Source organism: Mytilus edulis, chromosome 2, assembly GCF_963676685.1.
Source record: "Mytilus edulis chromosome 2, xbMytEdul2.2, whole genome shotgun sequence".
Lineage (NCBI taxonomy): Eukaryota > Metazoa > Mollusca > Bivalvia > Mytilida > Mytilidae > Mytilus > Mytilus edulis.
Window position 1 is genome coordinate 75800457 of NC_092345.1, and position 65777 is coordinate 75866233.

Here is a 65777-nt window from a genome sequence, read left to right on the forward strand (position 1 = left end):
TTTTGACAGAGCACATAAGCAAAAACGAAATACAAGACTACAAAAAATCACCATAACACAATAACACAATTCCAGGATGTATTAGAACCGAGCCACTTCAAATAGATAACACCAAAAGTAGACTAAACAGTTAAAGTAATATTTAAAAAGACACACAAAAGAATACCAACACACGCTATTCAGATGATAAACAAAGTCAGTTCCCAGAATCTATACTTCAAGACCATCGTGTAGTATTTGTGAAGTTGATGCGGCATGTGTATCAACAAGGTCTTGGTACCTTCTGATGATTTGTTTTAGAAAAAGGACGAGACGTTCTTTGACATACCCCTGATACGTCAACTTTCTGTTCAGACACTTGCCAAAGGCTCGACATATCGAAGTCTGCAGTTCAGCAACTGAAACAAAACTTCAAGTCAATGAGGGATTGAGTCGAGAACTAGGACAGATAATGTCCAAACGCAAGCAAGATGATCCGAAACTGGACATTTTATCTGAACGCCTCAAAACTGTTCAGTCAAGCATTCAGAAGCGTATTCAAAATATAGAATAAAGAACGAGTTCACGGGATTCTGGATTCAAATAGGTACAAATAGTGTACCACTACTCGCCGACTTGTTTTTGTTCTCATACGAAGGAAAATTGACACAGAACCTTCTCAAAGACAAAAAGATAAAGCATCTCGTAAAATACTGAAATATCACTTTCAGATAATTTGATGATTCTCTGTGACTACATAACCAACATTTCATTGAAGGTGTTCATCTCATATATCATAGTGCAATTGATATAAAAGATACTATCGAAAAAAGAAGGTCTGCATCATATTTTTGTGCATCGATATTGTCACAGACTTCACACAAGAAACTTGATGCTGTCAACTTCTCATTTATCAGCAGTAACATGCATGCTGCTCCATCGTATAGCGTTAACATATCTCATTTCACATGTTTCGATCCTTCATATTTACTTTAGGGACGACATCAAAAGTTCAATGTAGGATAAAAAACTTAATTCACATAGTTTTTTCACTGACCCCACACCCCTTCCCCACTCTTAACTTAATTTGGGAAAAATTGGTTGACCAATAGGGATATATGTAAAATCGATTTTAGATTAACAAAACTTGCAGCAATGTTGAACCCCCCCCCCCCCCCCCCCCCCAAACTATTTGATTTAAGTTTTTTATCCTACATCGATCTTTTGATGTCGTCCCTTACGGGCTCCATTCACATCATTTTGTTAACTGACATAACCTAAAAATGCCTTATTTTTATTCTTTTACATGGATAAGCTTTGATTTTAAAGGAAGGGCTCCCGATTTTATGCAACAAGACATCTCTTATATTTGACTTAACATATTTAGATCATCAATTTATTTCGCATATATATGCCTTTGTTTGTAAACAATACTCGTCGACTAATGCCCTGTTAGTGACTCTTAAAGCCGCACAATCAGCATCTAAACCAGGATGATGAATGTCAATATTATTTGGTTGATTAGTCTTAAAAGTCATAAAATCTGAAGAATTTTGGGAAATCCACTTCCAGTTTCCTTCTTCAGAAATGTCTGAAGCACCAACATAATAAGCGTCATCAAATTGTGGAAGATGATCTGAAAAAATAATAAAAGTAAGATAAATTTAAAAAAAAAACACTCAATAGTTTTATGTTCACAACTCTGAAATTCGCATTGATACTATATCTATATGTACATATTGAAACTGGTATTGAAGTATAAAAAAAAGATTCTTTCATGTTGCGTACTTGCGTCTCCTTCATTTACTTGTTAAATAAAAATGAGTCTCCGATGGATTGTTGTCATATGACATTCATACAAATTTGACTTCGATAATCTTATTTTCACATTGAAGAGTTTTTAGTGTCTTTTTAGCTCACCTGGCCCATAGGACCAAGTGAGTTTTTCTCATCACTTGTCGTCCGTCGTCGTCTGTCGTCCGTCGTCGTCCGTCGTCGTTAACTTTTACAAAAATCTTCTCCTCAGAAACTAGTAAGACAAATTTAACCAAACTTGGCCACAATCATCATTGGGGTATCTAGTTTGAAAAATGTGTTCGGTGACCTGGCCAACCAACCAAGATGGCCAGCATGGCTAAAAATAGAACATATGGGTAAAATGAAGATTTTGGCTTATAACTCTGAAACCGAAGCATTTAGAGCAAATCTGACAGGGGTTAAATTGTTTATCAAGTCAAGATCTATCTGCCCTGAAATTTTCAGACGAATTGGACAACCGGTTGTTGGGTTGCTGCCCCTGAATTGACAATTTTAAGGAAATTTTGCCTTTTTTTTGTTATTATCTTGAATGTTATTATAGATAGAAATATACTGTAAACAGCAATAACGTTCATCAAAGTAAGATCTACAAATAAGTCAAAAGGACCATAATTGTGAGTTTACTCCATAAGGATTTATTTTTCTTTAGAGTCAATTTTTAACAATTTTTCTTAATTTTTTGTTATCGTTTACAAAAAACTTCTCATCTGAAACTAGTAAGACAAATTTAACTAAACTTGTCCAAAATCATCATTAGGGTATCTAGTTTAAAGAAAATGTGTCCGTTGACCCGACCAGCCAATCAAGATGGCCGCCATGGCTAAAAATAGAACATAGGGGTAAAATATAGATTTGGCTTATAACTCTGAAACCAAAGCCTTTAGAGCAAATCTGACATGAAGTAAAATTGTTTATCAGGTCAAGATCTATCTGCTATGCAATTTTCAGATACACAGGAGAACCCGTTGTTTGGTTACTGTCCCTAAATTGATAATATTAAGTAAATTTTGAATATTATTATAGGTAGAGGTAAACTGTGAACAGCATTAATGTTCAGCAAAGTAAGATCTACAAATATGTTAACGTGACCAAAATGGTCAATTGAGCCCTTGAGGAGTTATTGCCCTTTATAGTAATTTTTTACATTTTTTCTTACTGAATTTGTGTTATCTTTTACAAAAATCTTCTCCTCTGAAACTACTGAGGCAAATTTAACCAAACTTGTCCATGATCATCATTAGGGTATGAAGTTTTAAAAATTTTGACCGGGCCAACCAACCAAGATGGCCTCCATGGCTAAAAATAGAATATAGGGGTAAAATATAGATTTTGGCTTATAACTCTGAAACCGAAGCATTTAGAGCAAATATGACATGAGTTAAAAATTGTTTAACAAGTCAAGATCTATATGCCCTGAAATTTTCAGATGAATCGGACAACCAGTTGTAGGGTTGCTATCCCTTAATTGGTAAATTTAAGGGAATTGTGCCGTTTTTGGTTATTATCTTGAATATTATTATAGATAGAGATAAGCTGTAAACAGCAATAATGTTCAGCAAAGTAAGATCTACTAATAAGTCAAAAGTCAGTTGACCCATTTAGGAGTTATTATCCTTTATAGTCAATTTTACCATTTTTTCTTAAATTTGTGTAATCTTTTATAAAAATCTTCTCCTCTGAACCTACTAATACAAAATGTAACCAAACTTGTCCACAACCATCATTAGGGTATCTAGTTTAAAAATGTGTCCAATGACCCTACCCGCGAACCAAGATGGCAGACATGGCTTAAAATAGTACAAAGGGTAAAATGCAGTTTTTGGTTTACATCACTGAACTGAAGCATTTACAGCAAATCTGACTGTGGCAAAAATGTTCATCAGATTCAGATATAACTGCCCTGAAATTTTCAGACAAATCTGACAACCAGTTGTTGGGTTGCTGCCCATGAGTTGGTAATTTTATGGAAATTTTGCGGTTTTTGGCTATTATCTTAGATATTATTATAGTATCTAATGATATCTTTTACTATAAATTATGATTTTACATGATTTCCAAAGCATTAGTAAATACAGGTGAGCGACACAGGCTCTTTAGAGCATCTAGTTTATTTATACCCACGCCTTTTTTTATACATATACATATACATGTATATTGAAGTTTTAGCGAAAATGAGTTTTGATTAAACTGGCTATAGTTTAAAAAGATTTGATATCTTTCATGTTTCAAGAATTTGTACGCCAATGGAAATTATCCTAGCCCTTGCTAACCATTCAGAGAAATTGTTCGATCTAATTATTATAAAAAGGTAGATTTTCTGTTTAGGCAGATATTGTAGACTATCCGCTGCGATTTCATGGTATTTGTTATCGCACTGCAGAAAATATGTTTTGTTTTTCGTTTGAAGATATAAGCCCATACTTTTGTGAACATTAGTGTATAAATGTTTAACATGATGCAGATATACTCACAATATGTATTTAATATGTCCACTACAGTTGTGTGTTTCGTTAACGAATCAAGTACAATGAGATGGCCTCCAGAACTGGCACAGTCATTCAGAGCATCGAACCAAGACATATATGTTGTACTTTTTCTAAGGCATAAACCTTTATGGTATATGTATCCACGTTCCATGCATTCTACAATTGATATTAACACTGCATTAATGGATTCGTTACTGAAATACCTAAAATATAAGTTACGTGTATAGGTAATGCGCGAATGAAAACTATAATAGAAGTTCGTTTGCAATAGCTGTGAAATGTTATGATACGTTAGAAACCTAAGACAATGACAGGCTGTATAACAAATAACATTGAATAAAAATGAACTAAATTGGTTACCAAACACGTAATCTCAAACTAAGAAAAGGTGAAGTAAAACGTGTATGACAGGAAGATAAACATTAGCGAGAGAAATTTATGTATTACTGAAAAGTTATTACACCAGGGTTTTCGATATCACAAACTGGTCAAAACATTTACTAAAGTTTATCACCGGTATAAGGAAATAATTCGTAAATATAACTCAACATGCAGACATCTTATACGTTCAGGTATTTCACATCCAAAATTTTATGGAAATATTCTTTATAAAGCACAAAAATGTCAGTATTCTCCTCAGAAACTAACAAAACCTTTGAATAGACTTATTAAAAGGGGATATAGTTACGATACTGTTGTCAGGTCATTAAAGATTGCATATTTTGGCTTTAACATTGATTCACTGATAGGGTCTTTGCATCGGAACTAAACACATTTATTTCTAAAAAAACAGTTGTTGGCATGACACGGGTTATGTTCTTCTCATATATTTTATGATAGTATGATACTAAACCCCTAACGGGAGGGATTGTACCTGATATTCATATGATGAAGACATAATCTTTCAATCAGTTTAATTGAGGTCTGGAGCTGGCATGTCAGTTAACTGCTAGTACTAGTCTGTTGTTATTTGTGTATTATTGTCATTTTATTTATTTTCTTTTGTTACATCTTTTGACATCAGACTCGGACTTCTCTTGAACTGAATTTTAATGTGCGTATTGTTATTGTTTTACTTTTCTACATTGGCTAGAGGTATAGGGGGAGGGTTGAGATCTCATAAACATGTTTAACCCCGCCGCAATTTTGCGCCTGTCCCAAGTCAGGAGCCTCTGGCCTTTGTTAGTCTTGTATGATTTTAAATTTTAGTTTCTTGTGTATAATTCGGAGTTTAGTATGACGTCCATTATCACTGTACTATTATGCATATTTTAGGGGCCAGCTGAAGGACACCTACGGGTGCGGGAATTCTCGCTACATTGAAGACCCATTGGTTGCCTTCGGCTGTTGTTTGCTCTATGGTCGGGTGGTTGTCGCTTTGACATATTCACCATTTCCTTTCTCAATTTTATTACAACTCGAGAAGGTAAAGTAAAACGTGTAAGGCAGGAAGATAAACATTACAACTCGAGAAGGTAAAGTAAAACGTGTAAGGCAGGAAGATAAACATTACAACTCGAGAAGGTAAAATAAAGCGTGTATGACAGGAAAATAAACATTACAACTCGAGAAGGTAAAATAAACGTGTATGTCAGGAAGATAAACATTACAACTCGAGAAGGTAAAGTAAACGTGTAAGACGGGAAGATAAACATTACAACTCTTGTTATATAAAGCTTAGTAAAAGGGGTAGAGATAATACAACCGAATGCAAGATAATATTGAAGATAATTCATACATCCTTTATAATGACGATGAGCAAAATGGAAGCCTCATAGCAAGGTGAAGGGACCGACTTTTTTTCTAGTTCGATCTTCGTGGGGATCGAATTAAAATATTTTCCACTCTCAGTGATTCATTCTATATGAAATTCATTTTGTTGATCATTGCTTTATTTGATCAATTATGCAAATTCTAATAAAACATGAGGGCTTCAACTACACAAGATAACATTTATATATTGGGCATGCACAAACAATATCAAACAAAAAGTAATAAACACCTAGTTAATAAACATAAATTATTTAAACAGTAATGAGTTTACAAAAGTAAAATAGATTAAATGAAGACATAAAACTTCAAGGAAAAGAGGTTTGATACAATAATGGTAGCACTTAATATTAAACTGTTACTTTATAACTAATGAATATGATAAAGTCATAAAATCCTGTAGTAATTAGCGATATGTTTATATCGAGCAACCATGTTTCATATTCTAAATGACTGAAATTGCTCACATGCTGTGAAAATATGCAACTCTGTGGCTTTTACACTGATAGTTTCACATAAATTGCTGTCAAAAGTTTGTTTTCTAAGAAAAGGAATAAAAGTTTTGGATTACAGATAATAAAAAATCATCAAAGATACTACGCGTATAATTTAAAACACCGGATGCGCGTTTTGTCCACATAAGACTCAACAGTAACGCTCAAATTTGAATAGTTGAAAGACAAATCAAATACGAAGGTAGAAAACGACAAAAATGTAAAACTTATAAAAATTTAGCCTGATAGCGGAAAAGTGGAGTGTTTCATCAAAAATAGTTCATCTCTTAATAAATAGTAAATTTACAGAGCAATTAACATTTTTTTATTTTCAACACAAAAGTGCTGACTACTATAGGCTGGTGACAATAGTTATCAAAGGTACCAGACTTATAATTTAATACGCCAGACATGCGTTTCGTGTACATAAGACTCATCAGTGACGCTCTGATTAAAATAGTTATAAAGCCAAACAAGTTCAAAGTTGAAAAGCATTGAGGACCCAAAAATTCCAAAAAGTTGTGCCAAATACGGCTGAGTTCAGAAAGAAATGAACGGTCATATCTATATAACTTAATTGACAAGCAATGTCTGAATGTAGATATCAAAATAATTGATAAAACATACAACCAGCTTTGTATCAAAAACTTCAGATTTATACATTACATTAATATCTAAATAGATTTGTCAGAAAGGTAATATCTGATATTGCATTTGATTGAGTGGAAAGGGATTTATTTCAAATATAATAAAAATAATAGCGTTAAATAATAAGTAGGCCGAAAAGAAAACGACTATTTGACAGAAAAGAACACTGAGATTAATTTATAATGATGTCATAATTATCCAAAATAATTCGTTGATGACAGGATTCAGAAGGAACGCTAATTTATTTTAGATAACGGTAAGGTAGTCATGGTTGGGGCGTTTACATTTGAGTTCGTTCTGAATTCGTACTAGATTCGTTCTAACAATGTATGCTTTTGTTAATAATGACGTTAAGAATCGCCATCAGATATTTATTTAAGGGAGTTCGCTTCTCAGTTTCAAAGTAATTAACTTTTTCAACTACTACGTCATATGTGTCAAAGAAACACAAAAAATGCATAAGAGACAAAGCACGTTAGCAAAAATGAAAGGCAAGAATACAAAAATTATCATAAAACAATTACACGGTGACTAGATGTATAAGTAAAGAGCCACGTTATATGTATCAAAAAACACAAAAAGGATTATACACAAAGCCCATTACACGCTTACAATGTGGTAAAAACAAATTGATACAAAGTTGGAAATATAACATGTTTTGGGAAACTTATTTTTTTTAGGAATTCGGTTATCAAATTTAGCAAATTTGTGTCCGAAAGCCGTTATTTAACTTAACTTCAAACATTATTTTTGATTTTGGTTTAAAGGATTACCTTAAATAGTGTTTGGTTAGATGCTTAAATGCTGACAAAAAAATGCATTCTTTATATCTCTTTAGACGGCATCTGGTTGGAAAAAAGCTATGATAGAACTCACAGCGTACACACGGAGCTATGATAATGTAAGTTTAGACGTTACAAAAATAGTCCTGGTTGAAATAAAGTTCACGGTAAATATTTTGAAAACAAAAAGTAAAATCACAAACAAACCCATTGATATTGATGTTGGTGGACTATTATACAACGACTGCTTCCGGGTAAAGAAACGTTATGGAACCAATGACTGGTTCTACTTAATACTGATCGATCTTAATGTTCAATGAAGCTATATATAAGTCATTAACTTGTCACAAATGTGTTTACTGAAGTTAAAGTGAGCTGTTAGCTTACCAATAATGTATTATTGTGAGCGTCAATTACTTTTTTGTTTTTATAGTTTTGTTCAGCGGTGTACTGTGTTGGTTTTATAATTATCTGAAATGGCTTCCACTGTTTTTTTTTGATAATTCACCTTTTGTTCTGAAATAGCAATTAATTTGCCAATAACACTATAATTCGCCGAGGCTTCAATGGCCGATCAGGTTGATGATACATTATTAAAGCAACTACGTTGTATGAATAGATAATCTCCGATCCCAGATAATGTGATGTTATGATTGTCTTAATGCGTTTTAAATGTACAGTTTCAGTTTCTAATAAAGTTCATGGTATCAAGGAAAATTCAAAACTGAATGTCCTTTTTCAAATGACAAAATCAAAAGCTCGAAAACATCAAACTAATGGAAAACAACTTTAATATTCTTGTTATGTTACAGGCATTTCATGGAAATTATAGATGTTAATGAATTGTACTCCCTTATTCCTTTTTAATCATAAGAGAGTACAAACGACCAATACAAGATAAAAAGACAAATACGATATGCTTCGGAAGCAATGAAATCCTGAATTTTAGTCAGAAAAATGTTCATTATCTGTGCAAATTGTTAAGTAACATATGTAAAAAATTATGAAAGCCCTATTTGAAAGATTGTGATTTACTTGATCGGGGGTACACAACACGAGCATTGTACATCTATAAATCAATAAAATGATTTGGGGAGGGTTGTCATAATACCGAGTAAAAACATGAATCGTTTTATTAGGCGCAAAACTATAACTTAAAATACAATCTTAAACTTTTCAAATCTTCGTCTATGCAAAGAAAGAATATGTTATCCGAAACAACGTAAAACCTCTTATTTTATAAGAAGCAAGGGAAGAAAAAAAAGCCAATAATGTTTAAAGGAGAAATACGTAATTGAGCCGTATTTCTCAATTGTATGATGTTTTGTGTGCATGTTTGAATGTACGAAAAAAGTCGAGGAAAAACCAAAAATATAATTTCACGAAATTCCTTCCACAGATTATAGCTCAATAGGTTATGTTGTGGATATTTCCGTTTTAATGCATTGGAAATACCAGGGGCTTCAGACTCCAGGTAATACTATCAATGGCATAAGAACATGAAAGCAATTGCAGGACATTTGTAGTGTTAACGTCGCAAATATTTACCTTGACCCTGTGTTACTACTTAGAACGAAATTCATAACAGTGTGGACGACAGTAAAACGTTTATTAGTAATTGTACTGAAAAGTTTACCTTTAACTTGTTTGTCGTGGGCGATGATTTTATGCTCACTCAGTCTATCGGAGGCCTTCAAGTGGGGATTTAAATAATCATTTGTTACAAATTCTGATACATAAAATGAAACTTTCTTTTCACAAATCATTTAAGGAATTTATTTTAAATAATTGTTATACCATCACTTACAACAGTTTCACTTTTAAGAATATTAATGTCCAGAGCTGATATCAATAAATAATAATAAAAAAAAAAGTTTATTCATGGTAAAAAAAACCAAAAAAACTTTTAAGTTAATAGGGACCCGCGTTATTTCAGAAAATATCTTATTGATTAAGAGAACAAAAACTTCTACGTTGAGATCATTTAATAGTGGCCTTGTATTTATTCAATGCTAACCATGTGGGCTTTGTTTTTTTATATACCATAAATCGATTCGTTCATTCAGATATTTGTCAGTTTGCCTTGTCTCTTCAAGTCCAACACACAACTTCTCACGAAATTGGTATTTTTCTTACAAAAATTACATCCATGTGATGTATTCTTTTCATGGAGAATGAATGTTGCACCTTATTTTATATGTTATCGTGTTTTTTTGTGTGTATCATTGACGTATAAGACAACCTGAATCTTCTTTATTCAAATTTAAAACATACGAGATGGCAATTATGACACAAAATAACTAGAATGAAATTCAAAACAGTGTGGCTGTGGCCATTGATTGACACATTAAATCCATCCATTGACTGGGACAATTTAGATGAACGTTTGTATGTAACGACCACTGCTCACTATGTACTTTTTAAAGACACTTAAACTATGGGGTCACCAAAGGTTCTCAACACCTTAATAAAGTAATTCGAAAAACTAATCAGAAATAACACGATGTTTTGATTTATATCAATTATATAAATCAAGACATAAAGGTTATTCCTGATTAATTTTTCGAATTATTTTATAATTAAAGGCGTTAAGAAACCTTTGGTGACCCCACAGTTTAAATGTCTATCGTAGGTACGTCGTGAACAGTGGTCGTTACAGACAAACGTTCACGTAAATTGTCCCAGTCAATGGATGAATTTAATGTGTCAATCAATGGCCACAGCCACACTGTTTTGAATTTCATTCTAATTAAAACTTTTCGATCACTGGATGTTTTTGATGAATTTTAATTTGGTTATTTGATCGTATATAGAATAGGATGTATTAGTCAATAATATAGATTATCAATCAGTTATATAAAAAGAATAGCGGACTGAAACTATAGAAGTCATTAAATTTAGTTGAAAAACTCTTACATGATATTGTTGAAAAGTAAAATTGCACCAATTAGCAAGCTATTCAATATATTGAAAAGTTGATATAGCTATCTTTATATTGTATATTTTTTATTTGGTGATGCTTCCTTGGTTTGTACGCTATTGTTAGCTAATTCTTATTAATAGATTTTGTGGCTTTTTGAGATACGATCCCGAAAAAGTATGAGAAGGACATCCCTAATAAAAAGTAAATGTATTCTTCTGAAGTGATTATATAATTAGTTCATCAAATAGATATCATACATAAGTTTTACTGTGTCCACCACAAAATGGTTGACCGAAACGATGTACGATTTATCTGCGTCTAAATTCACTACGGTTGTGTTCGTGTTGTTAGATCTTTAGATAACAAGATGGTCGTCTAATATGTAATTCTACAAATTTTATCCTATTCCCGATTGAGACAATTTGACTGTCTGTTTATTCGCATGTTGAGTAAAAGAGGGACGAACGATACCAGAGGGACAGTCAAACTCATAAATCGAAAATAAACTGACAACGCCATGGCTAAAAATGAGTAATACATGCAGGGTAGAATACGTTTACCCTATTGATGCAACCGGTCGCGCTTCTTTCAGTGTTCATGCAATTCCTTGAGGTTTTGTTTCTAACCTTTTTCTCTCATCCTGACCAATTTTAACTACGGCAAACTATTAAGGCATCAGCATTACGTCGACATTAAGGAAGGATTTCTACCTACGATTTATCTTAGATAAACGTATTTGCTTTTTTTTATTCTTTATCTTTTAATGTATTTTAATGTATCATACAATTTCAAATACTATAATCATTATGAAATGTAAAAAATGTAATGTATTGAATTGTCTTTTTATTTTAACTTTGCCTAATATGTACTGAATTAAATTTTAATTAAAATTTAAAAAGTTGACAGTATAATAAGTTTTAGAATGACCTGTGTTTGGTCAAAATTTTCAGGGTTTTGTGATCACGCTGCTGAAAAAATAAAAATATTAGTGGTGCAGTACTGGAAGCTGCTACTTCTTCTTAACAACAATGATAAATTGAATAAGCCTTTATGTGGATTGTAATGTGTCTAAATGAAAACACTAAATAATTACCATCAACATTTGTTAACTTCTTCCAAAAAAATATTACCTTATCGTTGTTATGCTTTCGACATGATTTTAAGGATAACCTTTCACCAAAAATTAGTCAATTATGTATAAATACATCTATTCAATGTCAGCTGTAAGTTACATTTCTTCAGAATCGGCAATTGGTCATGAAAAAAACATGTTTTAATCTTTGTTTAAAAAAAACAAAGGTAATTTGACACTCGTTCACATGGGTATTTATATTATTATTATATATGTTAATATATATATATCGAAGTGATTAAGATGGTGTGTAAAAATACGTTATAACTTAGTAACACAATGAAACTGATTCAATCTGAGTCATCATCTGGGTATGTATCGCTATTTACAACGTTTTATTTGAATCCTTTTACACAATTTTATAATAAAGTATATTACATATAATTTACTTACCATTTGCAGGTCTTTTAACATAGAGCTGTGTATCACTCTGATGGTAGGTGCTGTTTGGTGTCAGATCCGTATTACAGTAACAACTTTCATGTGTGGTTAGTACACTTAGACATTCGGGTATATTAAAACATTGTAGAAAACAGTCGTGTCGTTGATTACTTTCCTTTTGGCATAAAAATGTGGACGTTTGTGAGGACAGCAGAATTGAAATATCTGGTATAAACTGAAATGTCATTCCCATGTTAGCGTCAGCAGGTCTTGTATCTTAAAATAACAATGAAATCTGAAGTTTGATTTATACATCAAGAGCATAGTTTTGTCTTATTAAAAAATATAAGGTTCTTGCAATGTTTTAATATACCCGAATGTTAACTCCAAGCTTATATTATGACAATAAATTACATTGTCATAATATAAGCTTGGAGTTAACATGTATGTTTATGACTTCTTCAACCAATATGTATATATACATATGCATGTACTAAATTTTCTAAAGTTATCAAGCCAATGAGTAAAATACGTTGTAACTTGACAACGCATTGAGATTATTGATTTGTTCAATTTTCTTCATTTTGGCATGTATCGTTGTTGTCCGAATCAAATTCCCGAGTACTCTCAATTCATTAGTCATGTGATTTGGCACCAGTATGTTATAAATGTTGTATTTTTCTTTCGTATCTTTCGTCTCCCTTGTGAGTTGTATAAATTTAAAGTAATCACACTAAAATTCATTCCGTGCAAACATGTCCTTTGACGGTTGAAGCTAATGTGGTGAAGCCTGTGTTGGCGTTGTTGCTTTCAAATAAAAAAAAAACATATTTCATTGCGCAAGTGATTATTCCCGAACTACCTAAAAGTAAAATATTTCATAGACATATGTTGGAAATAAAGGCAACAGTAGTATACCGCTGTTTGAAAGTCATAAATCGATTGAGAGAAAACAGATCCGGTTTACAAACTAAAACTGAAGTAAACACATCAACTATAAGTGGAAAACAACGAAACAACAGAAACCCTGCAGTGCAACAACAACAAAAAAACACAATGAAACACACACAGAAGCGAACTATAAGATAACAACTGCCATTTTCCTGATTTTGGTACAGGACATTTTAAGACAAAATGGTGGGTTGAACCCTCGGTCATAAAACTTTACTCAGTACTCGGAGTACAAAATTTGTTCTCGAGACACCAAATCCAGTATTTTGATTGGCTAATTTCTGAGTCTGAGTACAAGAATTGTGTTCGAAAGTTTTATGACCGCAAGGCCTGAAGACATGACAATAATCTTAATAAACAAAAATGTGAAAAAAGGCGACTTACTTATTATCAATAGTACCAATGACAGAAGTAACATCCTAATTTCAATCAAATCACTTGTTTAGGTAATGTATGATGTTGGATAAGTCAAAAACATTTTAAACTAATGTTTTTTTTTTATCTATAGTATTCCATAAACAATTGGTGTGAACGGTTGAAACGACAGCATGAAAAGTCCAGTCCATGCAACCTGTGTTTTATCCCATCATATGCGAAATGAAAAATAAGTCATTACCAGGTACTGACTTGAGTAATAGTGAAATATTTATTTCAATTACTATTAAACAAATAATTTCCACAATTAAATCTGTTAATATATGACAATCTAAATTGATATGTATTATTTATCAACTAATTAACCGATACGAATTCAAAGTTGTTTGTTAAATTGCCATTTCCAATATGCCGTTCATTCGAACGATTATATATGATTAACCTGAGAATCAAAATATTGGGAAAATGTAAAATTTTCTCCGGGGTTCTGTTAATTCATGAGATAATTGTTTTCTCATCATTAATCGAAACTAATTCGCATTACCAGGGTGTGTGAACGAGATGCAATGTATAAGCGTTCGTTACTAAAAGTTACCTAAAACTATTGGTGTGACGACTATAATTCCAAATTACTTGTCTTCTCTTTATTAGAACTTATTATAAGTGAGTTCTAGTATTAACCATTGATATTACTGAATGAATGCAATTCAATATGTATTAAACTTACCCAATCACGTTGACGATTAGTAGACAAAAATCAATAGCAGCCCTACAAACTTAAAGAGTATAAGGAAAACGTTTCCAAAATCTAACAAAAATTTGATAAAATAAATAACTTTGTACTTTGGCTTACAGGTGGCACGGTAGTATTTCCTGGCCCATAGGGATAATGATAGCCTTTTTAGAATTTTCACCACTTTCTAACACTGCAAAAAAATCTACATTCACACTTAACTGAAGTACTTTCATTTTACTATTCAGAAATGAATTTGAATATGTATCATGACCGTTTACTTTTTTTGCTATTTTTAGAAACCTAAGGCCACTAGTAATTTTAGGTCTTTTATGGTGCAGTGAATACAAAATTAAAAAAAATTCTCAAAAATTCATTTTCATCTGTATGTAAAATTATTTCATATTTTTCTACACCTGATTCATCCCTCAGTTTGGGAAAGTATGTTCAGTTGATACTGTATTTTTTGTCCAATCACACTGTTTAGATACATTTACCTAAGTAGGGTACACAAAAGAGCAACCTAAATTCTGGAATGCAAATACTACCGTGCCACCTTAACCAAGACATAACAAACTTGAAACCAGTCATGACACCTATGATGCATAGACTTCTTACTTTGGAACATATTACAATAAAGAATACTAGTCTGCACTCATTTCTTATAAAAAAAAAAATGAAACATTACATCCCTACCCCATCTGGCAGATTTTCACTTTTTTTCATCTTACCATTTTTACTTAAGAAGTGAACAAAACCCAAATATATGATGTTTCAAATCAACACAGAAGTCAAACATGGTGATTTAGGAGGAATTATTGGATTGCCAACTCTGTTTATGGTTAATCTGAGTAAAAGAAACAGTTTAATCACCAAATCATGAAAACTGATATTAAAGTCTATTCCACATTTTACAGCATGCCTTACATTACTTTAAACATTTTCAGATTATGAGGGCAATACAACAAGAGTCTTTAGATTGCAGTTAACTATTATTCCGTAACCTGTTTGACAATACATGTACTAGAATACATCTCTAAGTTGACTGTTTGTCTATATCTCATGTATGCATTAAGTTAAATTATGTCCCCTTACATAATTAATTTGCATTTATTGTGCTTTTCACTGTCAGAAAATCTTAACAACTAATGGTATTTGCATGGAAAATGAATAAACCATTTAATCTTGCTGATATAGCATCATAAATACATTCTTTGTCAAAAATTATGTCTATTCAATGTACAGAAACCCCTATTTCTATCTCTATTTCATACCAATATGAGAGCTAAATGAATAAGTAAGAACCCCTTAACCACTTACTGGTACCCCAAAAGCTCCTACTGGTGTCATGTAACATCAGAACTACTAATTAAACCTTAAGAAAGCTAGTATAGCTGTACTTATGTTGAAAAAAATAAGAAATTATGCAATTTATTTATTTCGGTGAAAATAATAGGATGAACATGCAACCGTAGAATGTCGCGTCTCAAATTTCAGTGGTTGCACATGTGTCAGACACTGCGAAAAGTTAAAGCGAGCATTTATAATTAAAAATGTATTGCAAGTTACATAAAAATAATGAAGTTCTACTTTCTATGAAAATTTTTACATTATTACCTACAGATCAGGCAAAATTTGCTGAATCAGCAATTTTTACTCTCAGGGGTGGAATTTAAGGCTTGTTTTATCATAGTTGCCCTTAATCATCTTTTTATTGATAAACTTACAAATTGCATAGGTAAAAAAAGTTCCTTCATTGATTTAGTGTAAAAATATATATCCCCCTTAAGGTGGCACGGTAGTATTTCCTGGCCCATAGGGATAATGATAGCCTTTTTAGAATTTTCACCACTTTCTAACACTGCAAAAAAATCTACATTCACACTTAACTGAAGTACTTTCATTTTACTATTCAGAAATGAATTTGAATATGTATCATGACCGTTTACTTTTTTTGCTATTTTTAGAAACCTAAGGCCACTAGTAATTTTAGGTCTTTTATGGTGCAGTGAATACAAAATTAAAAAAAATTCTCAAAAATTCATTTTCATCTGTATGTAAAATTATTTCATATTTTTCTACACCTGATTCATCCCTCAGTTTGGGAAAGTATGTTCAGTTGATACTGTATTTTTTGTCCAATCACACTGTTTAGATACATTTACCTAAGTAGGGTACACAAAAGAGCAACCTAAATTCTGGAATGCAAATACTACCGTGCCACCTACACGGCTGTGTATTTTTTGTAATGTATCCGTTTTTATTCTGTAGTTAGTCACCACATCAGTTGAATCATGTATATCTATAATATAGTCATTTTATAAAATTTACTGTTTGCAAAAGTATGAATTATTCTAAATGATAAGGATGTTTTTGTCCCAGGCGGATAACCCTGGCCGTATTGGTCACATCTTTTTGGAACTTTTGGTCCTCGGAAATCTTCAACTTTGTACTTGTTTTGGCTTTCAAACCTTTTTCATCTGAGCGTCGCTGGTTAGTCTTGTGTGGACGTGGCGCGCGTCTGGCGTATTAAATTTTTAACCTGGTACCTTTTGTTTGCTATTATACGTTTGTTTCTCTGTCCTATATTTTCTCCCATTTATTTGTATTGTAGTCCTGTCATGTATTGTTGTCAATTTAATGTTATAATTAACATTGGCATTTGAGCGAGAGGTTTGGCATGCCACAAAACCAGGTTCAACCCACCATTCTTTTCTTAAATTTCCCTGTACCAAGTTAGGAAAGTCCATTGTTATATATTATATTCGTTTCTGTGAGTGTTACATTTTAATGTTGTGTTTCTGTTGTGTCGTAGTTCTCTTATATTTGATACGTTTCCCTCTGTTAACTTATTCGGTACATATTTTAAAACATATTTACAAAAATTATCTTAATTTGCATTTATAATTTACATTTGACACATTTTCCGTTTTCGAAGATTTCATGATAAGAGTATGAAATTATTTATCTCTTTACATGAAGTTTTGTTAGTTTCCGTATATATAGTAGTTGTTATACTTAAAATAGAGTCATTTATGAAAAGATTTCCACTTCCCTTTTATTTGATGTGGTAGTTGTTTAGTTTCATACCTATAGATAGAATGCTATACTGTAACTTTCAGGCATTTAGGCCAACTAAGACCACAAGAACTGTCTAAAACTATAGGAAATCTCACTGGGGGGAAACAAAAGGACAAATAGCTGAGATCTGCAATTCTGATCTAAGAAAAAGGATCATCACTTGAGGAATAAAATTGGACATAATTTAAATATCGATTGTTGAAAATTAAAGTTAAAGTTACAAATGGATCTCCACGAAGTCCTTTAAAGGGAAACGAAATCTTCCAAGGAAATCAAAAGCAATTAAAAGAATAATCCGATAGAAAGAACAGCCATATAAAAAAAGCACATAATAACAAAAATAAAACAGCGAAGAAGTCGAAAGATCAGACAATTTAGAAAGATCTCGGAAACAAACTGCACACATCTTGCCATAAATACTTGAATAACCTGTTACATCCTGAAAAAGATAATACATCGAAAACAATTTGGAAACACATCAAATCGAGGATGCAGGTTAAAATGAACAATTGGACACTAAAAACTAAAGATGAAAATACCGAAACATCGAACGAAAGGCGGATATTTTTTACAACATTGCACCCATATTTAACAATGAAAATGATTACCAAGTTCCAGACATGGCCTAGATGGATAAACTTTAATTAATGGCAACATGGTAACTACACGCAATAGCACATGGCATAGTAAGACACCTCATCCTTTTTACCTCCCGAAGCGTTTGTTACCAGATTGCAAAAATTAACTCCATCATTACGGTAATACACGAAGATGAATGATCAGGTCATGAAAGACAGCAACCGGTTGTAGTCAAGAAATACGCCTTTAAACGGTTTACAACAAAAATGAAATTCCTGCTATTCAACTGCAAGGTCAACATATATACCAACAATTGTTTTCCCTAGAAGTTACTAGTACCATGTTGAACACTCTGTCAGAATCGGTTGTGCTCGCACAATCATTTGAAGTGTTCGAAAAACATCAACTAACGAGCTTGAACGTGTGTACCGTGTATACATATATATATTAAACAGAGGTATACTACTGTTGAATACATTAATGCTCTAATCATCGAAGTTATCTTCTTATTGGATTGTTTGCAAACATCACACAACTCACATGTACACCAGTCCTCGTCAATAAATGTCCAGTACTGAGTTTGACGAGCAAAATATATCAGTTGAATGTTGTATCCAAATGATTGCTGCAAAAATACTACGTCAATGAAAAATACAGAAAATATTCTTAAAGTTTGCTCTCTGTTGGTCCTGTCACTTTGTAATGCTTCTATGTCAGTTTTATAAAATTAAAAGAAGATTCAACCAAGATGTCAAAAACCCTTTAACTCCAGATTGTTTCTTGGCGATAAGGCCAAAAACAATATTTCTAGCAACATTGGCCAAGATTCCATGGATACATCTTCTAAACTATATTCCCTAAGGATTCAAGTAATGTTTGGTACCATTTTACCAGGGAAGAAGACTGAAAAAAACAAACTTACGACAGTAGACAGAATGACGTCAATTGATGTCAATAGATCACATTGCCTTAAAGGTCAGCTGACCTAAAGAAAAAAAAGGAATAAAAGTATGTTTCCAATTTTGCTCTGAATCTTGTCTCTTCATAAAGAAAAAGCTTCTGTCCAAGTTGCATTAAAGTCCTTAACCATCTGCCAAAGTTATCAATGTCTTAAGCTAAATAATGACAACAGGATCGCTTGTCTCATTTTAACTGGCAAGACAAAACTTATCTCCAAATCTAGAACATAATAATAAATGACTTATGTCGCTTTTAAGGTAGCACAATACAAAGATTTTTTTACTTCCAATCACTAACCTTTGAAATGCTGTAACTTTCTTATGAATGCATTGAAAATAATAAAAGAGGTATATATATGTAGATAAAAGATTAATCTTTTAAATGAATGCAATATATTTATTATGCAATCATTATGTAATCAATTATTATGTAATTAGTGGCAAAATCTGGGTAAGTTCACTTGAATGAATTTAGCTCTATCATCTCTTTAACTATACAGAAAATTTTAACGGAATCTTAATCAACACATCATGGGCTTCAAAAGGGTGTCTCAGATTGTCCCTATTGTATTCCATTCTCTCATAAATCTCTAATTAGTGTAAACATCCTAACCACCTAAAAGAAGATAATGTTCAATTAGGTGTAAAATTTGTTCTATACATTCTATCTGAAATCTGAGACACCCTTTTGTAGATAATGACCATAGGAACAACATATAATAAAATCAACCCTCTAGGGATGCCTATGCAGAAGCTAATATCATTTGAAAGTGGAAATTTGGTGAAAAATATTTTAGACACAGTTAACATTATAATTGGTTACATAATTGTTGCATAATACTAACATTGCATTTGTTTGAAAGAGTAATCTGTTAGCTATCCAAAACTACCCCTTTTATAAATTTTCAAGCATTATTAAGAAAGTTACAGCATTTTAAAACTTGGGAGTTGGAGTTATAAAATCTTTGTATTGTGCTACCTTAAATAACATTACTCTGTTCTTTTGGTTATTAATAAACTCAGTTCATCTAGATTACAAGGAATGCATCTCCTGCTAAACACACTGCAGTGTCAGAATGCAATGAAAATTTTAACTTAATTCAATGTTAACCTGAACCAACCTTAATAAATCAAAATATGGGTCATAAGACCTCCTTTTGATGTTAGTATTAAAGTCTACTTGGGCCACACCATTATACAAAGTCTGATGGTTAAAGGCAAGCAATTGTCTTTAAAATTAAACTGGTGAAGTAGATGTGTAGATGGCTGTTGAGGGTACATTTAAATACTTCTTCCTCAACTTTTTTGAGGCAAAATCTAAATTGCAGACAAATATGAAGGTTTATGAATAAGGTAGTTTAAATTCAAAATTTAACATGGTTTTAACTGATTTAAAATATTGTTACTAAGAGCAAAAAAAGTACCACTCTTCTTTCAAAGCAGGGTTAGTACCACAGGCACTTGTCTCAGAAAAAAAATTTCCTATATACCTTAATATAACACAAGGTACTTAACTAAATTTTTTGAAAAATGACAACCAGTCCCGAATTCCCGTTATTTTTCGATTTCTCGGTTGTCAAACCTACTTAAACTTAATATGCCGTAAATCTAAATTGATTTATCTACACAATGGTATATGACACGACTATCATTGTTGTCGGGATCATTAGTAGCAGGTCTCAGAAGTCGGTCAACGGGATTTTTTTTTGCATTCGTCTCAAATTTTGGCAACACCCAGTCCGCATGTAATTTTATACTGGTTTCTCATTGGTCAATCGTCTTGCTAAAAATAAATGTGGGAAATTTTGGTCAATTTATAACTCTACATTAGTGTCATTGTGAACACGTGTGTTTCATAACAAAATGAATGTCAAACAGCTTATAGCATTGAATATGGTAAAAAAAAATGGTCATAACCTTTTGCTTCTGGGGCAAAGTGGAACGGGGAAGAGCCATTTGGTCTGTACTATAGAACAAGAACTAAAAAAAGGGGGGGGGGGGAACGGTCGCAGTCACAGGAACAACGGGAGTGGCTTCCTTGAATATAGGTGGGATTACTGTCCATTCCTGCTCCGGTATAGCAGATGGTCATTTTTCAAATGACAAACTATTACAAAAATTGACTATTGATGAATATTTTCAAAAATACAAGGGGTTCTGCAAGTTTAGGATTTTAAAAATGTCAATTTACCATTCAAATAAGGATTGACATATGTTTTTGTTTTGTTTTCCCTACTCAAAATGATATCAAAATGTTATTAGAAATATACATACTATGAACAAATAGCATTATTAGCTAAATACATCTTTTCATTCAGTTCCATGATACTTCAAAATTTCTCGCTTTTCAAACCTTTTGGAGTTATCTCAATATCTTATGTAAAGTCCAGAGAGAGTCTGAATGATGTCAATAAAATGGGAAAATCTGAGTTCTAAAATTAGAAACTCCTGACACATTCGACAGACCTCAAAAAACACTTATTTGGGTTTGTTTCACATAATCTGCAAAGAATTTACAATAAAGATAATTATTTATAGTCAGAGGGAAGCTGACAGTTTTTATTTTAATAATTTTTATAATAATTCAATCACTGCGGGCTGGGTGTTGCCAAAATTTGAGACGAATGCAAATAAAATCCCGTTGACCGACTTCTGAGACCTGCTACTAATGATCCCGACAACAATGATAGTCGTGTCATATACCATTGTGTAGATAAATCAATTTAGATTTACGGCATATTAAGTTTAAGTAGGTTTGACAACCGAGAAATCGAAAAATAACGGGAATTCGGGACTGGTTGTCATTTTTCAAAAAATTTAGTTAAGTACCTTGTGTTATATTAAGGTATATAGGAAATTTTTTTTCTGAGACAAGTGCCTGTGGTTAGTACGTACATGTACTCTAACAAAGAAGGCAATACATTATCAGTGAAACTATTAAATGAGCATTTAATACTGGGGTTTTTTCTGGACAATGTTGTATTCTTCTTTGAAATGTCATTGCATTTTGTCAAATAAGTAAAAAAGAGATTGTGGAATGAACAGATAGGATAACTGTCATATGATCAGTTTGGTTGAAAAACTATAAGTATCAGTAAACAATATATAATATACTCTTATAAGATTAACCTCCTTTAAAAAAATATACATACTGTACAATAATTCTGTAACAATAAACAAAGGGTTAGTAGTCAATATCAGGCATAATAAATTAAGTCACAATATTCTTTTTGTTTGCTTTATTATTAGCAAAATTTACTTTGTGGGGTTGTACACATATTAACCAGTTTAAATATCTGTCTGGTTTACTTGTGACATCTTAAATAAGATTTATACATTTTTTATATAAATAATTCATTTATACACTACAAACTTATATCATTTTAGAATATAAGGGACATTTGACAACTAGTTTTATCTTTGGAATATTTTTTGCCATTCTGAAAAAAGTGAGAGTAAGGATAACATATATGTAGAAAATAACATTACTGTATACAAATAACAAGGGAAAATATGCACAAATATGTTTGTTGTTTATTTACAAATAAAATCACAGAACAAAGATCCCTTTGTGTTCATAAGTACAGCATCTCAAAATTAAAAGGGACATTTTACATTTTTTTCTTTTTTTATAATTGACATGGGTACATGCTCATTACACAACTCTTATTTGAAGCAAAAGTGTTGCTGTTAATGTTATTGGATCAGTATGTAAAAGAAATTTGTTGATGTATTTGTTAAGGTAAAAACATACTTAATTTTGAATATCAATTGTGCCTCTGAGATTAGGTCTATAATAATAATTTTCAAATAATATTATTATTTATCTTAAAAAAATAATTAATAACTGTATCATAACATTTTATAATAAGCATTGATAATTTTTTATAAAAAAATCAACAGTAAAATTCATAACTTAAATCATCAATAACTATCCTAGTCTCAGACATCAAAAACAATCTACAAAGTAAACTTAACTGAACAAAAGTATTATGCATAAACAATAAATATGAGAATGGAAATGGGAAATCAGAAATGTGTCATTAGACAACCCAACCAAAGAGCAAATCAAAGTGCGTGTAAGCACAAAAGGGTAAAGATTGTGTTAATTCATCAGGGGAAGTAAAATTAAATATTGCAGTCAATAAAGCATTGCTTGTAGTTGATTCAACTACAAATCTGGACAATGGGAGATAACTCCAATTTTTGAAGATGACTTTAATAATGACATCATTTATATTTTTAGAACAGATAATAGATTCCTGCACCTTGCAAAAATTATGTAATTTTCTAGACAGATGTAACATAGTTTTGTGACTTGAATATCTGATCATATATTACAATGATAAAATTCTGGAATTTTCATGGATAGGATGTATAGAATGTTATGATCAATGCACTATATTTTGTGTATCAAAAAGGTAGTGATAAGTGGAAGATTTAGATATCAAGTCAGTAACATAGGGTTTTGATTGCATTGTAATCTTTACCCAAAAACAGCCCTAGGCCACCAATGGGTCTTCAACTCAGTAAAAAAATCCAGCAACTGGAGGCGGGCTTCAACTGAACCCCTAACAAAAAATGTGAACTAGTTCAGTGAAAATTGACATCACACTAAACTCCAAAACATATAAATGAAAGTTAAAAAAGAACATACAAGACTAATACAGGCCAGACTCCTGACTTGAGACAAGTGCAAAAATGTGACAGTGTTAAACATGTTTTGTGAGATCAATCCTCCCCCTATACCATGTATACCTCTAGCCAATGTAGAATACACAAACACAAGGCAATATGTACAGTAAAACTCAATTTAAAGGAAGTCGGAGTCTGATCTCAGAATAAGCAACAGAAATATAAACTAAGCAAAATGATAATGATACATAAACTAACAAAAGACTACTAGCAGTTACTGGCATACGAGCTGTATATAGCATTTAAGCAATGATTTCCTGAGAAGAACTGGTGACAATAACATATGATTTTGTTTAGAAAAGATAAACAAGCTTCACAAAACATTGAGTAACGTTGTAGTACAAAAAAAGAAAAACTTAAACAACATAATAAATTACAAAAGCTATATACATTAATTAATACTATAATAAGGTGACACAGATACCCTTAATTTCAACTGTCAACATTGAATTAGACATGAATATTATAGTCTATCACATTGGCTTCTATATTCAAACAAATTCTGTCAGATGGAACATTTGCTATCATCTGGAAACCATAAAAAAAGTAATTGAAGAAAATAAAGGACATAACTCTCAATCATCATTAGTAAATTTAAAATCTGTCGAAATCACATATACCTCATTTAAGAACCATAACTCCTAAATAGTAAAAAAGGTAATTGGTCATTATAAAACTTCACCTCCATTTTGTCATCAGTATCAACAGAATAAAATTGAAAAGAATTGGATGAATAATTCATTAATTATTGAACAGAAAATAATGGCAGCTTCTTGTTTGGCTTATATAACAATCTTTCATTCTGTTATTTGATTTTGCCATGTGATTTATGGACTTTCTGAATTGATTTTCCTCTAAGTTCAGTATTTTTGTGATTTTACTTTTCATTCAAAATCTGGTTAAAAAGTCAGTTAATATAACCTTTGATATGCTGTATGTCATAATGACTTGTACATCTCTAATGTTATTCTTTTGTTGGTATTGTTTTAACATTTTTATTTTTGTAAATAGGTCTATACTTTTTTCATTATTTTGTTTTATTCAATATGAATAATGGAGATTTGGGGCTAACATCAATAAGACAGCAACCCCAAAAAACATGACCAAAAGTATATACAGGTCTACATACAGTCCTAAGTTTGTAAAAGTTGTGAATAAATTAAAAAGAAAGTATCAAGGCTCTGTCATCAATACTAAGTTATCCAACTATATGTGCATTTCATAAGTACAATACTTCTCTTTGAGAACATTTAAATAACTTATAGTTTTAAGAATAACATAAATAGAATTAGATGTATTGCAAAATTTGAACTGATATAAACATTATTGTACATGGGAAGTAATATAAAGTTAAAACAATTCATCTTGTCTATCACAGATTATTCATTTCAAATTGCACTGTAGGTAGAGCCATCTTGACACCATAATGTCCAGCCCAAAATTTCCTGTCTTTCCCTGCATGGCGATAGTGGATATATCGAACACCTGGTGGGTAAGCATTAAAAACATGTCTGATCTGAAATAATATAAGCATAGGATCAAAACTAATGTATTAATAGCTCATTCAAATCAAAGAAAGCATCCAGTTGTATTGGACTATTTACAATATGTTTAATCTCTCATCATAACATATATAAATAAAAACTCTTTCTTGACCTAACATCTGTTAGATTTATGTGCAGCTGATGAGTCTTAGACAGACTTGTGTATAATGTACAAATTATAATCTTTGATCAGGTTTTTTTTAATGAGCAAGAGGACATGATTCATAAGGCAAGCTTTTGAGAACTAAAAGTTAAATAATTTGTAATATTCATGTGCATCCTTTAATATTTGTACATTTATTTTATAGATATCTTATTCTATACCGGAAAACATTCCATATGAGCTTAGTTTTTTTGTATATATAACTGCAGTTACTTATGTTCTACTTTAATGCAGAGTTTCATAATAAATCTCTATGATTGCTCATTCCCGTTACCTGTTAATCTATATCTGGCAAGCAACACCCTAGTTTTATTATGATAAAGTTGTCTTCCCTAGTGGGTTGAGTCGAGAGAGAGCATGTCCTATACTTCAGATAGGTATAATTGCATCTTAAAAACTCTCTTTCAGAAATAAAAGAGTCTATCTACATTCTGCTTATTCATCAGAATGGTTTTCACAACAATATGGTATTTTGTTTGAATTTCACAGGTGTTAAATAACTAATGTTCATTTGTTGCTTTTCCATTTTTTCTTGTAAAGGTGATGGTGAAAAATAAACATGATAAGATTGTTTGGACAAACCTGAAACCATTGTCTTCCAGCATTTAAATTGCAGTTGAATTGATGACTATCTAATAATTCTTCCTTGTTTTCAGCATACATTTTTACTTCCATATCAAATTCTGATCCACAGTCAAACCTTGCTGCATACCTGAAATAAGAATGAAGTTTTAAAATTAAGACTTGCTATGATTTTCTCAGAAAAAAGTATTGCATACAAAATGTTGCTGCATGACAAGGACACACATGGTAATTAAATTTACCACACACATATAATTAGTTTAAAGATGGTTTTTTTCTGAAGGAAATTTAGGTAGGCTCTAGGGGAACATCAAAAGTCAAAAAATATTACTGTTGTACAAGGTGCATTGCAGTTTTTGATGTTAAAAAAGTACTTTAATATGATTAATAAAAGAAAAACAATTTGTTACCAAAAGGCTAATCATAAAAATTCTTCAGGTAGTTGAATTAATCCCACAACCATGAAAAAATAATTGTGATGTTCCACATGATAGAACACATATTAATTATATGAAATTTCAGTCCATGGTTAACTTTTTATTGTCAAATACATACAAACAAAGAAGGCTTTTAATAATATTTAATTCCATCATAGTGTGCATGATGTTTGCCCCACGACAATTTCTAGTCCAGCAGTGATGTTGACTGTAGAACCAATGTAACAGATGCTATTGACAGACTTTTACAATGTAAGTGATGCTGGAATTTTCTGTGTGTATTTTGATGTGTCATGTAACAAGTCTATCCTTTCAATTGAAAGCATTGAACAACCTTTTCAGACTTGTGAACCATTAAAAGAAAATATGAATTGATAATTAGAGGTGTAAAAGACTCTACCATTCTGAGATGACAATAGGTGGTCTAACATGGTCCAAAATATGGCTATGACAACCTTCAGCAATTAGATCAATCATCTGTTCTCTAGAAGAGTATATGTAGGATGTCACCCAATTCTGTATGTCTCCTGGAAATAAAGAAATCATTTTATAAAGGCATGGTAGACTGTTTATCTCACCACACACATATTGTAACTACATATTGTAGGGTAAATGCTCACCAAACAGCTGATAAACAACAACATTACGAAATCATGTGATTAAATTAAAGTCGAGTTCAAGTTGAAGAAAATGGAAAATGATATATATCATAAGAGCTTAAATAAACAGCAAAAAAAAAAATCCTGTCCTGGTGGAAATTTGTCTAATTAGCTATCATACCACATCTCCTTATTTTTATATTCTCAAATTGATGAAAATGGGAAACTCTAACATGAACATGTTCTAAAATCTTCCAGTAAAACTGTCAATAAATGCTGGTAAAAATAATATAATTAACCCTGAACTTACCAAAATTCTTTCCTATAAACTTGTTTAACGGATCGGAACCATGTGGTTGATCTTCTTTTATAAACATTGTCTCATTACGATAGTAATCACCAAGAGGTGTCAGCGACCAGTGCTTCACTCCTTCTGCAAGTAAATGCACATGATGTTAGATGATATAAGTTTTTGTTTTAAGTGTTATATGAGTGTGAATTTGTGTAATATTTTACAGAGAAAAAAAATATCTTATTTCATGTATTTGGAGTCCAAAGACCTTTTTCATAATACATGTACCATCTTTTGACTCCACATTATATAATTTTTCGACAGTAACCTAATCTGTGTTAATATATTTGAGTATGAATTTTATGGAATGACAATTCATGTACAAGATCAAGCATTTTTTAGAGTTATCCCTCTTACACAGTCAGTTGCACTCCCCCCACCCCTTTTTCCCACATGAAAATAGCTGGAACGCCACTGCAGCTAATGTAGGATTGTAATGGGAACACACACCATTCTTATATAATATATATTCTAAAATTGAGAATGGAAATAGGGTATGTGTCAGGGGCGGATCCAGGATTTTGGAAAGGGGGGGGGGGGGGGGGGGGGGGGGGGGGGGGGGGTGAAGTTTTTAAATATTGGAGAGCGGAGCAAGGCGAACATTTTTGGGCTAAAAAACATAAAATAACTTAGCAAAAAATGCACTTTTTAAACGGTTCCTGACTTGGGCATGCATATTTTATAGTTGCTGTCAAGTGTAAGGGTTGGACATTTTTGATGCTGTATTATCTCTATCAATTGTCTATCATAAGATTATAGTATGGGTTCAAAGCTATGTACTGATATATATATTTGATGTGTCAGTAAATAATTCTTGTTTGTTGTATGTTAAGTTGGCATAACCTTACAGTTTTCTTGTTGTAAGAAGATATACGCCGGGCTATTCGATGAAATTTACAATACGACCGACACGAGTTGAAAAAAACAAACAAGCTTTTTTTTATCCAAATGTTTTGTTGATATGTTTAACCCAACAATATTAAGGGAAGTGAGGGGTTCCAAATTAATCAAAGGCTACGAATGAGTCTGAAATGGCAACGAATTTATAAACGACAGTCAACAAATGGAGACATAAAGGACACACCCAGCAGACAGGTTTCAGTCTGGTCTTGAAAAAAGTATTCATTATATCAGATCGGCCAAATAACATTGCAGTCAGACATGGAAACCCCCGACCCCAAAAAGGACCCGTTTTTTATTCATCATGTTCAGTTAATGCTTTATAATTCTGTTGGAAATTTTCGTTTCTAATAGCAAAAAGTGGACAAGATTACTGTTTTCAATCCAGATACGGCCATATTTTTTGTTTAAGGCAAAAATCATTCAGATTTTTTCTATCAATTATCTCTGACTGCCTCCTCAAACAAATGGTTCGTACCTTAAACTTAAAATCTATCTAATGCTTATACTTACTGGGGATCATTATCACTATGTTATTTTAAAATAGACTAGGGCGTTTGAGGTTAAACATAATTTCGGTAAATAATATTGCTGTGGAATTTGTTTTCTTCATTAGAGCCTAATAGAGTATAACTTTCTGTTTTGTGGAATTGTGAAATAGAAGTCAACACGTTCTTGCTCAATCTGTTTCGCTTTGAAGGTGTCATGATTGTCATGCTCAGCCTATGCAATGTGTAACTGTAATTTGAATTTCAAAATTACGGAGTTACGTTTTTTAGACAAACTGGTCAACTCAACCATAGCGAATCACATGCATTTGATGTGACTGTCATGCAAAAGAGAGGTTAAGCGCTATAAAACCAGATTCAATCCACCGTTTTCTACATTTGTTGAAAATGCCTGTACCAAATCAGGAAAATTACAGTTTTTGTCCATTCGTTTGATGTGTTCTGTCATTTGATTTTGCCATTCCATTTTGAATTTTCCTCGGAGTTCAGTATTTTCAGTTGTGATTTTACTTTTGACAGTCAGAAAATACCAGCAAAAATTATCTTTATGAATAATGAATTGTCGCATAAAAATTAAGTACACAGGAAATTGTAAGGTTCACGAAGTCTAGTCTGATTAATCATTTAACAAAAAAAAAAAGAAAAAAAAGGTCCAAGCAAAGGGGGGGCCGACCCTCTATGCCCCCCTCTGAATCCGCCACTGTGTGTCAAAGGGTCATAAACCTGACCAAAGAGCAGAAAAACAGCCAAAGGCCACCAACAGGTCTTCAATACAGCAAGAAAATTCCAGACCCTGAGGCGTACTTCAGCTTGCCCCTAATAAAAAATATGTATTATGATATTATGAACACCATACTGAACTATATTAAACTTCAAACTGTGAACTTCGAAATATATTCAGATTGTCATTGTATACTGGAATGGGAAATGTCAAGTAAATTTACTGTTGATGATAATGATTGTAATATTAATATGTTTGATAAATCTCCAAATTTCATATGGTCAGATGAATCACCTACAAACTTTCAGACAGCTCTATTATTACCAGATATACAAACACAAATTGATACATTTAATAAAAGTATAATCAAAGAGTCTCAATCCTCTGTCGATGAGGCTGCAGCAGAATTATCACATATTTTCCTGTCTGCTGCTACTAATTCTTTAAAAAGAAATAAACTAAGAAATACGAAAATAAAGACAAAAAAATGGTTTGATGGAGATTTGTACCATCTTCGAAACAAATTAATAAGTTACGGTAAAATATATTCAAAATTTCCTTATGACCCATTAGTGAGAGGTCACTATTATAAGCTTAATAAGCAATATTCTAAACTTAGAAAATTTAAGTATAAAGAATATAAAAAATCACTTGTTGAGCAGTTACAGAATCTACATGATGATAATCCTAAATCTTATTGGAAGTTAATTAATGATTTAAAAAATAATGATAATAAGGACCATAGTTCTGCTGTGGCACCATCTGTGTGGGTTTCACATTTCAATGGATTATATCAATTACATGAGTCATTCAAAGAAAGAGTGGCTAAGTTGGAAAAAAAGCTAGATAATCTTGAAAAAAATGTTTGTTTTAATAATCTTGATAAACTTATAACAGAGAAAGAAATTTCTTTTGCCATTTCTAAACTATGTTGTAACAAATCACCAGGCTTGGATAACATTTCAAACAATATGGTTACACAGTCAAAATGTTTTACTATCGTCTCTTTCAAAAATATTTAATTCTTGTCTGTCTCATGGTTTATACCCAAGAAATTGGACCGAAGGTTATATTACAGTATTACATAAGTCAGGTGAAGTCACTGACCCAAATAATTATAGAGGACTAACAATCACTAATGCAATTGGTAAGCTTTTTAACAGTATACTTAATATAAGGTTGGATAGTTTTTTAGAAGAAAATAATGTAATTAATGATTGTCAAATAGGTTTCACAAGAAAGGCAAGAACATCTGACCATATGTTTGTTTTAAAATGTATTTTTGATAAATACTGTAATACTAAGGATGGGAGAGTGTTTGCTTGCTTTGTTGATTTTCATAAAGCTTTTGATAAAGTAATACATACAGGAATTAGAATTAAGCTGTTAGAGATTGGGGTTAGTTCAAGGTTTTATAGCGTTATAAAGAATATGTATCTTGAAACTAGATCTTGTATAAAAATACATGATAAAATAACTGAATTCTTTCAAACAAAGCTTGGTGTTAAACAAGGAGATAACTTGAGTCCTAACTTGTTTAAAATATTTATAAATAGCCTTCCAGACTATTTTACACGAACCAGAGATCCAATTATGCTGGATGGCAAACTCATTCATTGCCTTATGTATGCTGATGACATTGTAATTTTATCTAACTCAGCTGAAGGACTACAAGAGAAATTAAATGAACTTCATAATTTTTGCAATGACTGGTGCTTAGATATAAATACTAAAAAAACTAAGGTGTTGATATTCAACAAGGCAGGCAGACATATCTCTCAAAAATTTATTTTCAACAAAGATGAGCTGTGGAGTGTGTATCTAATTATAAATATTTGGGTATCCAATTTAATGCATCATGTTCTTTTTCATATGCTCAGAATGATTTCTACCAAAGAGCCTTAAAAGCATACTTCAAACTATGTAATGATTTTTTAGTGCATAATCCTACTGTTAAAAATGCAATTCATGTTTTTGACCATACAATAAAGCCTATACTTTTATATGGGTGTGAAATTTGGGGATATTTCAATCCCTTTACTGCACGTTTAAAAAAAGAAAACATAACAGTGGATACAATTTACTCAAGGATACTTTGTGAAAAACTTCATATTAAATTCTGCAAATATATTTTAGGCGTTAATAGGAAGAGTACAAACTTTGCAGTTTTGTCTGAATTAGGCCACTTCACTATGATATAGTCAAACATGTTTTAGGATATTGGCATCGTTTAGAAAATATTGGCTCATCATTTCCCTTGTTAAAAGCTGCATATAATTGTTCTAAAAAGCTATTTGAAACAAAAAAAAACCTCTTGGTATGGATCAATTAATATTTTAAGGGAAAAAATTTCAGGCATAGAAAAACATATTCTTGAAAAATACTCAACATTTAAACTACACTGTGGTCAGATAGTTAAGGGATACTATACTGCATTGTGGAAAAAACAGCTAGACAAACATAAAGATGGTAAACTACGAACTTATGTAACATTCAAGTGCAACTATGGTTTTGAAAATTATTTGTCAATAATTCGACATTTTGAGCAAAGGCAATGTATTACTAGATTAAGAATATCTGCTCACAAATTGCAAATTGAATCTGGTAGATACCAGGGTACTCTTCGACAAAACCGAATTTGTCTCAGGTGCACCTCAGGTGAGGTTGAGGATGAAGTTCATTTTTTATTTAAATGTGACACTCATTTATTAAAAAGAGAGGAAATGATGCAAAATATATTAAAATCATGTCCAAACTTTCAAAATTTAAATATTGATAACAAATTAATTTGGATAATGAATAATGAGGATCCTTATGTACTATTTGCATTTTACAAATATATAGAAGATACTTAAGAATTAAAGTACAACTTAATCTGCAATAACTAATTCATTATAACTCTTTAATATGAATTTGGATACCCTGTTAAGCCTGCACAGATCATAAGAAGAATTTCAAATTCTTTGGCACCGTCCCTTGATGATCTTTGCTGGCTGGACACAGAATCTATAATCTTAGAAATATGTTTTAAAAATATATTTTCAATAATTAAGGAGCTTGACTCATCTGCATTAAGTACAAGTAGGGACTCCCCTTTAAGCACCGACTCTTGGTGCTTTCTGCAGATAAGTCATATTAAATATCCTTTATTAAATAAACTTTGTTATTTGCAGTATACCTCATAGTCAAATGTGGGAGTGCTTAATTGCTTTGTTTTTTATTGGGTTCTTTTTGTATTTTTTTGTATTTTTATATATTGACATTTCTCCGCACAAACTACTAATGCCTCATGTTTGTCTTCTCAAAGTGAAGATACACTTACCGGGTGCACTTGAGTCATTTTCAACATAGTATTCATTGAATAATAATACATTGCTACTATTTCGTTGAGTGTATTTTCTGTGTTATATTATTTTATTTTATTATTATTTTTATAACACTTGTTACATATCTTTACTGTGTGTGTATTGCATATGTTATTGTTTATAATAATATTGTCTGTATCATATGCCCTCCTGGGGCCCTAATTTGGTAAATAAAAATATTCTATTCTATTCTATATTAAAGAAACTGAAATTAAAAATCATACAAGACTAACAAAGGCCAGAGGCTCCTGCCTTGGGGCAAAAATGTGTCGGGTTAAACATGTTTTTGAGATCCCAACCCTACATTGTAGCTCCCCCTGTATTTTATATATATATCTTAAATTTTTTCATGATTTATACCTAAAGCTTTTGAGTTCTTCAACAGATTTCTGGTATAAGGATTTTTAAAATAATACTGTTTGAAGTCAAATGGTCCATCATGATTATGGAGGAGATCTGCAAACAGTATCTGCAATCTCTGGCATTTTAAGTGCCACAGACTCTGAGATTCAATGACAGTTTTCCACTCTTTGTTTACCCTACTGCACACAAGGAGCAGATCTTTTCCAGGAAGAAACGACAGAATATTTTCAAAAATTTCCTTGGGTACTTCGGTTAGCGGAAATTCTTCCTTCTGCATTTGGCTTCCCATCATTTTAGTGATCAAAGTGAAACCAAAACTCACTTGTTTTTAGGTGGGACTAAAACAGGTTCTACAGCTAAAAAAAAGTTATTTTGTTTATTAAAAAATAATGACTATAAAAATCATAAGGGCCACACTTTTCAGACAAATTATAATAAGAAATTCCAGTGAAAATAAACCACACAAGAATTTAGGAGGACTAAATAGGAAGACCCAAAATAACAATATCGGACTAGTAATCATTAATTTAGACAAATGTTTATTTTAATTGTTTACTTCCGGATTGAAAATGTAGATCAACTCAAAACTGACACACACATAATTATTTACCTTTTAAAGAGTATACAATAAATGGGTAAGATCAGACCCTCGAATATTTTTGTTTATTTATTCAATGAATCCCCTGGTGACCTCTTCAAATTTGGATATCGACTTTCAGCTTTTTGACATCTTTAAATTTAAAATCTACATAATACTTCTTACAGTACCTTCAGTATCTGTATTTTCTAGTATCTGCCAATCTATGTGTGTTGGTAATCTAGTGGTTAAGACAGATAAAAACATTTCTGAATGTCCTATGTTCGATGAACCACTAGTGGTAGGTCAGTGATATGCAGTTGTATAATTAAGCACTAGCATGTGTACATTGTATGTATGTACGAAGATCCCTCCCTGAACGGATCACCCCTCGATTGCTGTGAGGATACCACAGGCACTTGTTTCTATCCATTGGAAGGTCGACTATCCATATAAATAGAAGCTTTTATTTTAATATATGGATAGTCGACCTTCCAACATGTCCAATGGATAGAAACAAGTGCCTGTGGAGGATACAGTGGAATACATGTACACTTCCTATCAGGATTAATGGAGATTTGTCACTAACTTACATGTATATCATTATATACAACCCACCACCAGGACAATGCCCAACCCAACACAGAGGGAGTGTTAGGAGACACAGGGAAGTCTGTTATTATGGTGGAACAAGCCTAAGAACTCGGAGAAAACCACCCGGCTTCTAGGCTGGAACAGACAAACTGAAGAGATATCTATAGATTGATCTCCAGGTAAAAGTCGGGAACCACTTTGACCAACCGAGGCCCCCAAAGTACACATTCTACATGTTCTAGTTTTATCTCCCGTCAAGGTACCAGCATGACCAGAGATGTGTGTGGGAGGGTGAGATCACCCTACTAAAAGTACTGAAATTCCAGCACCCCAAGTCAGGATCGAACCAGGGACCTTCAGCACTGTAGCCAATGGTCTTAACCACTAGGCTACGAACCCACATATCACATTTTCATGGAGATTATTTGGCCTGAACCCCTCAGTCATGGTCTATTGACTTTGAAACTTTTGCTTAGTTTGCATGAATTGTTTTTTGTGATCAAGGTCAGTTTAAGATTAACCATTAATGTTAAGTCAATGATATTTGGGATGCAAATATATTGGCATTCGCAAGTTATATTTCCATCAAGATTATGTAACGGTGATTAACCCAAGACCTCATTATGGTTTATTGACTTTTTCATAGTTTACAAGTTAATGTTTGTGTTTATATAATTAAGTTTGTTTAAGCCCCAGTCCTACTAGACCACGCTCACCGCGATCAAAAATAAATTCAGATCGTGGTGAGGTCGCGGTATGAGCGGCATGAAAATGTAAATTTTCGTTGCTTTCACGATGCAACTACGTCCTCAATATGCTTTACAACGATTCCGCTACGATTATACCACGTTCTCACCGGGCTTATTCTGCGACCTCACTACGCTTGTCAAGATCTTCCTACGCTCATCACGTTCTCACTACGACTATAACACGAGTTATCCGATAGCAACACGATCTTACAACGCTTCTACTGCGATTATAGCACGTTCTTACCACGACCATACTATGTTCATACCGCGATCTTACTACATTCTCAGCAATAACGTCAATATCGTGTTCCATACCATTCCTTCTATTTCTGATTTCTCTGAAACAATACAGTCATGCCACCAGAATCTACTAGAACACGTGGGCGTGGTGGTAGGGGTTGATGTAGAGGCAGAGGGAGCTCTGATAGTAACGAATCCTGATCAAGCAGAGATGTCGGACCGACCAATCAAACCTAAATTTCAACCTTTTGCTGGTCCATGAAGCTCAAATGACGATATGTCAGTGAACGATAGCAGAGATGACATAGATGTGTCAATAGATAGAGGAAGATGTGGTATGAGTGCCAATGAGACAACTCTCCATCCAAGTAACAATTTATAAAAGTAAACCATTATAGGCCAAGGTACGGCCTTCGACACGAAGCCTTGGCTCACACCGAAACAGTAAGCTATAAAGGGCCCCAAAAGTTACTAGTGTAAAACAATTCAAACGGGAAAACCAACAATCTTATCTATATAAAATTGAGAAGCTTGGTTGAGCCATTAGAGAAAATGGACAAGAAGTCCTAATTACATACAAACAAACAAAACCTGGAGAGATTTAATATATAGATTTTATATGAAAATGAGAATGGTGGTCGTAGTATAAACGTAGTCAGGTCGTAAGAAGAGCGTGATGAGGACGGCAAGGGCGTGCTAGAATCATACTTATTTTATGGTTGTGAACAGCCTGGTATAGTCGTAGTGGAAGTGTAGTTGGGTCGCAGTAAGAACGTGATGGTCGTAGTGAGGTCGTAATAACGTCGCTGTGAGATCGTAGCGCAGTCTCTCTGAATAGAATCACGCTTTTAATACGCTCTCGCTACCTTAGCGATCTTACTACGATCTTAGTGCACCCTCACTACGCTTCTACTACGACCTGATTTCGCCACGACCGCACCACGATTGTTTTGAACCTTTTCAAAGTTGGCCACGCTCATCACAATCTTGAAGACCTCACCACGACAGTGATACGATCGTACTACGATCATCAAAATTTGTATTTTTTTTACAGATCGTAGTGCGATTGTGGCCTAGTGGGACTGCGGTATTAAAGAGAACGACTTATCATGCTTTCAGTGGTATTTGGTATGCAGTTGTATTAGCATTGGCACATCTCATTTCCTTGGAGATTGTTTAGCCCTGTACCTTTAAATTCAGTCATAGTTCTTTGAATATTTGCATAACTTACATATTAAAGGATTTCTATTTCAATTTCAACATTTGCATTGTCAAAATAACAAATAGGCAAGACATGTACATATCTCTGTGTTAATAGTTAATTAAATATATGAATCAAAGTTAAGCATGTGGGAAGTTTCAGTAATCTATACATGTATTACAGAATCTTGGGTCCAAAGTGGAGGTTAAGTTTTAACCCTTTTTTCTAGGATTAAGTATTGACTGGAAATAAAATTTCTGGACCTATAAAAGATAAGAAAACATTGTACATCTATAAAAATAAACACAGAATCGAAAGATTTGTCTTTTTATTTAAATTCCAATATACCAGAATATGGCCACCATATTGTAACATAAGGAAACTAATTGCATGCAGACAACAACCATTGTTCTTTTGCTGTCAAGCACATATTCATACGAGTATGGAGTAGTACATGTAATAACACTTTTATCTACATTGTTGTATATATATAATTATGCCCCACCTACGATAGTAGAGGGGCATTATGTTTTCTGGTCTGTGGCTTCGTTCGTTCGTCCGTCCGTCCGTTCGTTCGTCCGGCTTCAGGTTAAAGTTTTTGGTCGAGGTAGTTTTTGATGAAGTTGAAGTCCAATCAACTTGAAACTTAGTATATATGTTCCTTATTATATGATCTTTCTAATTTTAATGTCAAATTAGAGTTCTGACCCCAATTTCATGGTCCACTGAACATAGAAAATGATAGTGCGAGTGGGGCATCCGTGTACTGGGGACACATTCTTGTTTTTATTATAATTTCTGGAGTTCCCCATGCATTGAGGCTGTATGTTAACAAATCATTGTTTCTACCATTTGAGTGGACAGATACAAAGTATGTAGGATGACTTGCAGATGTTCTTGTGGTGTAGGATGTGTGGTGAGGATTTTCCACTCAGCATTAGTTCTTGGTGTACCAATATCATTGCTTTTTATAGATTCTGGTTTGTATGATATTTTTAAGAACTTGGTAGGTGTACAGCAAAGTATAATGTTATCCTACACTCAATATCTGTTTTCTGTGTAAAAGACCACAGAAGACTACAACATGTAAGTAACATGTCAAGAAGCCTTAGTTACATTTTGATAACACATGATTGAAAAATGAAAATGAAGACATTCTTACATTGTACATCAAGCAATTAGATTACAAGCAGACTTGGACTATGAACTGTAAACATGGTAAAAGTGCTCAGATCTTATGTTGAGTATATATTTGTTTTGTAACATGCTGACTGCAGAATTTGAAGATTGGAATACATGTAATGTCAAAATTTTCTATGGCCTTCATTCCATAGCACTCAACTTATCTTAATTTTTAAAATGAATATTTAGTCAAGTTTTAGAAATGCAGTATTTTAATAATTTATATAAAAATATTTTGTAGGACTGAAGGAAGCATTGGTAGAATTTAAAGATCCAGTTTATGGTGTTGGCTATGTTTTGATTCTGACACTGTCCCTGGTATTATACTATCTAGCATGCTTTGTAGAACCTGGTTATGTACAGAAACAAAAGGTATTTACTCATTGCTACACATGTATTAAATGGTTACAGTGATTTCATTTTACATAGATTTGTACGTGATTTCAATAATGTAAAATGTGAAAATGAGGGTAATCTTGCTGTATTAAGAAGAAGGGAGTATACTAGGAAATTTTGACCACGCTTTTCTGGATACTTATATATATATGGCTGTAAGTCTAATGTATATACATTAAGTATATCCTTTATTGATAATGTTCAGTTTATGTTAAATATATTTTTACAGTAAACCTTTATCTTGAAGACTTTTAACAGCAGTATTTGTAGCTTTCACTGATGTCTTTTTTTGGCTATATAGTGGTTCTATATGAATAAAAAGTTATGTACATGTAGACTAATGCTTCAATGACACAGCAACCCAACCACACACAAAAACACAAAACAATAAAAATTAAGATAAAAGTTTCTTGTCTTTAACAATAGACATTCAACATTCAATAAAGTAACAATATTTTACGGTCTTAATGACTGACAATGCCTGAGTGTAAAATTTACTGAAAAAATTGAACAAAGACTATCAAAGATTGATTAGCAGTTATATATTTAGGATATATAATATTATTATACCTTACGTATATTTCAAACAATTCTATTGGGTGAAACGTAATCACGTGACATGGAATAATTCAGTTAATTTTCATTCAATTGAAGGAAGGACGAATAACCCTAAAGAATTTACACCAGCGGTGAATAACCCTATTATTCACCGGTGAATAACCTTTTGAGTTTGTTTATTTGTACTTGAGTTACCTCCCATAAAAATGACGTCACAAACGTAAATAAACAAAATGGCAGCGTTCACGTTACACTGGAAGCCCATCGAGAGACGAGGAAATACGGCATTGGACATAAATAGAGCTGAGAGTGGCAGCAGCCGATGATGTCTCTTATAAACGGTCCTTTTCAGGGCCATCAATATTTTACAAAAAGATTCTACTTTTGTTGTATATTCAAGAAAATCGAACACAAATGTATTTTCAAACGTCAGCCTGTGTGTTATGTTAAAACTATAGACTAGTAAGTGTTCGAAATGCACTTCCACTGTTAGTTCGGTATAATAAAACAATTGTTGCCCCTTAGAATCGATGAATATCCAAAATTGTCAACCCTCAAAAGTTATTTCACTTCGGGCTGCGCCCTCAATGAAATAACCTTCTCGTGTTGACAATTTTGGATATTCACCTCTTCAACGGGCCATAATTGTATATTGTTAGATCTTTACCTTCTTGCTTTTGCATGAAAAACATCAAAATTATTTCACTAGTAATTTTTAGTCCCAAACAATATTTCTATTAAAAATGATGTTTCCATTGCTAGACCTCACTTATTTAAGAGTCAAATGCAGTTTGATGTATATGTCATTGTGACAGCAACCAAACAACAAGTGTCATCTAAACATATTTATTTATAGTGGATTGGGAAACAAAGTTTTCAATTATATTAATCCTTTTCCACTTTGCGGGTGCGAGTGCTGCCTTGTAGCGGCATTAGCCTGCTCTTTTTCGACAACACAAGTTTACTAAAATAGACATCAAAGTACATGAAGTATGTAAATCTGAAACCTAAAATAGACATCAAAGTACATGAAGTATGTGAATCTGAAACCTAAAATAGACATCAAAGTACATGAAGTATGTGAATCTGAAACCTAAAATAGACATCAAAGTACATGAAGTATGTGAATCTGAAACCTAAAATAGACATCAAAGTACATGAAGTATGTGAATCTGAAACCTAAAATAGACATCAAAGTACATGAAGTATGTGAATCTGAAACCTAAAATAGACATCAAAGTACATGAAGTATGTGAATCTGAAACCTAAGATAAAAGTACATGAAGTATGTGAATCTGAAACCTAAGATAAAAGTACATGAAGTATGTGAATCTGAAACCTAAGATAAAAGTACAAAATGTACCAAACATTTGGTTTCTTTCCAGAAATCAGGAAATAACAACATCGCATATGAAGACAGTTCATCAGAAGATGAAGAAGCACAGATGATGAATAAAGATAAAGAAAGCGTTTACAGATACTGTGACTTTTGTGAAATGGAGGTAAAACATTTTAAATCAATGGACTGTGGATTCATTAGTTTTTGTTGGATATGAGATTTCTTGGGTTTCGTGGGTACATGTGAACCACAAATTCAAATGTTCAACCAATAACATATTTTCAATCTAGGCTTTGTATACAGAATTTTGGCAAAACCACGAAATCAAATATCCTGGAAAACGCAAGTTTTCAACAATCCATGAAAATTAATATCCACAAATAATAAATGAATCCACAGTATAAAGAGCTAGATTCCATATACAAGTGCTTGATAATAAAACAGGAATTTTCTTTAATTTCATGTCTATTATTTCTTTGCTGTGATTTGTATCTTATATAAACTTCATATGATTGTGAAATAATGATTGGGCATGTTTATGATGTTAAAATTCCCAGTAATAATACTTATGCTCTATAATGATGTTCTGGGCATTTAAAAGTAAATGTTTGTATGAACTGAAGACTTTTCTAGTAATTTTAGTACAGTTTTGTCAAATATAAATTCTTTATGGTAATCAATTTTTAAAATAAGACTCAGAATATTTGTTATATTTACGATTTTGGGGGAAAATGATAAACCAGAATTAACAATTTAAAATAAGGAGATGTGGTATGATGTTCAGTGAGACAACTATCCAACAGAGTCCAAATGGCATGGATTAAGGCAACTATCATGACTATAGGTCACCATACAGCCTTCATCAATAAGCAAATCCCATACTATATGCCAGCTATAAAAGGCACTGGCATGACAAAATGTCAAAACACCTCAAATTAAAAAAACAACTGTTTGACTAATGACAAAACAATAAACGAAAAAAAACAAATATGACAGACAGCAATCAGAGAATTTAAGGATCATGTCTTGTGACAGGCATATGTAGAATGTGGCAGTTTTAGACATGTTTGTGAGTGCTCAACCCACCCATATCCTGGGACAGTGGAATGTGTCTTATAGGCAATCATACCACATCCTCTCATTTCGATATCTTACAAACTAATTGTTTCTATTGGTGATTTTAGCAACCTATGAGGAGTAAGCATTGTGAAGACTGTAAGAAATGTGTCAGACGATATGATCATCATTGTCCATGGCTGGAGACTTGTGTTGGAGAAAGGAATCATAAATATTTCTGGTTATTTCTAGCAGTTACTTGTATACTTATCCTTTGGACATTCCTGATAACATGGTATGTAAATGTGTAAAAATGTCATTTAAGATAAAGGTCAAATGTTTCGTCCTGAAGAAAAGAGATGCATAAAGGTACAATTTGCTCACAATTTTTTGTGTTTTCTATTATTGTAAATTTTATTATAATATTTTGATGAATTTTCATTGGAACATCATGAAATGTCTATCCATTTATAAACAATGAAACTTTTTGAATTTCTTTAGTAGTTCCTTATGAAGCAGAAGTAAAATATTATTTTTTATACGACCGCAAAAATTTTAATTTTTCGTCGTATATTGCTATCACGTTGGCGTCGTCGTCGTCTTGCGTCGTCCGAATACTTTTAGTTTTCGCACTCTAACTTTAGTAAAAGTGAATAGAAATCTATGAAATTTTAACACAAGGTTTATAACCACAAAAGGAAGGTTGGGATTGATTTTGGGAGTTTTGGTCCAAAAATTTTAGGAATTAGGGGCCAAAAAGGGCCCAAATAAGCATTTTCTTGGTTTTCGCACTATATCTTTATAGTCTGGTCTGTCTACGGCAAATATTGCATAAATCTAAACAAATTGCAACAGAAATGATTTCAACAGTTTTATAATACCAAAGCATGACACAATCATATATGAAAAGTCTAGAAAAATCGTACGATCGGAAATCACCATTTTGAGCTAAAAACATTGGTTTTAACCAAAAATCGAGGAAAATTGTGAATTTATGATTAGTTAAAGTAAATAGAAATCTATGAAATTTTGACACAAGGTTTATGACCACAAAAGAAAGGTTGGGATTGATTTTGGGAGTTTTAGTTCAAACAGTTTATGAGTTAGGGGCCAAAAAAGGGCCCAAATAAGCATTATTCTTGGTTTTCGCACAATAACTTTAGTATAAGTAAATAGAAATCAATGAAATTTAAACACAAGGTTTATGACCACAAAAGGAAGGTTGGGATTGATTTTGGGAGTTGAGGTCTGAACAGTTTAGGAATTAGGGGCCAAAAAGGGGCCCAAGTAAGCATTATTCTTGGTTTTCGCACCATAACTTTAGTATAAGTAAATAGAAATCTTTGAAATTTAAACACAAGGTTTATGACCATAAAAAGAAGGTTGGTTTTAATTTTGGGAGTTTTGGTCCCAACAGGCTTTTAGGAATAAGGGGCCCAAAGGGTCCAAAATTGAACTTTGTTTGATTTCATCAAAAATTGAATAATTGGGGTTCTTTGATATGCCGGATCTAACTGTGTATGTAGATTCTTAATTTTTGGTCCTGTTTTCCAATTGGTCTACATTAAGGTCCAAAGGGGGGTCCAAAATTAAACTTAGTTTGATTTTAACAAAAATTGAATCCTTGGGGTTCTTTGATATGCTGAATCTAAAAATGTACTTAGATTTTTGATTATTGGCCCAGTTTTCAAGTTGGTCCAAATCGGGGTCCAAAATTAAACTTTGTTTGATTTCATCAAAAATTGAATAATTGGGGTTCTTTGATATGCCAAATCTAACTGTGTATGTAGATTCTTAATTTTTAGTCCCGTTTTCAAATTGGTCTACATTAAATACCAAAGGGTCCAAAATTAAACTAAGTTTGATTTTAATAAAAATTGAATTCTTTGGCTTTTTTGATATGCTGAATTTAATCATGTACTTGTAACTTCGATTTTTGATTATGGGCCCAGTTTTCAAGTTGGTTCAAATCCGGATCCAAAATTATTATATTAAGTATTGTGCAATAGCAAGAAATTTTCAATTGCACAGTATTCAGCAATAGCAAGAAATCTTCAATTGCACAGTATTGTGCAATAGCAAGAAATTTTCAATTGCACAGTATTGCGCAATAGCAAGAAATCTTCAATTGCACAGTATTGTGCAATAGCAAATATTTTCAATTGCGCAATAGCAAGAAATTTTCAATTGATTGGAGTTATCTTTCTTTGTCCAGAATAGTAGTTGAATCAACTTAAATCATTGTTTTATACAATACACAATGTATATTCACTTTTACTACCAACTGATAAATTAAAACAATCTTTACCATTCAGTGATAACAAGCACTTTTTGTTACATTTTAATATTTTATGATGTATTTAAATGAGTAGTTATTGTTGCAAACTCCATTAGAAATTTGAATTGAGATCAGTTTTGAAAAAAAGGGAAAGGGGGATGTGAAAAAAAAATGGTGGGGGGGGGTTAAATTTTTCTCATTTCAGATTTCATAAATAAAAAGAAAATTTCTTCAAACATTTTTTTGAGAGGATTAATATTCAACAGCATAGTGATTGCTCAAAGACAAAAAAAAATTATTTTAAGTTCATTAGACCACATTCATTCTGTGTCCAAAACCTATGCTGTGTCAACTATTTAATCACAATCCAAATTTAGAGCTGAATCCAGCTTGAATGTTGTGTCCATACTTGCCCCAACCGTTCAGAGTTCAACCTCTGTGGTCGTATAAAGCTGCGCCCTGCGGAGCATCTGGTTATATGTTTTATTTATAGCCTTATGTTTATATTAATATTTTTGAGACTTTTATTAGTCAATAGTATCACAACCTCAACCAGATAGCAAATGGCTTATAGTCTACAGTAAACAAGCAGATACATTGTAGTATATGTTCTTTGTCATTCTAGAGTTATGGAGCTTTAACTGTTTGAATTAAAATAGAAATAGGGAGATGTAATTTGATTTCCAATAAGACAACTATCCACTAAAGTTCAAAGCAACTTTCCACATATCTTGCACTAACTCAAGTATGCCTAGAGGCTAGATTAATTTTCTCAAAACTTTAAATTGTTGTTTGGATTGACAGAAGAAACCGCTCTTATTTTTTATGGTCTGTTTTTCTGTATTGTTCCTTATAAAAAGTTGCTAAATATATGTCATTCCAATGTTATGGGACTTTGACCATCATAAAAATAAAAGGCTTTTTTAAATTGTCATACACTAACTCTAGTAAGCTCTAGAAAAGAGATTTCATCAATATGTCATCTTCATGGATATTTTTTTTTAAATGTTCTGCAGACTTCTTGACAAAGGTTTTACATATTTTTTTTCTATTTGCAGGTCATCGTTTAAGTACCAGTTAACATGGAAAGAATGGTTTAAATCTAATATAGTATTGTTGATAGACATGTTTGTACTTGTGTTTGGAGGGATGAGTGTGATTGGTTTATTCTGTTTCCATAGTTACTTAATGATAAAAGGAATGACTACATGGGAAATGGTATCAAGGGAGAGAATCACGTACCTCAAATATTTCGACTATGATTTTAATCCTTTCGATGAAGGATGCATAAAGAATATATATTACTTTCTGACAAGTGATAAAGTGAAAAGATGGGAAGTCACATATGAAAAAAAGGCAAACATAGGAAAAAGAAAGAAAAATATTGTGTAAACAATAAGTAGACACAGAATTCACAGAGTTGCATTTTTTCAAATATCTTGTTCAAAGAAACATTTATTACAATGTCTCATCTTTAGAAGATAGTTTTTTTTTTATGCCCCTGACATAGCAGAGATTTTGTGAATGTCTTGTTTGCAACAAAAGTCGAAGAATGTGAGACAATGGGAATTATAACCTGGCTACTGCAGACAGCTTGATATATTTTAAAAGGTAGAAGACCTGGATGCTTCATAAATTGAATGCAGAAACCTTATGTTACTGAGTTTTCATTTGTCTTATATGTCTATTGTCCTTGACCTCATGTTCATAGTTCAGTGACTGATTTAAAAAAAGATTATTTTGTTGTTATGTGAAATACTCAGTTATTTATGTGCAAAGTGATAATATCAAATTATTACATGGCATTTTTCATATGGCATGTATTATCAGCCCTATGTTCAGTATCAGCCTAAGAGCTGCATGGCTTGAGGGCTGATATTAACCGAGGGTTGATAATACATGCGATATGAAAAATGACATGTTGTTAACAGATTATTACATGGCATTTTTCATATCGCATGTATTATCAGCCCTATTTTCAATATCAGCCAAAGAGCTGCATGGCTCAAGGGCTTATATTGACCGAGGGCTGATAATACATGAGGCATGAAAAATTAAATGTTATGATCTTTTTATCATATGCTACAACAATGGAGAAAAATAACAGATTCATATATTGATTACAAAAAAATAATTCAACAATACCCGTATACATAATGAACACTGTTTTGAAAAGTCAACTTTTTTAAAAGTAACTTTCTAAATTATGTTGAAACTTTTAAAAAATGCATTTATTTAAAAAAAAAAAAAAAAAAAAAAAAAAAAAAAAAATTATTCTACACATATTTTTCCCAGTATCAAAATAATTGTTTTGTACACTATTTTGTAATGTTTTTCACTGAAAACGTAGCATTGAGGTGTATTTTCCGGAATTTGCAGAGTATCACAGGAATGCCATGCGAGAACTTTACAGAATTAGGCATGTGATAACAGTCGAAGCATGTGATAAACTTTTCATATCAGCCCGCTAAGCACCAATCGAAAAATATGGAGTTTACGTTAATCTAATGCTATTATCATATGATACTGTAAAAATCATGTTATTTAGTTTAAGTATATGATAACTATGTTTATTATATAGGTCTTGCAAGTTCTATATTTTTGTTCGACAGAGTTCACCTGGCCATGACCTCATTTCTCGGTTCAGTGAACATGGTTTAGTTTATTTAAACAAGTCTGTATCTCAGATACTATAAGCAATGAATCAACTGTATTTGGGGTATGAGATGATTGTAAGGTCTACATGTCTGACTGCAGGTTTCATCTGACCTTGACCTCATTCTCATGTTTCATTGGACAATGTTTTGTTTTTGTGGTTTGGTCTATTTTTCAAATACTTGAAGCAATAGAGCTGCTTTGTTTTGAGTATTGAATGAGGCGTATATTTCCAGTGGCCGATCCAATGCCTCTCTCCCCTTTTGTAGTGGGCCTTACTGTGGCCTTAAAAAAACAAAATATCATGTTTCTTTTGATCTATTTTAAGCTTGCAATTATAAAAAAAAAGATATTCCTTCTCTCAGCGTCATATCTTCACATATTTTTAATTATGATACTTTTAAAAAAAATCTTGGATTCTCCTTTGTGTCTAGCTGGCAGGTTTAAGCTTACCTTTGCCTCATTCAATAGCTCTAGTGTCAAAAACTTTTTGCGGCTTGGTCTGTTTCTCAGATACTTTGAGCAAAAGGACCGCTTTATTTGGTGTATTGAATAATTGCAAGGTATATATGTCTGCCAGGCCGGCATAGATTATATCACCTTGACCTCGTTTTCAGGAATCATCAGTATTAAGTTTATGTGATATTTGTAGTTTAACCTCCATATTTTAGACTTTCAACAGCAATTCAACCATAAGTAAAGCAGGAGTGACATTTCACTCTTGTTCTTTCATTGCAGGTCACATCTAAAGTAAAAAAAATGTATTTTTACTGATTGACAGTTTTAATTTATCTATTGTTGGCATTCAACATAACACTTTTACACCGGTCCAACGATTTACAGAAAATAACCGAAAAGGACCGAAAAGAGCATACATATAATTATTATTTAAGATTAAAACAATGTATATATATATATACACCAATTTTTTCCACTCGTAATAAAGGAATGTATAATTCAAATTTAGATTGATTTCTAGATTGTACATTTAAAGGGATATGTAGACTTACAAAAAAAGTTCGATTTACCTGTATTAAGGCATTTATAAATGTTTTTGAAAAAAAAATCAAAGTGTCATTTCCTTGTTTTTGAAGATAGAATTGTAAAAAACGTTTGAAGAAACTATGTCCTGCTACACGTAGTAAACTTCGGCAAAATTTACGATGTTCTTGATTCGTTTCAATTTCTTAATTCAATTTACGGTATAAAACGATGGGCTACATGGGAATAAAAGGAGATTAATCAATAAAAAAATACATCGTTATCTATATATTATAAATTGTGTGCACTTTACAGTCATTTCATTTCGTCTTTCAGGAAATATAAATAAATGAAAAGCGCACCCGGTTTCGGTATAATTGATAATTGTTTACTCTTTATATATAGCGTATAGATTAAAGGCCTGTTGATTTTTATTAATTTTATCTTATAAACCACTTAAAAGTTAAAACAGATATGCAGATGAGGGCCCTCATGGGGTTTTTGATTATGTGATTACTTGGCCGTTTTTTTGGAAAATGACGCAGTCATTGTTCCATAACTGCCGACCTGATTTCTCTGCCTACCGCGCTTGGTTTCGTATTTACTAATTTCAATACAAACTGGAATGTGCTTGTGTTATCATTATGCATGAGCATTGTGTAGTAATCAGCCAGGAACCAGTTTACAAACTAACTGGTTTCTGTTTGTATTCCACTACAGTCGAACAAAGTGTAACCCGAATAATTCAGTCGTTATATTCCGCTGATCTACGATGGCTCGCGTGGGAGAAAATCGGACACGGAAAGGGCTTGAATTATTCGAGTTAAACAAAGTGTTGTAGTTTGACAGGAACCAGTCCAGAATTTTGTAAACTACAAAACGTAATTGGTTATTATCATTCCGTTTTGGTGTTTCATACCGACTTATATGGTTTGAATAAGCTTAAGACCCTTCAAACATTAATGTGATAGGTATATTAAAGACTGTTTTACAAAAGGATGAAACTGTTTTGCTTTAAAAGTCGTACTATAGTGATATATGTTATGTACGGATTTCCACTCTCACCGGTTAATTTCTTCTTTTACACGTGCTTTTGAAACTTCCTGTTTAAACATCGCAAGTTTTAAAATTGTTTTTTGAGTGAATTAAACTTATTTTAACAATCACGAAGCGTTCGGGAATCATTTCAAGCAGTTTCTTCTTCTCTTTGATGATGGAAAATAGGTTTTCTCAAGAAAATACCGCAAACGATCGCAGAGGAATTGAAACGTACAAGTCAAGTCGGCACCTGGTTAAATTGGCATCTAGTCAAATCGGCACCTATTTGACGTCAATTCGGCTTCCAATAATATTTATTATAATATTTTCTATTCAATTAATTAATAACTGTTACCAAGTACATAGTGAATATCAGGTAAACAACGAAACCAAAGTGAATATGTTGTTGTGTATAAAAGTAAACAACGAAGCTATTGTTTTAACCATTAGACAATTATTAAAATTAAATGGAAAACTATGAGTCCCTTTCAATAAATCAAACGTTCATGCCAAATAATTAGCAAATTTAAGGTGGTTTTTTTTCAGTAATGTTTAAACAGCATTAAACAAACAATCCTGTAAAAGACTCAACTGGTTAAATAATGCATAAAAATATCCAATATCTCATGTATTAGTCCAAACAATAATGACGTCTGACAAGGCTATTTTATTTTTTTCTGGGACGCCTTCCTAAGACGTTCGTAGGAAGGCTTCCTAAGAAGGCGTCCCAGAAAAAAATTAACATAGCCTTGTGGTCATAGGAAGGTGTCCCAGAATAAAATTTAAAAAGCCTTGCCAGACGTAATAATTATTTGGACTACTCATATATATCATTAAAAATACACCAAAAAATTCATGTAGTTGAGAAAAATAAATACATACAAAATGTACATGAACATCCAAAAAAGTGAAAGTTTAGTATTAACTCTTTTTGCTTTAAAAATTTACAACTGCATTTAAGTATTGAATGCTTTTTTTTTGTAAATTCATTGAGGTGTAAAAGCGTTGACCGAAGTACTTTTTGTATGAAGTGCGTAAGCGTAAGCGCTTCATTCTAAAAATGTGCACACGGTCAACGCTTTTGCAACCCTATGAGATTACAAAAAGAAACATTCAATACTTATAATTACTTTTTTTAGCTAGGATCATGAAAACACGAATTTTATAACTTTTTTATTCAATTCATCTGTGCACTTTATTGTGGGACCACGTGTTATCATGAATGAAAAGTTTTATTGAGTGATGCAATTGCTTGAGGAATAACATGTGATGTGCAGTTAGCCAATCAGAATAAAGTATTATAATGAAACATATATCAAATGTAATTATAACAAAATACATTACGTTGTAAGAGTTATCTCCCAAAACACTGTTTTTCTTGTGGCCACCTCTCCTTCGTAACCGTAAAAGATTTTATTTTACCAAATTGCTCGTTACATATTTAGGATAAGAATATTCGTTTGAACCATAGCTCTATGGGGACTCCATATGAGAGTTATTCCCCCTTTTTCATTTGATTCAAGCGATATGCATTTTCAACTGGTAAACCATAACTGATAGAGACCTAGGGTCTTCATGAGGTCATTGGTACTAAAAATAAAAATGAGGTCAATGTCAAAGGTCAAGGTCATATTATAAATTTTGATTTTGGCTTATTTTCACTTCTTTTCAAATACTGTATGACATTTTGACAAATAATTTTTCATAAATTATTAGTTGCGACATGTCCTTACTTGTATATTTTGGTTGAAAGGCTGCGCATACAATAAAAGGGAGTTTTTGTCCATCTTACATTTAAAATTGCGCGTCAAGTGGTAGTACTCATTAACCAAACATATTAAAGACCTAGGATATTTTGATTCAAGGTCCATGGTTTGTGACCTTGAAATTGAGGTCAAGGTCATAGGTTAATAGTGTTAACTACTGTGTTTTCTATTATTTTGTTTATATTATTTTCAGGTACATGTTACTTGGTGGGTTTAGTTTATACTTTAGTAAAGACATTAGAATAGACAATAGAATTATATTGAAGCCATAAATAGCCAATCAACAGTGGTAGCAGAGCTTATAAAGATGGCAACAGCACCTAGTTACAAGAACCCACCAGGTTTGACCAAAGATAAAAGTTATCAACAATGGAAAAATGAAGTTAAAATGTGGCAACTCGTGACAGATCTTGACAAGAAGAAGAGAGGTTTGGCTTTAGCTTTGTCGCTACAAGGAAAACCAAGGGAAGTAGCCCTAGAAGTAGATCCCACTGATTTAAATGTTGATGAAGGAGTAGATAAGCTGATAACTGAGTTGGACAAGCTTTTTGAGAAGGATAAAATAGATCAGGCTTATGCTGCATATACTGTATTTGATAAGTTCCACAGAATAGATGATGTAAGCATGTCTGATTATATCATTGAGTTTGAGCAGAGATACAATAAATGTAAGAAATATGAAATGGTACTCCCAGATGCAATTCTAGCTTTTAAACTTCTTGACAATGCTGGGTTAAGTCAAAGTAATCGTCAGCTGGCATTAACTGCATGTTCTGACCTTAAATTCGACACAATGAAATCTGCTTTGAATAGGATATTTGCATCAAAATCTCAAAATTTTCCTGGAGAACAAGACTCTGTTGTAACTGTTAAAGAAGAATCAGCTTTTGTCAGTGATGGGTATTATCAGAGAGGTCGAAGTTCAAGAAGAAATTTTCCTCGTAATCGAGCTGATAGATCAACCAACTCTAGTAGACTTAAGACTAAAATGAATCCAGTCTTTAATGGAAATGTCTCAAGATGTAAAATATGTGATTCCAAATTTCATTGGGTCAAGGATTGTCCTCACAAGCAGCTAGATGTGAATTTAACAGAACATGAGAGTGATGAGTTAAATGAAATTGTAAATATAACATTATTTACCTCTGCACAAGAATTTAAGCCTCTAACAGTGTTTGTCGCAGAAGCCTACAATGCTGCAGTTATTGATACTGCATGTTCCAAGACAGTGTGTGGTTCTAAATGGTTATACGAATTTGTAGAATCACTTGATCCAGGACTTGATCAACTTACTTGTAATGAAAGTCATGTACCATTCAAATTTGGTGATGGACAAACAGTATATTCATATCAGAAAGTGAAAATTCCAGCACTTATTGGATCAGTTAAGTGCTCAATTGAAACAGAAGTGGTGGATTGTGAAATACCGTTATTGTTAAGTAAAACCTCTCTGAAAAGAGCAAGCACTATCCTAGATCTCAGAAATGACAAGGTTACCATGTTTGGACAATTAGTGGATGTAAACCTAACTTCAAGTGGTCATTACTGTATCAACATTAAAGACAAGCAATTCACAAACAGAAATAAGAATGAGAGTGAGGAGGTTTTGATCATTGACACAAAATTATCTTTTAAGAAGAAAAAGGAGATTCTTTTAAAGTTGCATAAGCAGTTTGGACATGCATCATCAGATAAACTTTTATCCCTGTTGCAAAGTACTGGTTCTGTTGATTCTGAAACAAAGACCATTCTTAAAGATATCTGCACAAAGTGTTTAATTTGCCATAAGTTCAAGCATCCAAAAGCTAAACCAGTGGTTGCCTTTTCACATGCAAATGATTTCAATCAAATTGTGGCAATGGATCTTCATGAAATTGACCATAACTTTTATTATCTACATGTTATTGACTTATTTAGCAGATTGAGTGCAGCTGCAATCATCAGAAGCAAGGACTCTAAAGTCATTGTAGATAAGTTCATGCAGATATGGGTTGGTGTTTATGGTGCACCTGAAGTTGGTGTTTACACAGATAATGGAGGTGAATTTAATTCACAGATATTTAGAGACATGGCAGAAAACTTGAACATGTCAGTTAAAACAACAGCAGGATATAGTCCTTGGTCCAATGGTGTAGTGGAAAGACACAACGCAACGCTTACAGAAACAATCAATAAAATGAGAGAAAGCTCTAACCTTTCATGGGAGACTTCCGTCAGTTGGGCAGTTCATGCTAAGAACAGTTTGTTGAATGTCTATGGATACAGTCCATATCAAATAGTTTTTGGAAGGAACCCAAACATGCCATCGTCTATAGTTAACAAGCCTCCTGCATTAGAAGGTACAACAATTAGTAATGTTATGGGAAAGCATTTAGTTGGCTTACATGAAGCTAGAAAAGCATTTATTGCCGCAGAATCCTCTGAGAAAGTAAGAAGGGCACTACGTAAGCAAATCCGGCCTTCAGGAGAAAAATTCAAAAATGGTGACAAAGTTTTCTTCCTACGAGACAATCAGTGGAAAGGACCAGGCTGGGTAATTGGTCAAGATAACGTAGTTGTGTTTGTAAGATATGGAGGTACATATGTGCGTGTACATGAAAGTAGAATAAAAAGAGACATTGATGTTGAAAGAAAACAAAAGATTATTCATAAGCATACAGCAAAGTCAACTCCTGTGCGTAAGCCTCAAGCTGCAACATATAACAACACTGAACCAGATCATGACTTAGTATACTATGAGAGTGACGATGAAGAGCCTCATCAAAATGATACTGAGAATGATGAAAATCAAGAAAATGTTGAAGAATCTGCAGACGAAAGTGCTGATCAAGATGATAGTCATGCTGGTAGCTTGAATGGTAGTTTGAATGGTGAAGATGGTCCTGAGTCTGAAGGGAGAGACAGTTTTGATTTGGAAAATCAGGCAGATAATGATATACATGAGGAAAGTATGGAACATAATCCTGAGTCCCAGGAAAATGATTGTATGAAATTAAAGAAGGATCAGATAGTGAATTTTAAAATCCCTGGTGAAAATGACACAAGAGAAGCAATAATTTTAGGCAGGGCAGGAAAGGCTACAACTGTTAAAAAGAGCTGGTATAATATAGAATACAATCAGCCAGAAAATATGAGAGGTGATCAGATATCAATTGATCTAAGAACAGTCAATGATTTGAAAGTTGTTAACCAGTCAGATGACTTGAATGAAGATGTACTTTTAAGTGATATTGATTTTACTGAGGCTAGAGAGGCAGAACTGGATAACTGGAGAAAGCACAATGTTTTTGAAGAAGTTGAAGACAATGGTCAAAACTGTATTTCAACAAGATGGGTTTATACTATGAAAGAATTAGAGAACGAATTTCATAGAAAAGCTAGATTGGTAGCAAAAGGTTTTGAAGAAGACAGTCTAGATGAGATACCAAAGAATTCACCAACATGTGAAAAGCAGTCTCTACGACTAATTTTATCAATTATTGCTAGTAAAAGATGGTCAATTAATTCTGTGGACATTAAAACTGCTTTTCTTCAAGGAGAGAAAATGCAAAGAGAAGTCTACTTGAGACCTCCTAAAGAAGTTAAAGCAACTGGTAAAGTCTGGCGCCTTAACAAATGTGTATATGGTCTTGTTGATGCATCCTTAAAGTGGTATGAAAAAGTTAAAGCAACATTGCTAGATTGTGGAGGAACAGTGTCCAAAATTGATTCAGCAGTTTTTTATTGGTATAATGAAAAAGGTTTGACTGGTGTCCTAGCAGTTCATGTAGATGACTTTCTTTGGGCAGGATCCAGTACCTTTGAGAAAAGTGTTGTGTCCAGAATTAGGGATATGTTCAAGGTAGGGAAAGAATCCTGTGAGTCTTTCAAATATTTAGGTCTTGACCTCAGCCAAGAAAATGAAACTATTGTTCTCAGCCAGCAAGACTATGTCAGAATGTTAAAGACGGTTTTAATAGATAAAGACAGAGTTAAAACATCTCCTCTTTCATCATCAGAACAGACACTATTGAGGTCAAAAATAGGACAATTATTATGGTTAGCAAGACAAACACGTCCAGACATTGCGTTTGATGTTGCTGCTATTTCATCAAAAATTAAGTCTAGCACTATTGAAGATCTAAAGAAAGTCAATAAAATAATTAGGAAGGTGCAAAACGATCCCGTTTCACTGCAATTCCAGAATCTTGGACATGATGTGAAATTTATTTTGTTCAGTGATGCATCATTTGGAAATCTTCCAGATGGTGGAAGTCAGGGTGGTTATGTTGTGTTTTTGATGGGCGATGATGGTAAAGTGAACCCAATCACTTGGCAGTCTAAGAAATTAAGAAGAGTTGTACGTAGTACTTTAGCAAGTGAAGCCTTGGCCTTAGCTGATGGTGTGGACTGTGTTATATCTTTAGCAGCTCTGTTTAAGGAATTAATGCATAATGAGAACGATTTGATGCATACTCCAGTAGATTGTTTCGTTGACAACAAAGACCTTTATCATGCAATATACTCTGATAAACCTGTTGGAGAAAAGAGATTGAGGGTGGAGATCAATGCAATAAAGCAATTACTTCAAGATGGAGAGCTTAAAGAAGTAAAATGGATTCAGACAAATGAACAAATCGCCAATGTTCTTACAAAGCATGGTGCTTCTGGACAAGACATTTTACGTTGTTTTGAAAAAGGACTTTTGAATTCAAGCCTTTTGTAATTAGTGCAACTGACAATAAAAAAAAAAAGGAGAAGAATGATCAGATGAATACTTGATACTATGACATTTTAATTGCCTTCATTTTCATTTTTATTTGGACATTAACATTTCTAGTGAAAAGAGAAAAGGATTAGATTGTTAACTACTGTGTTTTCTATTATTTTGTTTATATTATTTTCAGGTACATGTTACTTGGTGGGTTTAGTTTATACTTTAGTAAAGACATTAGAATAGACAATAGAATTATATTGAAGCCATAAATAGCCAATCAACAAATAGGACGTCATAAAGCCATAGGAACTAACATTTTAAACTGATTTTTCATATTTCAATATAAAAATAGATCTTTTCTAGTGGAAAGACTTCAATTGTTCTCTGAACAATTTGTTTTTAATTTACTTCATATTTTGTGGGAGAAAGGGGTTCAGACTATGTGGTATCAGGTCTGTTTGCGCCCAATACACTTTCGCACCTCGCACGTTCACACCCAAGGTCCGTTCGCACTCTACTCATTCGCGCCCAATTTTAATTCAAATTCAAGTTGAATAATTGGAAAATCATGATTGTTGTTTTAAATTGCTTTGGTGTAAATACTGAATGTATTTATAGCTTGGTATGAGTAAAACATTGAAGATTTTAAAGGAAAAACACAAAAGATAATTGTTTTTAAGCCCTTTGATCTGAAACAACGAAACAATAAAATATAGGAACCAAAATATAGCAATCCACTATTATAACCAAAACATGATAAAATTTATTCAACACACAGAGAAAAAAAATAGTCAGAATCTCACTTCATTATGAAAGAGGTCAATGAAACAAAGTATAGCAATACACTAACCAAAACATGATTAAGAGTTATTCAACGCTAAATAAAACGTTGACAAAATACCACTTTATTTAGAAAGGATTATTATTATCTTTAACAATACGCTATCCAAAACATGATTAAGATTTATTCAACACAAAAAAAAATGCTGTCTCACTTTATTTTGAGACAATGACAACAATTATACTTATAAGAAAACACTTGCTAACAGAGTTATTAAACACAAAACCAATTAAGATTAGTTGCGAACATGTAGGGTGTGAAAGTGAAAGGGGGCGAACATGAGTTGGCGCAAACGTGAATGGGCGCGAACGGACCCGGATTCAGCCTATGTACCAGTGAGAAATATAGAAGCCTTTCTACGGTATTTATTTGTACAATTCAGGTAGTCTTGACCTATTCATTTGTCTTTAAAACCAGCCAGTTGGCACCTTCACTTCACACACACACATATACGAATATCAATTATATGCTTACGAGACATGTTGCATTGTTAAACTAATTACGGTATGTGAAAATCCAGACTTGCATAAAAACTATCCCAATATTAGAGACAGTGGCGTCATTTTTCTTCAGAGCTTTCAGCTCTTTGATTAATGATTATTTGATTATTAAGCCAAATATTTTATGATTATTTGATTACCTAGGACTGTATTTTTAGTTTATGATTATTTGATTACTAAAGATAAGCAAATATTTAATGATTACGTGATTATATTGGCAAAAAAATGGTGATTATGTGATTACTAGGACCCCCCCATGAGGGGCCTCGCAGATTAGCGAAACGATGTCAGATGGTGATAAATGTTGGCCTGTACTACATGTATCTATAGAGAAACTTGTACATGGAGATAACTGGACTTTTCCTTGAAGAATTCAAATCCTTGACAGGTTTAACGTGTCAAAGTAACAATTAATGTGTTATCATTAAACATGTTATACACACAGCAACCTAAGATTGTCATAATGTACAGTCTTATAGGTACCAGTCTCTTAGGTACCAGTTTGCTTATAAAGCTGAGTTTTGTTTTAATTTGTTTGTTTATTTAAGAATTGAATGCTTCTTTTTGTAAATTTATTGGGGTGTAAAAGCGTTGACCGAAGTACATTTTGTATGAAGCGCGGAAGCGCTTCATTCTAAAAATGTACGCACGGTCAACGCTTTTACAACCCTATAAAGTTACAAAAAGAAGCATTCAATACTTATAATTACATTTTTTTTAGCTATGATCATGAAAAAACGAATTTTATATATTTTATTATTTAATTCACCTGTGCACTTTATTGTTGGAGCACGTGTTATCATGAGTGAAAAGTTGTATTGATACGGAATAACACGTGATGTGCAGTTAGCCAATCAGAACAAAATATTATAATGAAACATACATCTAATGTAATTATTTGTACTTGTTGTACCTGTTTAGTTATTTTATCGTATATCCGTCGTAAAGGAGAGGGTGACAATACTTTCATTAGACAGCAACATTTATTTTAATTTGTTTTGCATCAGACGAGACGACGTCTGAGGGTTATATATAGAAATTTCATCACTAAAACTTCTAAAGAGTGTAAAATAAGTGGGACTTTTAGAGCTAATTATTCACGTATGATGTGATTATATCTTAATGGTTATTGTACTTCAGTTATTTTCGACAATTAATTCATTTCGGAATACAAATTTAACTTGGGTAACCTGCAGTAATATTACATAATTTTGCAAGACTGTTTACTCCACCAATTTGTCTTTATCACTTGTGAAGATTGTCATAGTTATATATATATACTTTAAAGCCAATTTGACAGATATTTAGATACATTTAATATGTATAAGTTCGTACATGAATTTTCCCCAAAGGATGTGTAAATAATTATGGATGGGTTGTTGTTTAATTTATAGTTTTACACGTTAATTTCTATTAGTTTTTGTATTTTTGATTTTATATAAATGTTACAATCTGAATCGACCTTGACGGACCTTTTTCACCGCCACAAGAATGCAAGATATTAGTTTTGTAAATATGATGAGTTGTTGACAAAATCTAAAACGGTCTCTCTGATACAAGAAGGGAGAATTTTTACAGTATTTGCTATAATACAATGTTAAAATTACGCCACTTTAACAAAATTTGAAAATGTTCTTTAAACCTGTTAAAGGGTCATTAGACTGACATGTTAGATGCCATTTAGATAAAAAAAAATGTTTTTGTCTCAAACAGTAATTTAAGCGGCCAAAGTAAGATCGAAAACATTGCAAGTGAATAATTCAACCTCAGTTGAATCCGTATTGATGTAACCCTAACTTGACCTTAATCTGAAGATTGGTTAGTATACTCATGGCCTTAGTGTGTTCAGAAACTAAAAAGAAAAGAAAATTGAAAAGTGAAACAAGTGATCCACCATAGAAAAAAAACCATTTCTTTGACCGATTTGGCCCACAAGAAATTATTTATATCCAGGTAAAAACCAGGATTTACATTTTTCAAATCCATGACATGAAATTTAACAGACCTCATAAGATCGTCAATTATACACAACTCCACATGCTTTTCAGTCTATTTCATATTTATATTTATGCTTAAATCTGGTCGAATGACTATCGGCAATCTTCGGAGGTAACCTTGGAGGTTAATTAGATGGCGTCTCGTCTTAAATACGCACGAAATGCTGGTACGTTATATCTAGTCCATGCATTGTTAATTGTTTCTTTTAGACTTTTTGTAATTTGGATTTACATTTAAGTATGTTATTAATCAAATATGAGAATTTAAGCCAAATCGGTGATCATCAGTTTGACAGCTAATGTCCCTTTAAATTCAGAAGGAACTTAAATTTTACATAAAATGTCATAATTTCTTTTCTGTTCTATTTGAACATGTCTCCTTGAATTGAGAGTTGAAAATATCTCTTATTTGCAGTATAATGTATATACAAGGAGAAAAATACTACTAAATGAACTATGAGCCAGACCTGGGGTCAATTACATGTCAAAGTTGATATATTGAATATCAACTTTGTGTGAATATGATGCGTATTGACGATCTTAAAAAATCAATGTAATTGTAATGTAATCAATTAATTACATTACAATTACAATTACATTGATATTTAAATGTAATTAATTATATCACAATTACATTGAATTTTAAATGTAATTAATTATATCACAATTACATTGATTTTCAAATGTATTTGATTACATTGCAATTACATTGCCAATGTAATTAATTACAATTCAATTAGTTTTATCCAAAGACATGTAAGAGCTATATGATCATTTAGAATAAAATCATGAAAATGACAACAGCTAGAATAGAATGAACTTATACATATACTGGTACTTTCACTTTTAAACAACGGAAACATTTGAACAAGATTTGTTTAAGAATTAAACTTTCAACTTTATAATGTCATTGTTACATTTATTCGCAATTAGATTTTCAATGCTGATTATTTGAATGCATTTCTTATTTTTATAGAAAAACAATTTGTAAAGATTTATATACATATAAGGATCCAGATTGATATATTTCTTATTCTTAAGAATTTTTTCTTAAAATTTTACATTGAATTACTTTCAAAATTGTAATTAATTACAGCTAATTACAATAACATTTTTAATTACCCCAGGTCTGCTATGAGCATAGTTAAATTTAATGTAAGACAGGTAAAATTGAACAAGGTAAGCTTCAGTCCACACATTTGGTCACACATTATCAGTTATCAGTTTTTAGTTATCAGTTCAATAAGAATTTGACAAATAATGGCATTAATCATAAAACGGGTTCGGTTTACCTGATAACTTTTAGCCTTGTCAATTTGCACGCAGTTCGCTGGGAAGGTGATATTTTATGGAATCATTAGTCCGGAAAAAACATATTGTCATGTCGAAATATTTTGGCAAGTATTATTAATAAACTTGTCTCCCTTACAACATGCAAATTGCAGAAGTATTGACATCGATTGTTGGTGGGATTTGGTTGGACGTGGATTTGCAAGAAAGTCAGTTTGAATACACGGGCCTTTCTGACACTTTCCTTGCTGCCGACATTGAAGGTCCCGGTAGCCCAGAGAAGGCCGAAGTAAGACCATCTAGTACTAACAAGAACGTAATTATGGTATGGCCAGACGTGAACAGCCATTCATTGGAACGAAGGAAATTTGTTGAAGAACAAAATAAAGACCCTGAGGTTCTTCGGCTCAGCCAGAGGGCTCAACCACAGGAGGAAGCAGACAAAGTGGCCGAATGCTACCACCATCAAGACGGCATTCTATTGAGGAAGTGGAGGCCCCCTGGGGCTATTCTAGAGGAGGAATGGGGAGTGGTATACCAAGTGGTGGTGTCTAAAGTCTATAGACAAGACATTATTGGTCTTGCCCATGACACCCCCTTGGCTGGCCATTTAGGTATAAGTAAGACTTACCTTAAGATCTTGCAGCATTTCTACTTGCCCAGAATTAGAAATGATGTAGCAAAATACTGCAAATCATGCCATAAATGCCATGTTGTTGGTAAGCCTAACCAGAAAATACCACTTCTGCCAATTCAGCCTTTGAAGAACCTTTCAGCCGAGTACTCATTGATTGTGTTTGACCTTTACAAATACCGGTACCAAGACTGGAAATGCGTATTTATTGACGATCATGTGTACACCCACTTGCTTTCCTGAGGCTATTCTATTGTGGAATATCAAGACACAAATTATTGTCCAGGCTCTTATCAAATGTTCACGTTAGTAGGACTTCCTAAGTCTATACAGTCCGACCAGGGTTCAAACTTCATGTCAGGTTTATTTCAGCAAGTCGTGTACCAGTTAGGGATTGCTCAGTATAGGTAAAGTGCTTATCATCCAGAATCTTAAGGTTCCTTAGAACTTTCATCAAACATTGAAGAACATGATTAGAACTGTAAGGGAACCTTTAAAATAGGTTAAGGAAAAAACGGGTTACTGAACACACTGACTTGAATCTTCTAGACTATGTATCTAGGTTTTAAGAAAAATTGTATACTGCTTGTCAAATTGCTCAGAAAAACTTAAAAATTTGAAAATATGGTATGATAAAGATGCCAGGAACAGAGTTTTTAAGCCTGGTGATGAAGTACGTGTATTTTTGCGTCCCTGGACATCCTTTACAGGCTAAATACTGTGGTACATATACCATAGAGAGCACAATAAAATTTAATGATTTGAATTATATTGTGAAAACACCAGGTCGGCGTAAACAAAATAGAGTGTGTCACATTTTATGTTAAAACCATATTTTCAGCGTACTAATTAAGGTGGGAGTAAACCAGTTGCCACTTTAGCTATGGTAAAATTGGAGAACGATCATGACAAAAACACCCAGATATAATTGAACTACATTTTGACTCTAAGACAATGGAACAAACTGTTAGATTGAAAAATTCAAAAATTTTGTCAAATCTAGACTCCAAATTTGCACATCTGACTTTTGATCGTAGAGAAAAATTGAAAACTTTGGTATTTTCTTTTAAGAATCTTATTCCAGATGTGCCAAACAAAACTACTGCTGTTTGTCATGATGTCAATGTAAATGATGCTTCTCCAATTAAGCAACATCCTTACCGGCTCAATCCACTTACACTTGAATTTGGCTCGAGAACACAGTTATTTCGTAGTGCATTTCTTATAGACAATAAATTCAAATTCAAAAAATCGCACCTGCCTTAAAAAGATTTTTTCAGTGTAGTGTACTGCTATTGGGACAAATAATATCAAAATTATAGAAACTTCTACCAGCTCTAACTCAAAATATTGACATTTCTGTGTTAAGGGGGTCTACAATTCCGTTTGACAGCTTCAGACGTACTAATTTTTGACCTTTTCAACTGGACCAAATCACTACTTAACATAAAGATTCAGTACCCAAATTATTTAGCATGTGATTTATCTTACTTAAAAACATGCATTAAATATCAGGAAATAAATTGGGAAAGTGTATCCAAAAAAAAATGCAAGTTTAATACACAACTATAAGAGATCATAAGAGCAATATTATGTTGAGAGTTTAATTCCAAAAGTGATCAAATTAGAAACATTTGACGACCTGTTTTGAGGTTATTGCCTCTGAAATGTTTTTGCTATTTTTGCAGCATTTTTTTTTCTTTCTAAAAATACTCGACGACTACTTTACAATTGTAATTTGTAGTAATAACCTACGTAGCAAAACAGCTACCATGTATTGTGTATGCATATTGAATAATGAATAATGAATAATGAACTATGAATAATGGATGTACTTCAGCGCTGTAAGGATACCTGGTATTGTATATGCATATAACAGTCCCGAAGGAGATTTTTTTTTCTTTCACGAGAGCCTCTTGTTATAAACATTTATAGATATGTCTCACTAATCATTAATGTGTTTTGTTGAAAATTATTTTGTATGCGCCATTTTGTCACTGGAATCATGCTACCACCTATCACAATCAGAACAAACAAACTCGTATATCTTCAGATATAAACATGTAACTTACCATCCAGAAAATTTATAATAGTATGGCTCTGCATTTTCTGCTAGAACTAAAATTTGAAGTAAATTATATACTTTTTGGTATATTTCGATGTAACTTCACAATGAAATGTGTTGTATATGAAATATAATGGGGGAATTTCGAGTGATGAAATATTTTCGTCAATAGATTAAAACTGACTATTGTCAAATTCAGTTATGAACTTTAAAGTCGATTCATGTGTATGGACTTAATCTGTTAGGCTTAGAATTGTTATGAAAATTGTCGCTTAAAAGGGACAGTCTGAGAAAACACACGGAAAGGACAGTCAAATTCTAGAAAATAAAAAAAAATCCATGACCATAAAGAAAAAAAACAACAACATTTATCTTGCCAATGACAACCCTGTACTTCAAGTTCCTGCATTCATGAAGGCCATTTCATAGAAAAAAGTTTAGAATCTAGTTTTTATTAAAATATATTTTCAATATTATCTGATAAAATATATTTTTTTGTTGAAAAGGAAGGATTGCACTTATAGATAGAACGTGTTCAATTAAAGCAATAACACGGAAGCATGAATTGTTCAGACTTTATGAGATACATTGTAAACTATATATTAAGCGCTTTGTTATCTGATTTTAATCCCCTGTTTTGATCTCTATGTTGATATGGCATGCGGAAGTTATCACAAGCGACGTGCGATACAAATTATAAAACTACAAACTCATTACAAAGAGCCAGAATATCAGGTCTGATGTATTCAATGGCGTAACTTTTAATTGATTATGTTGAACAATTTCATAGACTTTATTTACAAAGTATGAAGTGTTGTTTGATTTCATCGTCTGCGTCCGGAAGTGTCATCTGTCTTGCACTGTATATGTATTTACTTGAGGGATGTTACGATCGATGACCATGCAATTGCGGCTACCAAAGAGTTGGTGTTTTATCTCTGACTTTTACAATAGAATAGAATAGAATATTTTTATTTCCTAAATTACAGGGCCCATAAAGGGAATCAAATCAGATACAATTGATTTACATAATTGGTAACAACAACAACAATAGCGGCATATACATGCATATATATTTGGAATATTAACATTGGTCAGAATCGGAGCCAAAAACCACATATATATTGTGAATAAAAGAATAATAAAATTACATTATATGCATATATTCTCAAATTATTTACTTGACTTAGTGTCAGTGTTCATACCTGATCTCCTTAATTCAAAACAGTCACAAATATAACAGCCCAGTTTTTCCATAAGAGTTACATTTTCTTGAGTCTAGAGCCATAAAAATTTAGAAGATTTATTTAAATTTATAAAGTTATAACAATTATTAGAAATGTCTTGAAAAAAATCTTCCCTTTGAATATCATAAAGAGGGCATTCTAATAAAAAATGAAGCTCATCTTCAACTTTACCAAGTGAGCAATTAGAACAAAGACGCTCAGATCTTTCTATATATGTTTTTTTTAATATCTGTCTGTCTCAATTTTTACTGAAAGAGTGAGCGCTAATTCTTAATTTACAAATTGACTGTCTTTTTTTTAATGATGTTAACGTTGATGAAAATCTGGTCAAGAGAATTTTGTGTACAAAAACTAATCAATTAATCAGTTTTTTAAGCTACTTTTAAAGTCGAGACAACAAAATCATTTTGTTTTGACCTTCTTAGCAATTGTCACTTCTGACATTTTTTAAAACTAAAGACTTTTGCGGGGAAAATATAAACAGAGACATATAAAACATGTATGTATTATACGTCTCTGATATAAGTAAGCAAATGTTTCGCTTTTGTTTCATAATTTCGTCTGCAAGTTTTTACATATTATATCAGAGAATATAGATTTGTGTAACGATAATACTGATATAAGATAAATATAGGAACTAGTTGTAATACACTCGTATATTTATCATGATATGTATATTATATCAATCGTTTCAAATTCAACCCTCATCTCTGAGTAAAGCACGCAAGAACCAAACTAATACCAAGAAAGGGAAACCGTCTTGCGGAGTCCGACTTTTAACGTGCAAGCTCTTGAACGATACGGTACATGTCAACATGACACAAAGTGTCTCTTTAGCTGGGCACACCCTTCGTTGCTTGATACCAAATGTCCATCGTTTCACTCTGCTTGTGGTCGAAACAACGGCTTACAACAATCGAGTCGAGCACACTACCAACGAAAACGATTCGAATCGGACAACGCGAAAAAAATTCAGACATCATTTTCTTTTCCATACTATTTACCAGTAGTGCAAAAATAAGAATACAAAAGAATATTACAACAAAGCTTCAGGACACAAACTCATACAATAATCTAATATATATAGTACTCTGATTTCTTAATACTCTCATATTTCGTAATAACCCATATGGAGTATAACGAAATCAGTGTTTTGTTTCTTCAATAGTTTTAAACTCGTATTGTCTATTGTAATCTGGTGTTTGCAGAAGCAACAAACAAACACAGGTATTCTCATTTAGTATTATTTACTTTTATCTAGTTTCAAACCAATTCCATTTGCATAAAGTCTTTGAAAATTGATTAAAAGTTTTAATATCACATTGCTTTTTGTACGTTTTTTTAAGGGAACAATAGTATATGTCTTATTTTTAACGTGAAACCGAATCATAGATAATAAATGTTGGCTCAAAAATGCAAATTACAAATTCAAAGAACATTACACCCGAAAGTCCAAAATCTTAAGTCGATCTTTGTATCAATAACCAAAAGTCCTCAGATCAAGACAACACATGTCATAATGCTTTCAAAAGTCCTCAGATCAAGACAACACATTTCATAATGCTTTCAATTCAACGGCTATATATAGTTCTCGATAATGTTTCTAGATATTTCATCAATATATGTAAAGTTGTTGGAAAATCTTAAAAGTATACCATTTAGACTTTTTAATTTTCAAATCCTATTACATGTAATGTTAACTTATCGCCTGATTTTGGTTGAAACCAACACAGGATAAAATGGCCATACCTCTTTAATGTCATACGAATACACATGGTTTTTTTTCTTTTCTGGAGCTGTCCAATAAACAGAATACCTAAATACGAACAAACATGCACAATCTGAAAACCAGAATCGAGAGCTCACGCAGTGGATCCAGCTAAATTGCTCATGCTCTTTATTATAATCACACAGGCCTCAGATGTATGAAACATTTATCCTACTGGTAAATAGATAAAAGTCAGCATCAATTCGTCTTTAAACCTTCTGATCGTAAAACGATTCTTTTGCATGCTGATGAATATTTTATTATGCGGTGTTGCTTAGAAATTGTGCTTATGCAAGCACCTGTTCAAGCAGTGTTGAATTGTAATAACAATTAAAAAAAATCAAAATAACAAGGATTACAAACATGCATCTACTTATCTATATACAGTACCAGAAACTGAAAACCGTTTTATATCTATATAATTTCTCGGGAATTTATAATCGTGCATTTTTTTTTAAACTTTAACGTATTTAATACATCACCGTTATATCACTACCTAAAAAAACCCTAAAAAAACACACTGCATTTCCTATTATGTCCACAGAGAAATTTTATGATTTTTAATATTATTTGGTATTACACAATACGTCGAGTTAATCATTTGCAAGTATATTATTTGTTTGATCCGACCAATACTGTCAAGGCAATTGATATCCGATGTTTATTTTTCAAATTAACAGAAGGTGCAAACCATAATACGATTTTAAGTAAACAGTCATTCATAAAGAAATAATAACTTATTGAAATTCTAGTAATAATGTGGTATTGTTAAATTTAAATCCTTAAATTAAAAGTTTTAAACTTTATT

General features: G+C 32.4%; 3 protein-coding genes and 1 long non-coding RNA gene across 5 annotated transcripts; 2 read left to right on the plus strand and 2 right to left on the minus strand.

Annotated features, from left to right (window-relative positions):
- Nucleotides 1-1199: 1199 nt before the first annotated feature.
- On the minus strand, nucleotides 1200-14020 carry LOC139510683 (C-type lectin domain family 5 member A-like). The gene is made up of 4 exons (XM_071297226.1): nucleotides 13749-14020; nucleotides 12426-12689; nucleotides 4269-4439; nucleotides 1200-1615 (listed from the first exon to the last, which is right to left on the minus strand). The coding sequence occupies exons 1-4, from the start codon at nucleotides 13780-13782 to the stop codon at nucleotides 1371-1373; spliced, it is 714 nt and encodes a 237-aa protein (XP_071153327.1). The 5' UTR covers nucleotides 13783-14020; the 3' UTR covers nucleotides 1200-1370.
- Nucleotides 5857-12543, plus strand: LOC139510684 (uncharacterized). Its single transcript, XR_011661956.1, has 3 exons — nucleotides 5857-5904; nucleotides 8034-8096; nucleotides 12435-12543. It is a non-coding gene; the product is annotated as an uncharacterized lncRNA (long non-coding RNA).
- Nucleotides 14021-22315: 8295 nt separating the features above from the next.
- Nucleotides 22316-33677, minus strand: LOC139512956 (F-box only protein 44-like). Its single transcript, XM_071300955.1, has 6 exons — nucleotides 33319-33677; nucleotides 27422-27544; nucleotides 26913-27039; nucleotides 26076-26205; nucleotides 24668-25302; nucleotides 22316-24580 (listed from the first exon to the last, which is right to left on the minus strand). The coding sequence occupies exons 1-5, from the start codon at nucleotides 33611-33613 to the stop codon at nucleotides 25159-25161; spliced, it is 819 nt and encodes a 272-aa protein (XP_071157056.1). The 5' UTR covers nucleotides 33614-33677; the 3' UTR covers nucleotides 22316-24580; nucleotides 24668-25158.
- A 195-nt stretch (nucleotides 33678-33872) lies between these two features.
- On the plus strand, nucleotides 33873-44971 carry LOC139512957 (palmitoyltransferase ZDHHC12-B-like). 2 transcript variants are annotated; one of them, XM_071300956.1, is made up of 6 exons: nucleotides 33873-33953; nucleotides 37482-37662; nucleotides 38106-38236; nucleotides 40204-40320; nucleotides 41342-41508; nucleotides 44550-44971. In XM_071300956.1, exons 2-6 carry the CDS (start codon nucleotides 37563-37565, stop codon nucleotides 44881-44883), a joined length of 849 nt encoding a protein of 282 aa, XP_071157057.1. In that variant the 5' UTR covers nucleotides 33873-33953; nucleotides 37482-37562; the 3' UTR covers nucleotides 44884-44971. The 2 variants fall into 2 exon arrangements, with proteins under 2 accessions (XP_071157057.1, XP_071157058.1); XM_071300957.1 differs by having other exon boundaries at nucleotides 33879-33957; nucleotides 37486-37662.
- Nucleotides 44972-65777: the final 20806 nt, after the last annotated feature.

Bases quoted from the DNA above. Each gene is read 5' to 3' on its own strand.
- LOC139510683 (XM_071297226.1), bottom strand. From the start codon at position 13,782: ATGTTACTTCTGTCATTGGTACTATTGATAATAA. The intron at 12,690-13,748 runs GTAAGTCGCCTT...TGTTATTTTAAG, and splicing joins ATTGGTACTATTGATAATAA to ATACAAGACCTGCTGACGCT. The intron at 1,616-4,268 runs GTGAGTATATCT...TTATTTTTTCAG, and splicing joins GGACATATTAAATACATATT to ATCATCTTCCACAATTTGAT.
- LOC139512957 (XM_071300956.1), top strand. From the start codon at position 37,563: ATGACTTGCAGATGTTCTTGTGGTGTAGGATGTGTGGTGAGGATTTTC. The intron at 38,237-40,203 runs GTATTTACTCAT...GTTTCTTTCCAG, and splicing joins GTTATGTACAGAAACAAAAG to AAATCAGGAAATAACAACAT. The intron at 41,509-44,549 runs GTATGTAAATGT...TTCTATTTGCAG, and splicing joins TGGACATTCCTGATAACATG to GTCATCGTTTAAGTACCAGT.
- LOC139512956 (XM_071300955.1), bottom strand. From the start codon at position 33,613: ATGATGGGAAGCCAAATGCAGAAGGAAGAATTTCCGCTAACCGAAGTA. The intron at 27,040-27,421 runs GTAAGTTCAGGG...CTTTATTTCCAG, and splicing joins GTTTATAGGAAAGAATTTTG to GAGACATACAGAATTGGGTG. The intron at 26,206-26,912 runs GTAGAGTCTTTT...TTCTTATTTCAG, and splicing joins CCTATTGTCATCTCAGAATG to GTATGCAGCAAGGTTTGACT.